Source organism: Saccostrea cucullata, unplaced genomic scaffold (assembly GCF_032062105.1).
Source record: "Saccostrea cucullata isolate Sc308-1 unplaced genomic scaffold, CSIRO_AGI_Scuc_v1 ctg3865, whole genome shotgun sequence".
Lineage (NCBI taxonomy): Eukaryota > Metazoa > Mollusca > Bivalvia > Ostreida > Ostreidae > Saccostrea > Saccostrea cuccullata.
In genome coordinates, this window is record NW_026937281.1 from 1 (window position 1) to 62,500 (window position 62,500).

The following is a 62,500-nucleotide window of genomic DNA, read 5'->3' on the forward strand; positions in this document are numbered from 1 at the left end:
TTACTTTGTGAATTTATGTTCCGAGTTTAGACCTAGTACATTTCAGCAGAAACCTAGCACCTAACACCGAGTAAGGTTATATAGCACCAGTCAGGCAAAGATGGAACTTAGAACCAATTACCTTATATCAGTAGCACCTGGCACCTGAACACCGGACACCTAGAACCAGTTTGCTCCAGTATCATCGGTAGCACCTAGCACCTTAAACCGTTAGCACCTTTCACCGAGTCTAACGCGCATCTGTGGCCTTTTAGATATAATCATTATTGTACATTACACTGTGGATTGGTACATTATATTAAACTTGTGTATTGTACTTTTTGTTTGATTAATTTAATAAATTGATTGTAATTGATCACACTTGTTCTATCTAAATTTTACTTAAGCAAAGGTACCTTCGAACCCATTATTGTAACGTGCCTCTAGGGTACCTTCTGATTGAATACACACATAAGACGAAAATGTTACAGCATGCTTACTCTTTTTACTTAATACCCAGAGGTAGATCAGACTAACAAAGAGAAAATGCACTTCCACTTTATACCCAGTTGTGCACCTCACCCCAAAAGAAACCATTGACCCAGGGGCCACACATTTCAAAATTTTGCAAATTTCATCACAAGATGGTTGATTAATACCAAAGAGCAGATTTCAAAGCATTAATTTATTTTCAGACTACGTAACCCTCCCCCCAGAACTCCTGACCCTGGGGCCATAAAATTCACAATTTTAGAAGAGGCACTCTTGATCATCATACCTATGTGCTTAAATGTATTTAGTTTAATTAATATCCAGAAGCAGAGAAGAAGATTTTCAAAGAATTAATGCTTTTTCACTATATGATCAATAGAGCCCCGCCCTAACACCGTAACCCCTGACCCTGGGGCCATAAAATTCACAATTTTATAGGAGGCACTTTAGCTCATCATAACTATGTACTTAGATTACTAGTATTTAATACCCAGAAGCAGAGAAGAAGATTTTCCAAGAATTAATGCATTTTCACTAAATAATAAATAGAGCCCCGCCCTTACACCAGAACCCCTGACCCTGGGGCCATAAAATTCATAATTTTGGAAAAGGCATTCTTGCTTATTATACCTATGTGCTTAGTTAGTTTATATAATACTCAGAAGTAGAGAATATTTTTAAAGAATTAATGCATTTTCACTATATAATCAATACAGCCCCGCCCTAACACCAGAACCCCTGACCCTGGGGCCATAAAATTCACAATTTTAGAAGAGGCACTCTTGCTTATCATAACTATGTGCTTAGGTAGGTTATATAATACTCAGAAGTAGAGAAGAAGATTCTCAAAGAATTAATGCATTTTCACTACATAATCAATAGAGCCCCACCCTAACACCAGAAACCCTGACCCTGGGGCCATAAAATTCACAATTTTATAGGAGGCACTCTTGCTCATCATAACTATGTACTTAGTTAGTTTAATAAATACCCAGGAGCAGAGAAGATTTCAAAGAAATAATGCATTTTCACTATACAATCTATATAGCCCCGTCCTAGCACTAGAACCCCTGACCCTGGGGCCATGAATTTCACAATTTTGTTAGAGGACTCAGTGCTCATTACATTCATGCCAACAGTTTGCCTGCTTGATGTCCAGGAGTATAGAAGAAGATTTTTAAAGAGTGCAATAATTTTAGTGGTTTTGGCCCCACCCCTCAGGCCCCAGGAGGGCAGGGACCATGAAATTCACAATTTTTGTTTCCCTTTACCTATAAATGCTGTATACCGAATTTGGTAGAAATTGCTTCAGTGGTTTCAGAGAAGAAGCTGAAAATGTTCAAATGTTAACACAAGACACACGACGCACGACGACGGACAAAAACGGATAGCAATAGGTCACCTGAGTAACTCAGGTGACCTAAAAATTCTGATGAAAAAATAATTTTAAAACTAGCAATTTAAATCACAAGACACTGACAGTGAGTTTTCGATCCAAATACCGCGGTCCGACTTCAAAATTAATCTGGTACTACGGCTGAATGTAAACAAACAGGCAATTCTGGTTCCCTCTCCTGTTTTTCCTCGTTAGTGTAGAGAATTACGATAACACTGATTATCAGAAATCCTTACGCTAATAAACTATGTTCTTTGACTTAAGACTGAAGTTTTCAGTCATTACTACTAATGTTTATTTATTTAGATAAAACTTCGTTTTATTTATGTTGCTTTATTTAGCGTTTGTATTATCTCAGAAGCGGTTGAGAGTAAGAACTATATTTTTACACATAACTTTAAAATGGCGACTATGGGGTTGACATCCTGTCTTGAACAGGATGACATAAGCTGGCAATTGCTCTTTGAGCAATAAGCCCGGCTAAAAATCATTTTTAATGACATTTTCTCAATAAGTAGCATAAAATTGTCTCACATTTTTATATTTTAAGCTCAGCAATTTCAGTAATATTCAGTTGGGAGCAATAGCAGTAGAAGTGTTCTCAATCACCATACATGTAAAATCTTATTTCAATGACACCTGTCTATAATTCTTGCAGTAAAAATCTTTGTTTTTCCTGTTGTAATAAGTAGATTATATACCATTTTCAAAATGTCTGATTCCAGAATTGTATTATCTTAAGCGCTCATACCGTTTTCAGAGCTATACAATTAATGATGAAATCATGCAGCTGATTATCGAATGTGGCTGTTAATTTTTAGCCGGGCTTATTGCTCAAAGAGCAATTGCCGGCTTATGTCATGCTGTTCAAGACAGGAAGTCAACCCCATAGTCGCCATTTTAAGTTACGTGCAAAATATAGTTCTTACTCTCAACCGCTTTTGAGATAATATAAACGCTAAATAAAGCAACAAAATAAAACGAAGTTTTATCTAAATAAATAAACATTAGTAGTAATGACTTTGAAAACTTCAGTCTTAAGTCAAAGAACATGATAGTTCATTAGCGTAAGGATTTGTGATAATCAGTGTTATCGTAGCTCCCTACACATACGAGGAAAAGCAGGAGAGGGAACCAGACTGGCCTGTTTGTTTACATTCAGCTGCGGTACCAGATTAATTCTGATTCTGACAAAATCGGACCGTGGTATTAGGATCGAAAACTCACTGTCAGTGTCTTTTCATTTATATTGATAGTTTTAAAATAATTTTTTCATCGGAATTTTTAATTTGATATTCTTGTTATTTATATGTTAATACAATGTAAACGTATGATTTATGTAAGAAATTCATTTTACTCTGTAAATGAGCCCGGCTCTCTGTACTTCTGAGTACTTTGATTATATGACGGTTCGTAATCCCAGACACTGTATACCAGTATCAAATATGCAGAGCTCATACACATGTATTTTAGTCAATGTTTTGTCAATATAACCATACCAGCTCTGACCTATATATGTGTGCCCTGGTAGTCTTTATGGCAGAAGGCATTGACCTATGAAATCAATTAAGATGATCGGGGCAGGAAGGAGGAATTTCATTAATGGATTGTGACTGTTTTATTATATTTTCTGTAAAGTATCCATAAGTGATAAAACAAGAGTTGCTTACAATCAATTGAAAAACATAAAAACCTTATCCAAAGTCATAAGTGATGATCAATTTTTTTAAAACATAATTTTGGTAGTTTGCTACAGAAAGAGCTAGGTTCACTTTCTACACAAGAGGCCCACGGGCCTTATAGGTCACATGTGTATCATGTAACAACTTTCCAACAATTGAATTTGGTTCGTGTTTTAAACCAGAGGCAATGAAATTCTGAAAATTTGGAAAGAGGCACCATTGCTTATCATAATTATAAACTAAGCATGCTTACTCTATTTACTTAATACCCAGAGGTACATGTAGATCAGAATAACAAAGAGAAAATGCACTTCCACTTTATAACCATTTGTGCACCCAAAAGGAGCCACTGACCCTGGGGCTACATATTTCAAAATTTTGGAAATTTTATCATAAATTTTATTTCATCAAAAATGGTTGATTAATACAAAAGAGTAGATTTCAAAGCATTAATTTATTTACTATGTACCCACCCACCCCCCCACCCCCTCGACACCCCCAAAGAGGGGGGGGGCAGGGATCATGAAATTCACAATTTTTGTTCCCCTTTACCCATAGATGCTGTATACCGAATTTGGTTGAAATTGATTCAGTGGTTTCAGAGAAGAAGTTGAAAATGTTCAAATGTTAACACACGACGGACGACGCACGGCGACGGACGAAAACGGATAGCAATAGGTCACCTGAGTGACTCAAGTGACCTAGAAATCAAAACCGCTCAGTTTAGGTTGCAAATGCAGTATTTATCACTTGGAGTGTTGGTGACCACGTATCTATTTATCGTAACGTAAATTCCCATTTTGTCAATGCATTATTACGTCATAAAATGCATCATTTTCTTCATATCCTGTAAATTCCTTTGAAAATGACCTAAAGTTGAAGCATTATTTTAATATTTCATATAGAGCACAACCTCTGATTCAAAATATGCAAATACATAATGAAAGCTCCGTTGCTTGAGATAAAAAAAAATGTTTTATTTTTTGGATCGTGGGCTGTGCTCATATTTTGATTCTTTGCAGAAGGTCACTCGGAGTTCCTCTGATGAATCGTACCTCGCACATAACCTCGGACGTCAACGGTGATCTACCATCTTGCTGATTCAGCCATGTGATCTTATTTGAATTTCTTTCAAATGTCATACATTTGAAATCGGAGTTATTTTGTGGCACACTCAACAGTTTTTTCTTGCTTTCAAAGCTTACTTACATGAGTTTGTAATCAAAACCTGTTTACGATAAATAATTCCACAAATTAAGAAACATTTTCAAAGAACGTTATGCAGAGCGAAATATGAAATGAGTGATAAGGCAGTTTCCGGCGGAGAAATGTAAGGATCTGATGCGTATTCCTCCACCAATCACATCCGAGGTTTGAATGGAGCGGAGCGGAGTCAGCCGATGATTGCCGATTGGCAGAAGGTAGTCAAATACGCATGTTTTCTGCAAATTTCAAGAACATTGCAATTTCTCAAACCTGTTTTCCAATATCTGGATTCTCAAAACGAAATTTTTTTTTATAGAAAATGAAAGCACAAAGTATCTACTTTATTTTGATATATGAAATGGGAGAGAGGGTGATAGTTAATTAATTGATATAAGTACAGGGCCATTTTATGAATAAGATGGCTCTTGCTCTTTAAAGCCATCATCTACTCCTTCATCTTATATAATTGTCAAATTGATTTTTTTTGTATTGTATCTTTTTTTTAATTTGGACAGTGTGATTTTAAGATCAGACTCCGTCTACACAAAATACTATTGTTGTTAATGAAAAGTAGACAGAAATGTAAGAAAGTTGCTTATATTGTCATTTTTTATTTTTTCATGAAATTACTTGCACGTAAGTATTTTAAGAGTGCCCCTGACTGCTCGTAGAGTTACGATCAGTTTAATTGTAACTCGCAAATCGGGCTCTTAGTGAAATGCACTTACGTGCTACGTTCAAGTTTACGTCTACATTTACGAGCTATGACCTGTTAGTGAAACGGTCGCCTGAGATCTGAGGCCTGTTCAGCAGAGCGAACCTTCGCAAGCGCTCGCCAAAATTCCTTATACCTCCAATAGTAATTTTGGCGAGCGCTCGCGAACGTTCGCTCTGCTGAACAGACCTCTGTTTACCCAATCGCATCGTCTCGGGTCTTTCCGTCAGAGGTCGGAAAACAACCTCGAATGTATTACTATTGTTTGCAGCTAACTGTAAAGTTTCACGTTTCGTCACGATCTTTTTCATCAGATGCATCCAGCGTAAACAGTTCACGTGATTGGTCAACTCAAATTATCAACATTGATACGGAAAAAGTCTGTTGCACGAGCAACCAATCAGGGATAAGAAAAAAGTTCCAGTCGTAAAGCTTGCGGTTAGGAGGCGTGTACAATTTACCTTGAGTGCAGCTGTCAACTAGATCGTGACGTAACGTGAAACTTTACAGTCCGCTGCAAACAATAGTAACATCACCGGATGTTAAAAATTTATACATTTCCTGTTTATTCAAATATAGGATAGACTGAGTTAGAAGTTGCTTCTATAGTATGTTTTAGGTAATATCATTACATTGAATAAAGTTAAACTCCATATTCCACAGATAAAAGGACTCCATTCATTTATTTCAAAGATCGTGAAAAGGGAGGGTTGTAATGGCGTCTACCATATACATTCGAGGTCGTTTTTCCGCTACTCGGAAAGGCCCGAGAAGTTGCGATTGCTGTTTACCCAATCGCAACTTCTCGGGCCTTTCCGACTAGCGGAAAAACGACCTCGAATGTACTAGGAAGACGCCATTACAACTCCCCCTTTTCACGATCTTTGAAATAAATGCATGGAGACCTTTCATCTGTGGAATATGGAGTTCAACTTTATTCAATGTAATGATATTACCTAAAATATACCATAGAAGGAACTTCTATCTCCGTCTACACTTTATTTGAATAAACAGGAAGATGTATAAATTTTTAACATCCGGTGATGTTAATACATTCGAGGTTGTTTTTCCGACCTCTGACGGAAAGACCCGAGATGATGCGATTGGCTGTTTACCATGTTCAAAACCGGAAGTGGACGAGCTAGTAAATTTGAAATCTTGATCCCGACTCAAATTTGACATCGGAATTTTTTTTTTTTTTTTTTTTTTTGCAAACCTAAACATAAATAAAATGTTTGCCTTAAATATGTAATTAGATCATTGGCATATTAACCAGTAGCAAAGGAAAAGATGTTCAAAGAATTCATGCATTTCACCATACAATCATTATAGCCCCACCCTAAAATCAGAACCCCTGACCCTGGGGCCATCAAATTCATAATTTTGGAAGACGTGGCCTTATTCAACATAACTATGTTCTTAGTTAGTTTATTTAATGCCCAGGGAGCAGAGAAGAAGAATTTCAAAGAATTTATGCAATTTCACTACAGTATATAATCAATAGAGCCCCACCTTAGCACCTCAGAACCCCTGACCCCTGGGCCATGAAATTCACAATTTTGGTAGAGGCAGCCTTTTTAAACATAACTATATACTTATTTAGTTTATTTAATGCCCAGAAGCAGAGAAGAAAATTTTTTAAAGAATTTATGCATTTTCACTACATAATCGACTATTTAGCCCCGCCCTAGCACTAGAACCCCTGACCCTGGGGCCATGAATTTCATAATTTCATTAGAGGACTCAATGCTCATTACATTCATGCTAACAGTTTGCCTGCTTGATGTCCAGGAGTAAAGAAGAAGATTTTTAAAGATTTCATTAATTTTAGTGGTTTTGGCCCGACCCCTCAGGCCCCAGGGGGACAGGGGCCATGAAATTCACAATTTTTGTTCCCCTTCACCCATAGATGCTGTATACTAAATTTCGTTGAAATTGGTTTAGTGGTTTCACAGAAGAAGCTGAAAATGTTCAAATGTTAACGCACGACGTATGACGTACAACGACGGACGAAAACGGATAGCAATAGGTCACCTGAGTGACTCAGGTGACCTAAAAAGACGTAGGCAAAGGGAAAAATCAAAGAAAATGTAATAAACAGAAGTTCAATATTTTGTAGGTATATTAAATATGGAATTTAATTAACTCTAGAGAGAGGATTTTTTTATATTTTCACTCATGCTTCGCACTCGTAAAAATAAAAAAAAAAAATCCTGTCCCACTCTTGAAATAAATTCCATATTCAACTACAAAACATTGAATATCCTCTATATATTGTATTTGATAATATGACAACAAACACAAAAGATATGGACACTGTGTCATTACTTTTAACCCTCTTACTTAATTTCCTATGTAAGGAAAATTTACTGTCATAGAAGAAGGGGGTGCAGGTCTAGTGCTATTTCTTTAAGGGGTCGAATAGTATCAGATATATCATTATCAAGGTATTCTTAAACATATGAAATTCACTTTATTTTAATGTGAATGCTATCATTTTCCTATTTAATATTTAAACAATATCTGTCCTTTATAATTTTTTACTTAATATATTTTTCTTTTAATCTCTAAAAGTTTCAAGTGTTTCACATTACTGCATGATCCATAAATAGATTTAAAACATATATTTTTATGCCCCGCCATGAATATGGCCGGGGCATATAGTGTTTGTCATGTCCGTCATCCATCCTTCTGTCTGTCCGTCTTTCCGTCTGTCCTTCCGTCACACTTTGCGTTTAGCTTATTTCAAAGCTAAGTTTCAAAGAAACTATCCAAGATATTTTAATCAAACTTCATATGCTGATAGATATTGATGAGAGCTATGCAACTGCATCAACATTTTTTGACCTTGATCTTTCCTTTGACCTTGACGTCACTTTTCTTAAATTAGTGTTTAGCTCAGTTTTTAACCATTCAAGATGGTGTTATCAAACTTCACATATTGATACAATCTTGCACAGATGATGCATCTAGGGATGAACACTACCAGACTTACTTCGGATGCTGGATCTGACCTACATTTTCCAGACGATGACCGGATTAACGTTTTTGGAGCAGGTCCATTCCTAATGAACTATAAGCCCTACTTGGACCAAACTTGCATGGATGATGCATCTAAGGATGGACACTACCAGACTTGCTTCGGATGCTGGATCTGACCTATATTTTACAGATGAGTGACCAGGTTAAAGTTTTTGGAGCAGGTCCATTTCCAAGTAACTATAAGCCCTACCCAAACCAAACTTGCATGGATGATGCATCTAGGGATGAACACTACCAGACTAGCTTAGTATGCTGGATCTGACCTACATTTTCCAGATGAGTGACCAGGTTAAAGATTTTGGAGCAGGTCCATTCCTAAGGAAATATAAGCCCTACTTGAACCAAACTTGCACGGATGATGCATCTAGGGATGGACACTACCAGACTTGCCTCGGATGCTGGATCTGACCTACATTTTCATTCCCTAGTAACTATAAGGCCTATCTGAATCAAACTTGCATGGATGATGCATCTAGGGATGGACACTACCAGACTTGCTTAGGATGCTGGATTTGACCTACATTTTCATTCCCAAGTAACTATAAGCCCTGCCTAAACCAAACTTGCATGGATGATGCATCTAGGGATGGACACTACCAGACTTGCTTCAGATGCTGGATCTGACCTATATTTTCATTCCCAAGTAACTATAAGCCCTATCTGAACCAAACTTGCATGGATGATGCATCTAGGGATGGACAGTACCAGACTTGCTTCGGATGCTGGATCTGACCTATATTTCATTCCCAAGTAGCTATAAGCCCTGCCTGAACCAAACTTGCATGGATGATGCATCTAGGGATGGACACTACCAGACTTGCTTCAGATGCTGGATCTGACCTATATTTTCATTCCCAAGTAACTAATAAGTCCTACCTGAACAAAACTTGCACATATGATGTATCTAGGGATGGACACTACCAGACTTGCCTCGGATGCTGGATCTGACCTATATTTTCCAAACAAGAGACCAGGTTAACTTGGTTCGACACTAATGGTAGACCGGGGGCCCGAGTCCACCAAAAAATTGGAAGGTCCACCAAATGTTCTGGACTAGGTGGACCATCGCCTGATCGGTCCACTTAAAATTTAAACACTGTTTAAAAAAACAGTAAAATTCCGTTTTTCTCTTCTTTAAATTGACATTCGTTACTCAAATTGTTAAGTCCTCCACACATGTTCCTGTATTTTACAAAAAAATAAATATAAAATTTGTTTTAGGTAATCAAGGAAACCAAACCTAGAAAGTAGATATATTTTACATGTAAAATTGATGACTCCAATAAAATTGAGATGTTAGAACATTCAACACGGACCTTGAAAAAAGAAGCATGTAAAATTTGTGCCTTAGCCAGTCTCTCCTCTGTTTACATAATGCACAGAAAGGTGTGAAAATTACACTTGGTAACAGAAAATCGATTCACGCCTGAACGCACACTGTTGACCAGGTTTGGAGATAATTAGAATTAATTTTGACAACTGCATTAATTTATGCATTGTTTATTTTTGTTTATTGATTTTCAAACAGCCGTGATTTACATACATTTTATGAACACGGAATCTGCAGTTCCTGTTTTTTCCTTGATATACATTATATCACATAAAAGAAACAAAAAATCACTATTTATCTGAATAAATAATAAATTGAAAAAAAATACATATACATGTCCGTTTTGCATTGCTATAAAATATGTTTTAGCCATATAGATACATGAAAAATTAACTTGTTTTATGGACAACGTATATGTAATTAAATAATTGGAATTTTAAATTTCATATACATTTGGAAGCAAAATAAATGCAGGTTTTTACCACTGTAATTTAATGATACGAAAATATTTTTTGATTTGTAGATTTATACTTTTTTTAAGTTTTACAATATTGCCACAAAAATCCTGACTATTGGATTTCTTTCTGTTGAATAAACTTGTCCTTTATAGGTCTGGCTGGAATCGTTTGTTTCAAGCCTTGTGTAATGATTCATTCATTAATTCAAACATTTATGAAGGTCCACTAGATTTTGAGAAGGTCCACTAATAATTTTTGACAAGTTGACCTGCGGTCCACCAAGGTAAAAAAGTTTGTGTCGAACCCTGGGTTAAAGTTTTGGAAACAGATCAATCCCAATGAATTTGAAGTTCTTGATATCTACAGTATTAACAAAGTTATGAATATTTGTTCACACTATACATGTTTTTCACGCTACATGTGTAGAAATGTGTATATGCCATGAAAGGGGTTAAAGGTATTTGGACACAGATTTGAAGTCAATATTTTCTCTATAATATTACGACTTATATATTTTAATAGCATTTCACACAAAAATTAATCAAAAATCTTATTTCACTTAAAAGTTATTAAAACTTCAAATTTTTTCGGCGGATTTGATTGACACATGCTTGCACTTTCACAAATTTTAACCTTATTCTTAATCCTTAGGAAAAGTGGCAATCTTGTTGTGTATTAATGAGAAATATTAAAACTTTTATCCAGAAAAATAATTTTATTCAGAGTAGAGATGTTAGAAAGCAAAACTCCTTCACAAGTATCGTCATTCCGAACTAAGAGTTGCGTACAGGGTTTAGCAAATCGAGCACACTCGTGTTATGTACACAGTTTTTGTAAACAGGGCACGAGTTCTGTTTTTGTTTATGTTTAGAATTCACCGGGTGCGTTCTAAATCGTCACAGTCTGCTTACCACAACTGCACGGACTGACAATATATTGTGTGTTTGTTTTGCTTTCAAACATGTCTACTCTGAATTTTCTGGATTATAGTATTGATATTTTTCATTTATACACAACGAGATAGCCACTTTTCCTAAGGATTAAGAATATAAAATTAATTTGTAAAAGTGCAAGGATGTGTCAATCAAACCCGCCAAAAAATTTGAAATATTAATATCTTTTATATGAAATAAGATTTTTAATTAATTTTTGTGTGAAATGCTAATAAAATGCATAAGCCGTAATATTATAGAGAAAATAATAACTTCAAAACTGTGTCCATGTACCTTTATACACAACTTTCAAGAATATTGTTGTTGGGATAAATACTAAATATTAAGAAAATATGATGTGAGATTTGTATTTAACTTACACTGATAACATTCGTCGAGGTGAGCTTCGAAATCTTTGATTACCTATGTTTTATGAAAGACATCATTTTTACATATGTTGATACATACTGATGAGAGATATGCAACTGCATCAACATTTTAACCTTGACCTTTCCTTTGACTTTTGACCTCACATTTCCTAAATCAGTGTCAAACTTCAAATGCTGATACATACTGACGTAAGCAATTCAACTGCATCAACAATTTTCAATTTTAACCTTGACCTCACTTTTATCAAATTGTGTATAAGTTAGTCTTTAATTAAAGACATCATTTCTTGATATTTTTAACTTCTTATGTTGATACATATTGATGAGGGATATGCAACTGCATCAACATTTTTGACCTTGACCTTTGCTTTAACATTGACCTCACTTTTCCTCAATTAGTGTCAAACGGCATAAGCTGATAGATATTGAGGTAAGCATTTCAAGTGTATCATCATTTTTTACCTTTACCTTTCATTTGACCTTGACCTCACTTTTATCCATTTTTGTTTAAGTCAGTTTTAAAGAAACCATTTATAATTATATTTTCAACTTCATTTGCTGATACTTAATGATGAGAGCTTTTCAACTGAATCAACAGTTTTTGACCTTGGTATTTCCTTTGACCTTGGCACACTTTAATGAAATTAGTGTCAGACTTCATATGCTGATATATACATACTAATGTAAGTAATTCAGCTGCATCATTATTCAAGATATTCTGATCAAATTTTATACACATACAAATTTTCATGTTGCTTTACTAATATATATTATATATCCTCGGTGGGGCATTCATGTCCTATGGACACAATTCTAGTTTGACAATGAAAAACAATAAAGATGGTGCCTGTCCTAAAAGGTTTAACTGTCTCAGTTTGATTCTACTGAAGTTAACAACCCACAGAATCACAGTGAGTCAATCCCCTCAAGACATATAGATAATCTAACAGGTACACTGTACAAATGCTATGATACATTTACAATGAAAACAATCATCTTCTGGGGGGAATTAGGCTTTCTATTTTTTATATTATTTTCTTATCAATGAAAAGATTTACAGAATTTGTGTGCCCTAAAACTAAAATATGTGTTTGTAGGGGAGATTTCTTAAAGATTGAAAATACTATGCCCGTACTTAAAACTAAAGGGTGCAAAAATTGTAAAATGTGACCTCATCAGCAGATAATTTGACTCATCAACGGTTCATCTGTGGTTTAGATTTTTTCTGTCTGGTAAAATATATTCTAAGAATTTTCCTCAGAAGTTTTAAAAGGTAGTTTATAGCAAAATAAATATTCTTTACTTAAAATCTTGTATTTCATTTCTCTGACACCTAAAAATTGTTCCTGATTAAAATTTTGTACTGATATATTATTGTATTGATGTTACAGAGTACAATGTATCATTTTTCTGACACACAAGTACCTGTTTCTGTGATTGTGAGCCGTTTGTTGTCACCCAGGTCTACAGGGACACCATTTTTGAACCACTCGATATCAAACTTGTATCCATTAGCATCCGCTTGACACTGCATAATGACAGGTTTCTCTTCCTCAACAGATTTTAGCTCTGGATTTACAATGATTTTGGGATATTCTTCTGGAAATTCTGTAAATATATATATATATATATATATGAAAGTAAAGATAGGTTATCTTTGGCCTTATTTATTGATAAATAGTGCAACAAATTCTTTCTCTAAATAAGCTAACCCATATTTCTAGTGTTAAAACATTTCAGTACGTGCGGAATTCCACATTCAACTGAAAAAAAAGTGTCAGAATCCCTCCATCTATGACATTTGTTTGACAACTGAATGTTTAGTATCTCTAAAAAAAGATCACTAGTGAATAGAAATCTTTATATTGAGGTATATATACCATTAAATTAATTTTTAGAACAAACTTAGATGAATAGTTCTGCACTCATCAATGATAAAACTCCTGATTAGTTTAAAAATCTTGCTGAAAAATGTTTTCTTAACATGATAACAAAATGCCAACTTGTAGGAAGAAAATATATACACGGAAGTAAGATTTTTATAGGGATGGTCCAGAAGAAAGACAGAGAGCAGGGAATTATGGGTAGACTGGGTAGATGGGAGGATTATGGGAAAGAAAATATATATAGGCATCGTCAAACAACAGTGGAAAACTGCAGAAAGTATACAAAGTTTGTCTTATATGCTGCAATTATACAAAAGACCACATCTATTCAAAATTTGAAAATATTTGAAAAAAGCTGAAATAGTTGACAATTGCTCACCTGCAATATTGAGCAGTACTGTATAAATGCTGATGAATGAAACTTTAACATTTTCTCCAAAACCCCACTCTTTCTCAAAATAAAATTCTTATACAAAAGGTATGAGATGTAGAGTATAGTGACCAAGCAACATCAAAACTTTCAAACCACACAGTCATCAACCCCTACCTAATGTCTTCTTACCGTTTCCTTCCCTGTCAATGCGGTAAACCTTCAGATGCCCCGTACTCCTAGCTGGATCCCCCACTCCATTCTCCGCCACACAGGTAAAGGTACTCCCACTGTCCTTATTCCGAACGGTCTCAATCCTCAAAACGCTACCATACGGCATGTCAAATACTTTGAATCGGTTCCTCCCTATGTTCAGTTTTCCCCCATCCTTTTCCCAGTAAAACGTAGGTTGTGGATTTCCAGAGGCTTTACAGACAAAACTGACCACTAATTCCTCAGCCACGGTCAAGTTCCGAACTTCCTGGGTAATTTGTGGTGCAACTAAAAAATACAATGGGAAATCATGGATAAGTTACGATTCTCTTGAGAGGGTTAATCTTTGTGGAGACACTATAACACACATGCTTGTAAAGACATACATTCATATCAAAAACACAGGTTCAGAGACAACTTAAAACTTTCAAGGCATTTTCATACACCTTGAAGAGTATACTCTTCAAGATGTATGAATATGCCTTGAAAGTTTTAAGGGATGGGCATCGCCAAAAAATTCGTATCGCGATATATCACGATTTTTTCCCACAATATCACGATAATATCATGATATTTTTAAAAACAGTTTTTACAATGATTTTATATGAAAAGTCATTATTTTTCTAAAAAATATGCTAGAAAAACAAAATTTTACTTTATTGAATTATGTTTTGATGGTAAGATGTCGTTCTTTTCACTTTTTACATTTTTCATACGTTCTGTAATTGTAATTTGAAAGATTGAACAAATAAATGAATAATTTCTGGACTTTATAATATGTACCTAAAGACCGGTATTTAGGTCTCCGTATCACGATACGTATCACGCAACAAAAAATCATGATATACCGGTATACCGATAAAATCGCACATCCCTATTCAGACAGAAGAGTTTTTCAAAAATACTATATAGTGTATCATTTATCAATGTAAAGTAGTCATATGTTGCCTGAATAACAACTGAGGATGAATCTGAGGTACCGGTTTTCTGTATATCTTTGGAAATACTTATAGTGACAGTTATATTTAAACTATTCTCAAAATTAAGTCTTTACAATGCATTCAGCAGCAACACCACCCCCAACCCCTTTTATGTTTTATAGATTTTTGTATTAAGTGTATGAAAATTCCTTTAATTGCAAACAAGCTAAGGCCAAAAGAAAATAAATAATCTTGTTTCCTGTCCCCTGACCAAAAAATATAAGGTAAGTTGGTAGGAAAAAAATTTTATTTTGAGAAAAATTTTTATTTTTAATACTCGATCAATGAATGCATTGTTTGTTAATAAAGATTTTTATTAAGTAAAGGTATCCTGTACACTTGTGATGTGTTAGTTCTATAAATATTGTTGGTTGACTTTATGTATTTCAAGAAAATAGCCCCCAAAATTTGAAAATGTAAAAAAAAAACTGTTTGGGTCGGAATGTAAAATGTAAGGTAGGTCGGGTGACAGGAAACAAGGCCAAAATAAAATTAATGTTTGTTTGGAATTGCCTCCCGCCTCATTGAAATGCCCCATACTGAAAAATTTTATTGACCAAAAGTAGGAAGATTTTTCTTTTATTTAATCAATTTTTTTACCGTTTATCACATGCACCATACAAAACACTGAAATGTAGTGTCAGATCTATGCAAAATTGATGGTAGATACTTTTTAAAGTCAGAAAATGTATTCACTGTTTGCTGAGATTTTTATCAAAAAATTAAAATTATCTTCAATTTTGAAAAAAAAAATTCCCTCCCTCCCTCTTCTGTCTGAAACCCTTCAGGCAGCAATTCCAAACAAACAATTTTTCAAGGATGGCCCAAGAGCATATTTTATTTTGGCCTAAACAATACATTATGTTCATACTTTTATATTATTCATTATGCAGCAGACTACACATATTTTCTCTGTTAACAATTTAATATTCATGATGCCTTTCACGTAACATTCACATAACTCAATATCACATTACATAATACAATATAATTGTTATCTAACTTCTTTACATATGACATAATTTAGGAGAAACCAGACGTCTCTGTCGAGACTGAAGCTATACTGGTTTGTACTTATAGCAAAAGAAGAGAAAAGTAGCAGTTGGGAATTGAAACTTTACAACAGCAATAAATAGAATAATTTTTATGTTCTTTATCTTTAAGTGTAGTCTACTTGTATGCCACATTATATTATAATCAGACTAAAACTGTATTTGGGGTATGTATATGGGCCACATCGCTCACCTGAGAAGCTTTGACCATTCCGTTCTTTACCAGATTTCCCCCTTGTAATACATTGTGACCCCACCCTACACCACTGATCATAATTTAGACAATTTGAAATTTACACTACCCCAGAATGCTTTGATTCCCCATTGCAAAACTTTGATTCCCCATTGTGACCCCGCCCTACCCTCGGGGCCATGATTAGAACAATTTTGAATTTACACTACCCCAGGATGCTTCCACATAAGTTTCAGCTTTTCTGGCCCGGAGGTTCTTGAGAAGAAGATTTTCAAAGATTTTTCATATATATTTCATATATATTTCTATGTAAAACTTTGATTCCCCATTGTGCCCCCCCCCCGACCCCCGCGGGTCATGATTTGAACAATATAGAATCTACACCACCCCAGGATGCTTCCACATAAGTTTCAGCTTTTCTGGCCCCGTGGTTCTTGAGAAGAAGATTTTTAAAGATTTTTGCTATATATTTCTATGTAAAACTTTGATTCCCCATTGTGGCCCCGCCCTACCCCCGGGGGTCATGATTTTAACAATTTAGAATCTACACCATCCCGGGATGCTTGCACCTAAGTTTCAGCTTTTCTGGCCCATTGGTTCTTGAGAAGAAGATTTTTAAATATATTTGCTATATATTTCTACGTAAAACTTTGATTCCCCATTGTGGCCCCGCCCTACCCCCGGGGGTCATGATTTTAACAATTTAGAATCTACTCTACCCTAGAATGCTTTCACATAAGTTTCAGCTTTTCTGGCACAGTGGTTCTTGAGAAGAAGATTTTTTAATGACTCCACCCTATTTTTGTCTTTTCTTGATTATCTCCCCTTGTGAGGAGACATGGCCCTTCATTTTAACAATTTAAATTTCCCTTTATCCAAGGATGCTTTGTGCCAAGTTTGGTCAAAATTGGCCCAGTGGTTCTTGAGAAGAAGTCGAAAATGCGAAAAGTTTACAGACGGACAGCTAGACAGACGGACAGACAGCTCAGGTGAGCTAAAAATGATAAACAGAATTGTGTATCTAAGTGTAGTCTACTTCTGTGCAAAATTAAAATCAAAAACTGTTGTACAGATTTGTGTATCTTAGTGTAGTCTATTTGTGTGCCAAGTTATATTGAAATCAGACCAAAACTGTAGGAGGAGTAGCATTTTGGAACAATTTCACAGAAATTTCTATTTTTAGTAACCACAGCAACACCGTTCATCGAAATTAAAAACCGATACACAGAAATATGTATCTTAGTGTAGTCTATTTGTGTGCCAAGTTATATTGAAATCAGACCAAAACTGTAGGAGGAGTAGCATTTTGAAAAATTGTTTACAGAAAGACAGAAGGACGGATGCCGGACTCATTACTATCGCATAAGCTCTTCTGGAACCCATTTTTACAAAAGAACTTACGACTAAGACCAAAAACTTCAGATTGTTGTAATACTTTGCAAAATTAATATTTCTCTTTGAAATTGTTTGTGTAAGATATCATACCACATTCCTCTTAAAAAGTTTAAAATATTTTTCGATATAACGTTTATTCAAATTTATACGAAAAATCAAATTTGGTCTTAAGTCGTAAGTCCTTTTGTAAAACGGGCCCCCTGGTCTCTGAATTCTAAAGCATGTAACAGCTGACAAAGTTACAAAAGAAGTAAGTTGTAGTTGCAGTGTGCTATATCCAAAGACTATACTGTATATTTACAATATGTCCAAGTACATGTATATACAATCTTTAAAACAAAAGCTAACATGTGTCTACAATAAGGCAAGGAAAAATTAATTTTAATATTCAGACAATGTTGACTTGTGAATACAACACCAACAAAATATGTTGCCAAAATCATCCGTTAGGGTGATATAGGTTACCACCAATGTACAGAGAGATAAAAGGTTTGATGCCCATTCCCTATGGCTCGTCCCAGAGGCCACTTATTGGCAAGTTCAGATAGACATGTCAAGCACTAAATAGTACAACGGATGGGTGTATACAGTTCAATTTCAGGTGAATTCATTTTGTTTAAAATAAAGACACAAATTAGGGTAAGGACCAAGTTTGACAAGCCTTTGGGATTATATACGTCGATCAATTATTAGCTCCTGTGATATTCTATTTAGCTGCTATTTAATTGCATTATGTGTGAGTGATTAAAGAAAATGTCATTGGTTCAATAAATTTTGAATTTCCCATCCTCTCTTTCATAGAACTTCATGTGACACAAATCTTGATTTTCTGACAATGTCCGTTTATTAACTGCATATCACTTTTTATTTGCAAAACTTTATTTTCTCGTAATCACGCGAAACAGTGTACATGTGAAAATATTATTCTTGCACACGTTAGTATTCTGTAAGATTATATAGTCTAAGAGCAGTTAAACCACAATTTGTGAAAATTTTGTCTCGCTAATAAGGAGTTAACTAATATCCTGCGAAAATAAGGTTTGGTGATCTACAGTATTTTAAGCACTTTTAAAAGGCAACAAAGTACATTCTCCTTATTAAAAAGAAATACTTTTTAGTTTCAGATTATAATATATAAAATATAACTATGTGGATTTAAATAATATTTTTAAAGCATTTTTGATACCCACCTCCTTTAAATATAAACAGCTAGTAAATGTTAATAATGTTAATAAGAACCAAGAGGAGAGAAGGGCTTTACACGTTCTGATTGGTAAGATGTGACTTGCCATATCTTACAAATCATACCGTGTAAACAGGAAAATCATATGACAGATATGTAGTCAGATGGAGTCTGAGAATATGGAAAAGAGACATGCTGTATTCCGATTCCATCTGGCAAGTCAGATTGTTTTAACCAATCATTGATAAGGTCAGAGAGGTTGATCTATATAAAGAAGAATTAACATGTGAATTTTTCCCTCACTTCTTCTCCAGAGATAACTCAATATCAATTAATCTTATTTATTGCAATTAAAATGTGGGAGAAATCCTGGGAGGACATTTTCTATTGGCTGGACAGAACTGAAATTGACTTACAGAACAGACTGAAAAGATTAGTAGAACTATATCTAGAAGAAGTAGATTTATTAAGACACAAATGGCTATTAAACTATCATTATCCTCCATTGTGAAATGTAAACAAAAAAATTTTGGAGGGAAATATTAATGAACTTCATGTCTGACAAATCATACTGTGTAAATCAAACACTGGAGTCAGATGTGAAACCACATCTGAAATCACATCTAACAAGTCAGACGGTGTAAATAGGGCTTTAAGCCAAATTAACATAAGGAAGCATCACTGAATATCGACAAAGTCCAAGCCAATGTGGCCCTAAATCTAATATTGATGTAAAATTCATTATTGATCGTCTTTTGAGTTCATATTTGGACACTCACTGAAAGAAAATATGAAACTAGGGACACTAGTGAAGTAATGCTTTAACAAGGAAAGGGGAGGTAAATTATGTATGACTGGGGATGGGGGACTATAAAGAAACAACAGCGTGTCATGTTTTATTTCAATAAATTCACTCTGACTGGGGATTCCATATCCCCAAGGAAGATGTATCAAATAACCAAATAGGTGCTGCAAATAAAAATAACATATATATAAAAAAGATCTACATGTATATCAATCTCTACCCAGAGGTCCCAGAGTTGTCGTTCGCTTCGCTACAACACGTGTGGAATGATAACTCTCGGTAGAGATTGCATGTGTACGTAAATCAAATATTCAGATGACTGTCAATGTAAGAGATTTACTGGAAGTACCTGTATTTGAGTGAAGCTGTAGGACAGAGAGAGGGGGCTGATATAAATAAAAGAGAAATGTAAAGAAATCTTAGGGAAGTAAAAAAAAATTCAATGGACAATGTCTGTAATTTGGGAAATATTTGCGCAACTCTTAGGGTCTTGATTGTAAGCAATGTCAGTATTTTAAGACCAACAAACAAGTCATCGATAAATATTCATGCACAACCAGAGTCACAAAGACTCTCCGATATTGCATTGCTGGTATACTTTCTATCTTGCTATCAAAAAGGACCCCTTGATAAAAATCTTCTTCATATTATTCCCTTCAGACAACTGATTCATATGTTTGATATCACTGGTGACAAGTTCAATAGTGGCTTGGCCGTGTGTCGGGAGATGGAACTATAAATAATGTCTAGATCGGGCCTGTCAGTCCTATCTCAAAATACTCAGGATCAGCTCCTCAGATTTTAAGAGTGTAACGGTAGGCAAGAAATAAATCTTTTATTTAATTCACTTAAAGATACTTCAGTAATCTGCAGTGGCATTGTTACGCTATAATAAATGCAGTGTACAACCTTTTAAAGAGGTTATCTATGGGGCGCCGTTTTGGTATTTACTGCCAAAAAAGTGATATCACCTATTTGAATAGGTGATATCACCTATTCAGTTGGTGATATCACCTATATAGGTGATATCTATGGCAAGCCAAAATCACAAAAATGAGCAAAACATAGTTTAACAGTCGATAAACTCAAAGGTTTATTGGTTGTAAACTATAGTTTACGGACTGTAAACTATAGTTAACAACGATAATCTATATTTTACATTTGTAAACCATAGTTAACGCGATAATCTATGTTGCACAACCGTAAACTATACTTCAAGCCAAAAACAATCATTTATGATTGCAAAACATAGATTATCTGATAAATACAGTTTCACGATTGTAAACTATGGTTTACTACTCTTAATTATAGTTAACGATCGTAAATTATAGCTTACAGACGTGAATCTATGTTTATCAACCAAATCTATTGTTAACGTTTTATTACAGACAGATAAACTTAGATTAGCATTTGTAAACAATAGTTAACAACCATTAAATATAGTTTTACAACTGAAAACTATACTTAACGAATTGTTAACTATAGTTCACGGTTTGTTTACTAAAGTTTACAGTCGATATACCTAGTTAATCAATTGTGAAACTATGTTTAGCATGCAAAATTCACAAAAATGAGCTAATCATAGTTTCTCAGTCGATAAACTAGGTTTATTTTTGCTAAACTATAGTTTACGGACTGTAAACTATAGTTAAACTGTAAACTATAGTTAACAACGTTAATCTATATTTTACATTTGTAAACCACATAGTTAACGTGATAATCTATATTTCACAACCATAAACTATACTTAACATCAAAAACAATCATTTGCAATCGCAAAACATAGATTATCTGATAAATACAGTTTCACAATTTGTAAACTATGGTTTACAACTCTTAACTATAGTTAAAGATCGTAAATTATAGTTTACAAACATGAATCTATGTTTATCAACGAAATCTATTGTAAACGTTGTATTACAGACAAACTTGCTTAGCATTCGTAAACTATAGTTAGCTACTGTTAAATATAGTTTTACAGATGAAAACTATACTTATGGCACGCCAAATTCACAAAAATGAGCAAAACATAGTTTCACAGTAAATAAACTAGGTTTATCGGTTGTAAACTATAGTTTACGGACTGTAAACTATAGTTAACAACGTTAATTACATCTGTAAACTATAGTTAACGCGATAATCTATGTTTCACAACCGTGAACTATACTTAACACCAAAAACAATCATATGCGATTGCAAAACATAGATTATCTAATAAATAAAGTTTCACGATTGTAAACTAAGGTTTACAACTCTTAACTATAATTAACGATTGTAAATTATAGTTTACAGACGTGAATCTATGTTTATCAGCAAAATCTATTGTTAACGTTTTATTACAGACAGATAAACTTAGATTAGCATTCGTAAACTATAGTTAACAACCGTTAAATATAGTTTTACAGGTGAAAACTGTATTTAACGAATTGTAAACTATACTTCACGATTTGTAAACTATAGTTTACAGTCGATAAACCTTGTTTATCAATTGTGAAACTAGGTTTAGCACGCCAAATTCACAAAAATGAGCTAATCATAATTTCACAGTCGATAAACTAGGTTTATCGGTTGTAAACTATAGTTTACGGACTGTTAACTATAGTTAACAACGTTAATCTATATTTTACATTTGTAAACCATAGTTAACGCGATAATCTATGTTTCACAACCATAAATTATACTTAACACCAAAAACAATCATTTGCGATCGCAAAACATAGATTATCTGATAAATAAGGTTTCACGATTTGTAATCTATGGTTTACAACTCTTAACTAAAGTTAGCAATCGTAAATTATAGTTTACAGACGTGAATCTATGTTTATCACAAAATCTATTGTTAACGTTTTATTACAGACAGATAAACTTAGATTAGTATTCGTAAACTATAGTTAACAACAGTTAAATATAGTTTTACAAATGAAAACTATACTAAAGGAATCGTTAACTATAGTTTACGGTTTGTAAACTATAGTTTACAGTCGATATACCTAGTTTATCAATTGTGAAACTAGGTTTAGCTAAATTTTGTGAATTTGGCGTGCCATATATACTTAACGAATTGTTAACTATAGTTCACGGTTTGTAAACTATAGTTTACAGTCAATAAACCTAGTTTATCAATTGTGAAACTAGGTTTAGCTCATTTTTGTGAATTTGGCGTGCCATAGATATCACCAATTCAAATAGGTGATATCACCTTTTCGATAAGCGATATCACCTATTCGAATAGGTGATATCACCTATTTGATTTGAATTGGTGATATCACCTTTTCGAATAGGTCATATCACCTATTCGTGCTGAATAGGTGATATCACCTATTCGAATAAGTGATATCACCTATTCAAATTGAATAGAATAGGTGATATCACGTATTCAAATGATTTATAAAATAACAACAGCTCCCAAGACTATAGGTCCCTAAATCTTATTTTCTTTCACTTTAGTTTTATAACACATCATTCTAGGAGACAATAGCTTACAGTTTTGCATTTAATCTTAATAGAAATTGTAGTTTGTTTTGCTCACAAATTAATTTATTTCACTAATCTATCAAGTAAACTTTAAGAAAAATTGGAAAAACGCATGAAAACTGGGTAGTCCAAATTTCCTTGGTTCCAGTGGTTATCTGTATATTATAGGGAGCATTCATTACTTAATGTTGTACGAAATTCAAATAGGTGATATCACCTTTTCGAATTGGTGATATCACCTATTCAAATTGAATAGGTGATATCACCTATTCCAATAGGTGATGTCACTTATTTGAATAGGTGATATCACCTATTCAGCACTAATAGGTGATATCACCTATTCAGCACGAATTGGTGATATCACTTATTCAAATATGGATGGAAATATCAAAATCTGGATATTAAAGTTTATTCTCTGAAAGGTAGAAGAATAATGACCTTGATTGTGGTAGAAAATTGCTACAGACATTGTTGTGCCAGATAGAAATTTTTTGTTAGACTGGACTCATACCTTTACATGAGCACCCCCCTAGACCCCCAGAACACCTGAATTCCAAGCCTACTATCAATGTTTGCTGCTTTATTAGTTAACTTTGTTCCTGCTAACAAACAAGACCATATGTTTCAGGATTCTCTATAGTCAGGAAATATGGCTTTTAATTAAAAATTTTCATAAAAATTTCATGAAAGCACTCATTCTGTTTCCTATCCCATTATATGAAAGAGACAGAACAATGCTCTTTGAAGTACACAAACATGAGTGTTCAGTAAATCACTAAATGGCATAAACCTATGCAAGAATGTTTATTGACCAAAAATTTCTTTGGTGTTCTCAAAGTACAAGACACATTTTAGTTTTCTTTATTCTGCATTTGTCAATTTTATTTCAGAACAAGGTAACATGGTAACTAGGCCTAAAGAATAGAACGGATGCTGATGGCTAGTGGTTGATCAATGATACCGGTATGATGATAGATATATATTCCACTTCATTACAGAAATATCAAACAATATCAATGGAATATCCATAAATATTTAATCTTGACATCATTCAAAAGGGAGATAAATCAGTGGTCATCATTACCACGTGCAGTACGTCTTTTTATATTTGAATTTTAAAGAGAAAGCTTGAATAAATGCCCCATCATTTAAAAAATTTGAATCAAAATATGTATCTGAGTTATAATCGTCATGAACTTTTTCCAATGAAAGATGTATGTTTATCTCCTGAAAAAGGATATCCTAATACTATGAAATTTGAAATTCCCAAAGATGTAAATATTGAGCTAAAGTTGATTTATTGAAGTGTGTGAATTGTTGATGTGTGAATTCTAACATTTCCAAAATTGGTGAAATATTAAAGTGACTCACCATACTTCTCTGCATAGATGGCCACAGTGCTCAAAAGCACCGCTGCAGCAAAGGTATTATTCAGATTCAGAACGTCATTCATCGTCAGCACAGCATTAAAGCTGCAAATACTAATTCTATTTTACCTGAAAATTGAAACAATACACAAAAATACAACATCAAGTTTTACCAACTCTGAATTTTTTTATACCACCAACAGAAAATTTTGACCACCATGAGTTCTTTGTTAGAGTTGTTTCAGTAAAATATTGTCCACATTGAAGTAAAGTAGATTATCTGTTAGTATTAAGGTATATCACTCGTGAAATTTGTTAAATCAAGGATTTATTGAGATGTATATTTTGGATAAGTACTCATAAAGAGTGACTCAAAATCGACGAGGAAATAGGGGGGGTCAGTGTTCATCTTACTGATCTACGGTAAAATGAAGTTGACCTTTTTGCACTTAATTTTAACTCTTTGGTTAATTAGTTAAACCTTTATTATATTTTATCAAACGTAACCATGACAAAAAATATGATCTTATTTTACGTAAAATATTTTGAATAATATTTATCATTGAAAAAATTGTGCAAATTAATGCGCGTAAATAATTGTGTGACCTTTTTGCACTAAAAAGTAACATATTTTGGCGTATTAAAAAACTAAATAGGCAATAAAACATTTTCTTAAATCAAGCTTTTTACAACTTATGTGCTGATCAGTCACAAGTATCGAGTACTTTAAAATAATGAAAGAAAAAGTTGGGGTCAGTGATGTTACTTTTGATATATTGGTCAAAATATGTGATTTTAAGGCAAAAAATGATGTAATTTTATACTGACTTATTTGACATCTCTTCATTTTTTGGCAAAGTTTGTTGAGGGAAGGTATAAAAGTTGTTCTAAAAATATAAATTGAGACCCATATTTAATATTCCTAGCGTATCATAACGGAAAATATTCTCCGAGTAAAGTTAGGAGAGGCTAAAGTTTCAAAATATTAAATTGAATAAATGTGCAAATTTGCAGAATTTTATACTAAATATCCTTCCACCACAAAAAATAGTCCGTCATGAATTTTGCTTTTTTGTAAATTTTTGAGCAGTTTTTTCATTGAATGTTAAAACATTAACATTGTTGAAATTAAATATGTTTGCGCACGGTGTTGGTATGTATTGACGTTACGTCAAAATAACATTAAAAAAAGTCATAACGTTGTTATAACGTTTTGAACCTTACACATGCATATTTTAGATCTTAAAATGAATATTATTTTTCAAAAAAATAAAAGGGCACATATAATGTCCATGCAATGTTTGAACCTTCAATTTGAAATAATTAGATGTTTATTAATAAATAAATTGTAAATTTTAATTACTGAAAAGTCAAAGGCATTCAGTAAATATCCTTTATTCCTCTTCCTACTTGTTTCTCACTTTGTTCTGTCTGTCTTATAAAGAGAAAACACATAAGTAGTTTTTCCTTTCAACCTAGCTCCTTCAATTTTTTTTTTTCAGTTAGGTCATCACAAGTTTTCTATTTCTATATAGCGTTCACATGCGCCTTGGGTGTATAGTATGGCAAGCCCTTTTACTATTTATTCGTGAAATAAAAAATTTCTCTCAATAAGAGAGATATCTCTCTAGCATAGAGAGATATCTCTTTAGCTTATAGAGATATCTCTTTGACTAAAAGAGATATCTCTTATACTAATAGAGAGATATCTCTTTAAACAAAAGAGATATCTCTTATGTGAGAGAGATATCTCTTTTTACTTAGAGAGATATCTTTATAAGCTGAGAGAGATATCTCTTTAAGCTAGAGAGAGGTATCTCTTAAAGTTAGAGAGATATCTCTTTAACAAGGTTAAAAGAGATATCTTTCTTAGTTAGAGAGATATCTCTTTAGATTTTCAAAAAGAGATATCTTTGTAAGCTAAAGAGATATCTCTTTTCCAGTGATGCTTAAAATAGAATAATTAATTCTCCACTTTAAAACGAAAGCGAAACAGGAAGTAAAGTCTCTGGAATAGTTTCGATGTTATAAGAAAAAAGACTGAGTGCTCAATTAGCAATTACCCAGAATAATATATGTACTGTAGACAAAAATGCTATAAAAATTCTTTTTTGAAACAACAAATAATAATGGTAACTTCGTTGATAAAAATGCGTTTAATATTCAGGAAAACGAAAGTAATTAAGCATATATTTAATCTCAAATACAACTGACCGAATTTTCTCAGCTTATGAAATAATCAACTATTTCTAATAAAAACACTGAATTACTTCCATTTTTAATAAAGATATAATAAAAAGCTTACTTCCGGTAAAGGGAGAAGTAATTTCAAATGGAATTTTAATAAAAATAATACAGAAAGATATCTTTTTGCAATTAAGAGATATCTCTTTTCGAGATATCTCTTTTAGACACTTTTGAAAGATATCTCTTTCACTTTGAGAGATGTCTCTTAAGATAAACTAAGAGAGATATCTCTTTTACTTTAAGATATATCTCTTTAACTTGGAAAGATATCTCCAAAAGTAAAAGAGATATCTCTCTAGGTGAAAGAGATATCTCTTTAACGTTTAGAGATACTGTAGATTCCTTATTTTTTCGCGAGTACTTTTTATCGCTAACTGGCTCTTAAACGTCAAATCGCGAGAATTATAATTCGCGAATGGACGGTTGATCAATAGATTTTACATAGATTTCAGCACTATATAAATAAAAGCGAGTAATATTTTTTTGCGAGGGATGCTTCTCGCTAAATTACGCGGAAATTAATTCTCGTTTAATTAGGAAATATCTCTTTTAAAAAAAGAGATATCTCATTATTTTCTAAAAGAGAAAAAGATGTCTTTTCAAATGGAAGAGATATCTCTCTAACAAGAGGCCCAGGGGCCACAGCGCTCACCTGAGCACATCGGCTAAACAAAAAGCACATATCAGATCAGAACTGAAAGTTTACTGGGGAGGGGGGGGTTGAATTTTAACCCCCCAGGGGGTCATGATTTGAACAAATTAGAATCTACACTACCTGAGGATGATTCCATTTAAATAGAAAAATATCACTAATCATGGCTTTGAAGTAATTGAAAAGAAGATTATAAATATATATATATCCCTATGTAAAATTTTTCGGCCATTTTGGCCCCACCCTAGCCCCAGGGGTCATGATTTGAACAAAGATGAATCTACACTACCTGAGGATGATTCCACATGAGTTTAATCTTTCCTGGCCCAGTGGTTCTAAAAGAAGATTTTTAAAAGATTTTTCTATATATTCCTATGTAAAACTTTACCAAGATAGCAGGGGTGAAAGATTTGAACAAAAGAATCTAAACTACCTGAGGATAATTCCACATGAGTTTCATCTTTCCTGGCCCAGTGGTTCTTGAGAAGAAGATTTTTAAAAGATTTTTCCTATATATTCCTATGTAAAACTGTAAACTATATATCCTGTGTTGCTGTGCATGAAAAAAATGTCATTTTTACTTTTAAACATTATATATTTGAACAAACTTGAATCTACACTACCTAGGATGATTCCATACAGTTTCACTTTCCTGGCAAAAGTATTTTTGATAAACTTAGAAGATTTTTTTTAAAAAATTTTTCTCTAATAAATTATTATCTACTTGAAAAGCAGTAAAAATTGCATTTATGTTTTTGCGAAGTATTTTGCACAGTGAATAGTAGTAGGCAAGGGCCATTGACAAATTAGTGGTTCTTGAGAAGAAGATGAAAATGTGAAAATCACACACGACAAATCGACTACGACCTTGACAACACGACGACAACAACGACAGACTTAACGAAGAAAATTTTAATTGTGAAAACTGTAATGAGCCTTAAGCGGGTCATTGTCATTAATCAAAACAATATAAAATCTCTCTCAGGTGAAATCTCTCAATCAAGAGATATCTCTTTGTAATTGAAGGCTTGATATCTCTTAAATGAGAGATATTTTTTTAAGTTGAGAGATATCTCTATTTTTTAAGAGATATCTCTTTAAAATGAGAGATATCTCTGTAATTTTAAGATAAATTTTATTTTCTGAATAAATAGTAAAAGGGCTTGCCATAGTATAGAGAAAAAAAATGATCTAATAAAAATTGAATTTTGATAAATAGTTTTGAAGCAAGAGGTTCTGCGTGAAATTTTCCAAAAAATTGACGAGTGACCTACCTTTTAAGTATTTCTCAAACAAATTAGCATCCACAGTGATGCGGTAGTAGTACAGTGTAAGCTTTTATACGCTCCCTCATTAAATTTTGCACATCTAGTTTTGCACATCGCTGACGTCATGGAACGGGCGACAGTCACCAAAATATCAATGAGGAGAAAGGGGGCGGATCACACCGCAGGGGGTGTAATTCTTTTTTGAAATACGATTAATAAAAAAAATGAGGCGGACCACACCACAGGATTTTATGACGTATAACCGGTAAATTTAAGAATGAATAATTGATACAGTGTATGTATATATGTGATTGTTTTAAATACAATATATTCAATTTCTTTATTGATTCACCAAACATGTTGGCATACAACCATGTTATATAACTTCATTTTGTAGGGGGAAAAATGTCTTGTAACGGGATTATATATTAACAGCACACGTTTATTTATTTGATAGGGTGACATGTATGGTATGTCATACTGAGCGACATAAGAGATATGAAAAATGTGTGTACAAAAAATATGAACAGCTGTTAAAAGTTGTACTTCTATAAGCCATACGCAAGAGTTTTTAACAATGTTGTAGTTATACAACACGTCGGATACACTGATATTTATCATTACAGTGGTGAAAAACCGATGAACACTGTGACGGAGATCCCCGCTGTGTGTATGGCTTATTAAAAGTTCGATGTGGACAGCACTTTACGCGTGAATTTCAATAAATGAGTTTATTTTGTATTTCATTGTTTAAAGGTACATCCAAAAATACAAAATTTATACAATTTTGATCTGATACTTTGGAATAGACCTATATAAAACCTTCAAACTAGTTCTTCATCACGAAAATGTGATCAAAATCCAGGATCCGAAGCAAGTTTAAGAGTTTTCATCCCTTAATGCATCATTTGGGCAAGTTTGGTTTATTTAAGCCTTATAGTTTCTTGGTGATAGACCTGCACCCATATCTTTTACCTGGTCCATTATCTGGAAAATGTATGTCGATCAATTCAGCATCCGGAGCAAGTCCATCAGTATGCATCCTAAGATGTATCATCCATGCGAGTTTGCACAACATAGGGCTAATAGTTACTTAGAAATAAAACCTGCATAAAAATTTAACCTCTTCACTCATCCGTAAAGAAATGTAGGTCAGATTCAGCATCTGAAGCCAGCCTGGTAGAATGCAACCTTAGAAGTATCATCCATGCAAGTTTGGTCATTAAAGAGCTCATAGTTACATGGAAATGAATCCTGCATCAAAAACTTTAACCTGTTCACTCATCCAGAAAATGTAGGTCAGATTCAGCATCCGAAGCAACTCTGGTAGTATGCATCCTAAGATGTATCATCCATGCAATAGTCATTAAAGGGCTCATTGTAACTTGGAAATGAAACCTGCATCAAAAACATTAACCTGTTCACTAATCCATAAAAAGTAGGTCAGATTCAGCATCCGAAGCATGTCTGGTAGTATGCATCCTAAGATGTACCATCCATGCAAGTTTGGTCATTATAGGGCTCATAGTAACTTGGAAATGAAACCTGCACCAAAAACTTTAACCTGTTCACTCAACCGGAAAATTTAGTTCAGATTCAGCATCTGAAGCAAGCCTGGTAATGTGCATCCTTAGATGTATCATCCATGCAAGTTTGGTCAACATAGGGCTTATAGTTACTCGGAAATGAGACCTGCATCAAAAACATTAACCTGTTTCACTCAATCGGAAAATGTAGGTCAGATTCAGCATCTGAAGCAAGTCTGGTAGTGTACATCCTTAGATGTATCATCCATGCAAGTTTGGTCAACACAGGGCTTATAGTTACTAGGAAATGAGACCTGCACCAAAAACATTAACCTGTTAACTCAACCGGAAAATGTAGGTCAGATTCAGCATCCGAAGCAAGCCTGGTAATGTGCATCCTTAGATATATCATCCATGCAAGTTTGCTCAACATAGGGCTTATAGTTCCTTGGAAATGAGACCTACACCAAAAACTGCACCAAAAATGTTAACCTGCTCCAAAAACATTAACCTGGTCATTCCTTTGCTGAAATTGCAGCATCTGAAACTTTGACTGGTACAATGAAACACATTAGAAGCATCTTCCATGCATGTCTATTCAATATAGGACATAGAAGTACTTAAAAAGAAAACTGCTCCAAAAAACTTAACCTTAACCCGGGACGCCGACGCCGAGGGTATTACATAAGCTCCCCCAACTTCGTTGAGGTGAGCTAAAAACAAACATAATCAATAATCCAGGAGTTTTGAGGGAAACGTTGAAAATCTTCAAATTTCTTTCAAACTTTGTTGCAATTCTGTCAAATTAAGTATTAATTACCACATACTAATGCATCTAGGTATTTTTCTTTTAATGAGAAAAATGAAATCCATTTGTTTGAATGCTGCTCTTTATAGTGTCTAAACGTTGTGTATCATTATGAATTTATTTTTGGGGCTTAAATAAAAGTTCATGTGACCCTCAATGTACCCACTCTCTTTCAAAAACCAGAGAAAGGGGTTGAAACACTTTTCCAATTTTAAGAAGTTTATTAAAAGTTTACCCGTTTTTTGTGTATTTTTTTTTTAAATTAGCATTATCTGGTCTTTCCCATGTTCTTCTTCCTGTTACAGTATATTCGGTGTAATTGTATGGAATTCCATATACGACAGCTAACTGCTTACTGCCAACTGCTCACTGCTTACTGCCAACCGTCAGCTGTTTACTGCTAACTGCCACAAATATTTGAATATATTTTATATTTATATGAATTTAAAAAAAAAAAAACAGGCGCGGATCCAGGACATTTTTTTTTCCAACAGGTCACCCTGGTAAAATTAAATTGACTAAGTGACCATTATGTTTTAATTTATGTAATGTTCAATATACAGTGTATGCCATTGATAAAGTACATTGTTTATTTTTATTTTCTTATTTCAAATAGGTAATAAAATGACTATTTTATGCTTTTAATTTTAAAAGAAGTAACACCCCCACCCCCACCCGCGCGGAGACAACACAAAAGAGAAAATAATAAAAAAAAAAAAATATTTGTCGTTTCGCAGATAAAGATGTTTTGAAAATAAATTTATATTTTTCATTATATTCTATAGTTAAAAATTTCCTCAAATTAAAGATGTACATCTCTGTATGTTTTAATATTTCACATGCAAATATCTTGGGAGTGGGCTGGGGGGCATTTAAAATTTGTACAGTCATGGGTTAATGTATAAACTAAACGAACTAAAACTGATCTTGGACTCTCCACGTAGAAAACGCCGATCAAACATTTATATCTCTTTGTTTTTACAAATAAGACATGTTTTACATGCATAGATCTAGAGAGAGAAGTCCGGACCACCTCTCTGAAATTTGTAACGTTATTTAATGCACTAACTAAACCAACTAAAAGTTATTCAATGTATAAAATAAATCAACTAAAGGGGACCTTAGAACTCCCCCCTCCCCCCGAAAATGCGGTTTCGTGTTAAGATGGTATAAAAAATGTCATAGACATGAAGGTATGACGCATGAAAACCCCCTCTCCCCGGCCGAAATAAATTTTCACATTAAGGAGAGGACTTTACGTTTTTTTTTCTTGTCAAGAAATTTCTGGTTTGGATTTTTTTTTTTTAACAAGAGTGACCCTCTTGGAAAAAATGTTCTAGATCCGCGCCTGTTTTTTTTTTGTTGTTGTTGTTTTTGTTGTTGTTTTTGTTTTATTTTGGGGTTTTTTTTGTTTTGTTTTTTTTTTTTTTTTTTTTTTTTTTGTTTTTTTTTTTTGTTTTTTGTTTTTTATTTTGGTTTTGTTTTTTATTTTTGTTGAAAAATTCACATAAATATCAATATAAAAATAAAATTTATTCAAGTATGTGTGGCAGTTAGCAGTTAGCAGCTGACAGTTGGCAGTAAGCAGTCAGCAGTTGGCAGTAAGCAGTTGGCTGTCGTTTATGTGAATTGTCAAAAAAAAAAAAAAAAAAATCAAAATTAAAAAAAAAACATGGATCCAGGATTTATTCCAGGAGGGACCCACCCCAATAAAAATAAATCGAACTCAGAAATTTCTTGACAAGAAAAATAACGTAAAGTTTCGTAAACGTGAAAAATTATTTAGTCGGTGTGGATGGTTTAAAAAATTATGCACCATATCTTCATATCTGACTTTTCATACAAATTAACTTAATACAGATCCGCGTTTTCGGGGGACAGGGGTGTTTCAAGGTCAGATTTAAGTACTTATTCTAAAAATCATTGACAAAAAGTTAATTGCTCTTATGTATAACTCCTTTAATAAGGGGTAGATTTAATCAATCGAAATCAGACTGAACATATCATCAGATCTTCAAATACTAATGAAAATGGATTAACGACTCCTTAATCTCATCGTTTGTTTTTATTAATGTAGAATTAAGATATGAGATTGATAAAGTATACTATTTTTTATTTGTTATCTTACAAAATGACTATTTTCCCGTTTTTAATCCCCCCCCTACATGAGACAACAAAATCTTTGGAAAGGATAAAAACTGAAAAAAAAGGATTTGTTGTTGATTCACAGGGGAGTTATTTTAAAAATAGATTTCAATTTCCCGTTAATTTTGAACCTTTGATATTTTTTCTCAAAGATTTATATCTCTACAAACTAAACCAACTGAAATTTATATAATGCATAAATTAAAAGGGACCTTGCCCCCCCCCCCCCCCCCCCCCAACGCGGATCCGTGTTTAATTCAATAAGTAAGTAAGTAAATTGTTTATTATAGTGACATGTGTTATATAGTACAATGAAAAACATTTAATACAATTAATATCCAAACACCCGGCCCATCGGACCTATATGTCACTTTTAACAAAATATATGAAAAATATATTACAAATATTACGCATGGCGTTTTTTTATACAACAGAGATTGTCGGTGCATGTATGAAAGGTATAAATATTTTGGTCTGCCTGGGAAAATTTGTTAAAAGAAAATTTACACTATCTTGAACTGACATAGACAAAGATGGGTTACATCTAATACTAGTAAATAAATCTGCTCTGAAATTGGAATATTCTGTACAATTTAATAAAAAGTGATACTCGTCTTCTATTTCATCTTTAGAACAAAAATTACATAAACTATCTTCTAATGATTCTCCTTTATATCTTCCAGTTTCAACTCTAATTGGTAAAATTCCACATCTAAATTGAGCAAGAATAGATCTTTGAAATTTTGGAATATTCATTTGAATAATCTCATAGACTTAAAGCATGAGACACCCCTCCTGCCAAAATAATTTTTCACATAAGGAATTTAACTGAGTTTACTTTTTTTCTTGTTAAAAAATTTCTGGGTTGTTTTTTTTTCTGCCCGGGTGTCCCTCTTGGAAAAAAAAATATTGGATCCGCGTCTGTTTTTTTAAATATACACATGAATATATCAAAATATATATGAAAATTTATTCAAATATGTGTGGCAGTTGGCAGTAAGCAGCTGACAGTTGGCAGTAAGCAGTTAGCAGTTGTCTGTCGTATATGGCATTCCATAGTTTACTCCATATTATTATTTTTTCTTTTTTGAGTAATATACTAATATACTAATAGAGAATTGTTTTCTGAAAATTACGAAATGATTGGTGGTGAACAATTTTTAAATTAAATCCACTACAGTCATGATCTCGAATTTTACAACTTTTAGGAAAACTTAAGGACATAGAATTGCAAGAAAAAAATAAAATCAAAACCGCAGGGTCGACCTGTGTTTGATCAGCGCAATTTGATAGGTAATGCATTTTCTATCCTGAAATTGAGATGTCTCATCGTTATGACCCCCCCTTTTTGAACTAGGCTTATAGATTGAAACATTTAAAAACCAAATGTATTAACTATTTAAAACATTGCTGTGATGTCATTCCTTTGTTCTTGCAGTCTAAAAGTTTACCTAATCTAACAAAAGAACTCTTCAAGACATGTCAAAATCTTTTGCCGATGCGGCAGCTCGCACCCCCAAGAAATCAAAGGAGGGATCAATATCTGAAAACACTTCCACTACCTCACAGGAGCAACAAAGCCCATCTCCTATTTGTACTTCAACGCCAACATCGCAATCTACTAATGGCTATGAAAACCTAGATCCACACCACCAACAGTTAAACCCTGGTTTTCAGCACCACTATGTGTTAAATGGGCCATTGACATTATCTCCAGAGGACATTCTAAAAATTGCTGAAGCAGTTAGAGAGGGTATCCGCGAGTCTTTTCGCGAGGAAATTTCCTGTATGATTGAAGAGAAAGTTGCCCCACTTCGTGAGGAGCTACGAGGGCTGTTCAATAAATAATGTCCTCGGTGCTCAGAAAGAAGCAAACGACGCTTTTTAATGATTTAGTCTTCATGATTTTACTTATTAATCTCTTTTTATTCAAACACATGTCCGTAACATTTCTTATCCAATTTCTGATTGTTTTTAGAACTCATTTTTGGGTATGACCCTTAGTATACTGGAAATGGCAGATCCAATGATTTCCTGGACTTGTTTTTTCCTTCCGAAAGGTGTTTTTTCAAGTTTGGAAATAGAAACAAGTCAAAAGATCAAAGATCTGGCAAATATTGTTAATGTGAAAAAACGTTAACTTTCTGTTTATCCCAAAAACCCCTTTACTCTTCAGGGCATGCGGGTTTGGACGCTGTCATGAAAAAATTCAACGAGTGGATTCCTGATTCTGGGTCCTTCCTCTAATAAATCTTTCGATTTTTCTGCAAACAAATTGTTTTTCTAGACTTCTTCAGATATTAAACTGTCTCCCCGAGTGCGAATTTGAACAACAATACCACTAATATTTAAGAAAATTGCATATAAATCTGTCTTTGTGCTCTTGCATACCTTTGCTTTTGTTAGACCTTCGCAATTTAGATCAATTACATCTCATGGTAAATTTTGTTTTGAGGGTTTTAAGCAATAGATTCATGTTCCAATATCTATTTGAATATAAAACAAACGTGGATAACTACAATTAATGATATTTTAAAATAAGTGTTAAGACTATCGTACACGCTGTCGTTTTCACTAATTTTTCAAAATATAGGGTGACCATTGAGTACCAAGCTTTTTTACAGCCAAACGTTTCTTAAAACCAGTGTAAATTACTCCCGATATGATGTATATCAAATTTGTTATGTGTCTTAAAGTCAATCATACATAATCAAATATTATTTGTTGAGATTTGGAAAATAATACACAAGTTGTTATAATTTTGTTGGCAAGGAGGGTACCCAGTTTTGATGCCCATTATATAATTTTTTATCATTGAAATCCACCTGCTCATTTGTCTATAAATCAGGCATTGGTTGCTGTAAATGACACATATTCAGTGAATATTTCTTTGGGATTGTTAACAAGTTTTTCAGCAGTTTTAATGAAGCATTTATTTTCATTCTAGTTTACTGATTCTTTACCATTCATTTATAATGCAGTGTCTCGAATAGCCCTTGTTTCCCAGCTTCTCATGATGAAACTATGTGATGAAAAGTAATCGCATAAACTGTTATAAATTCAGTAAAGATTCAGTAATGAGAAAAAGTCAAGTTTAATGTCATATGATATCTGTATTGTATGTCATACAGTTCAGGACATAATTTATTGAACAGCCCTCGTAGACCACCTACGTAAGGAGAACAACGACATGCGTCGTCAAATCGATGAGCTTGAACAGTATGGAAGACGACCGCTCATCCGAGTATCAGGAATTCCTGAAACAGAGGGGGAAAATACCAGTGTGAAACTCCTTGAGGCTACCTCAATCGCCGGAATAGAGCTTACTCAAGATGATATAGTAAACTCTCACAGAGTCGGAAACCCTAAAAAGCAACGACCAGGTCCGCGCCAAATTATCGCTCGATTGAAATCTGTCGACACTAAATTTTACATACTCAGAAACTCCAGCAAATTTCGCGACAACGAAGAAACCATGCAAATTTCGGTCAATGAGGATTTGACAAAATTTCGCGACAGACTGCTCTTTCTGTGCCGACAGCTGTGCCGTAAAAAGCACCTCAAAAGTGCCCGATCTTCCAACGGAAAAATCACTGTCAAAGACAATAGCGATAAGTATCATCATATCAGAGACGAATCAGACTTAGTCAAATTCGGACATGAAATTCAGGAGGCAGTGTAGGTGTTTTTCCCGCAAAATCCTCTAATGACAAACTTTCAACCCTTTCAGACAAGTATTTCAATATGACCTTAAAAATTAAATGTCACTCATAACAATAGCTACAATCTAATCTACTTTTTATGATTTAGATTATACCAACATTATCCACAACTTCTCAAATCCCTACCTAGTATGCATTTTTTGCATCTCTTGTTTATTCAATTCTGTATAGACATTTTGGTTACTTTGTATATCCACTCCGCAACTTGTTTTTGTGAAGATACCATTTCTACAAATGTGTACCTTTACCGTTATACCACAACTTTTTACCTTTTCAACACATTTACACAATGTTTGTGTTCCTTTATTTACAATGTACAGTATATTATCATTTATGTTATCTCTATGTATATATTCATTTTCCATTTGTTTTTCCTGTTTATTTTGTCTTTGTGTTACACTTTGTATTATTTTTTTGTTAACATTTTGAACCATGCATTATATCCTAAATTTCTTAGTCATGCAAACAAATATGTGTATTCAGTTACTGTAGTTTTTGAATGTGTCATAAATTTAGCAGCTACCGATTGCAGCTTTTTGTTTAAAATATACTTATGTCACAAGGTAGATAATGGGTAACTCCATTGAACAATATCGTGCTGCAATCGGTCTTTTTTATTTATCTGGCAGATATACATCAAAACCATGTTTATGGTTGTTTTTTCCATGTGCATTTTTTCTGCAACTAACGAAAAATGTTTTTAGAAAACTTGCTCATTATTTGACATCGATTACCCTAAATGCTGTGTACATCAACTTTTATTCACAATTTTTCACATTCGGCATGTGGTGATATTGAGGTCAATCCAGGCCCGATTGAAAATGTCCTTGACATTCTACACCTTAATATTCGCAGTATTAGACACAAACTAGATCACTTAAACTCTTTCGTTATCACAAAAACTTAGCTGGACAGAATACATTGATATCATTGTAAACAATGCTTATAAGAAACTCGGGCTTTTGAAAAAACTAAAGTTTAAAATCGGCAGGACACACCTTTCAAAATTGTATATCACATTTATCAGACCCTCGCTCGAATACGCTTCAATTGTTTGGGATGGCTGCTCTAATAATGATGCCGAAAAGCTTGAAAGAGTTCAATTATCTGCAGCTAGAATTGTTACAGGCCTTCCAATTTTTGTATCAAGAGAAATACTTTACTCTGAAACTGGCTGGGAAACATTGAAAGTTAGGCGCTATAATGCAATCAAAGTACTGAAAGTACTGAAAAGCGGTTAGCATGCTTTCATGGAATTTGACTGTACAGCGTAGACTAACAAAAAATGCATTCAGTGATGATATTAAAGTAAGCATGCATATTTTTGTCCGATGTCATCAGCGAAGAAGCAGACACACTGACTTTTGTAGTACTTAACTAAATGGAAAAACCAATAACATCCCAGACTGATGTCACAAATGTATGTTTCAAAATATCAACCTGAGATTTTCAGTTTGAAAGACAGGAAGTTAAATTTCAAAAATTTCTTCCTAATTGTCTCCATTGGTGGCGTCCAAATGTGCTCAGAACGAAAAAAAATATGTTGATGTTGCAAATTTAATTGTCTTTCATGCTCTATGACTCTGAAATTATGTAACTGTAAAGCCTACTCAAAAAGAAAATAAAACAAGTAGAGCTTTTCAAAAAAGCTTACTGTCTTTAGCAACAATTTTAAATAGTAAACAGATCTATACTTCTTTTGAATTTCTTGATTTTGTATTTCTAAATAAGCTTTTTACGGGCATTAGCCCTTCCACAGTTGTCGCTCGGTCATCTCCGTAAAAGTTGACTGGCCGAGAGCTTTCGGCAAACCTCGGCTGATTCCCATTCACTCATCAAACAAGAAAGGGGAAAAGAATAATAACAAATTGTAAAGCCTGCAAGCAATAACTATCAAATTTTATTTATAATGAAATTAAAGAGACCTTTTTATTTATCGCTATAAAACAATTTTATCACTATAAAACAGTAAAAACGCTATGTTATTAAGAATTAATTACTGCTGATTTTGTTGTTCGTTTTGTCATTTTTTTAAGATTGGAATTGTACGAAAAATATATCATCAGAAAGTTATCTTCCTTGCCTTGAACAGCGTTTCAACCAATGAAATAATTAAAAATTTTCTCATCATGCAATTTCTACCAATCACAAAAGAGAGGAAGTGCACAGTCCGACGACTGTAACAAAAAACTTCAACTATACAATACCGTCTTCCAAGGAAGACGGTAATGATAATTCAAATTCTTAAGATTAATTTATTTGGAGTTCGGAACATAGATCTTTAGCTGGCTAGTCTGAGAAAAACGGATGGACGAGCAGAGAATTTGTAAATTAATTTAATTTCAGAGGGCTTCAGTTTCGTATGCTCACTGCGGGTCAGCAGGTGTGACCTGTTATTGGGGATGCTTACTTCTCCTAGGCACCGGAACTTTCAAGGATCCGTTTTTCATTTGAGACCGATCACTATTCATTCTGTATTTTGATACAGATACTGAGTACATCTGTTTATTAATATTATGAACTATTTCTCTCACAGGAAGAAAGACAAGTAAACAAGATAATAAAGTTTTAAGAAATGTACACTATTGCCTTTAAATACAATAAATGTTCGAATTAGTAAATGGTACATGACAATAATTCAAAAAAGAGTCTTGTAAGCACGATATATATATAAACGAACATATATATACTGAGTATTTGGCAAATATTTAAATAATGTGAGGTTTATAATCGTTTGTAATGACTAGACTGAGTACAGAATTTATCCCTGGAAACAAAGCTTTCATCATCTTTTTAATAATTTCAATTGAGAAAAAAAGGAGAAGAAAACAAACGTTTCATTCTGGAAGTAATCTATAACTGTACTGTACAGCTTACAGATGCAGGGTTCTCCATAAGCTGTTTTACTGTGTTGCTCCCGACACAGCAAAATTTTCTACGACACAGTAACGATTAAAATTTTATGCATGCGACACATTTTTAAGGAACTCGTAAGAATATCATCCTGTCCTGAAGTTTCCCTATTTTTTCCTTTGCAATTCGGTAATTTGATAAAAAAACTGACAAAAAAGTACAACAAATTTACTTTCAAAAGTGGTATTTAGTTTGATTGTATCGATCAGAATTTCCCCTGCTTTTCATAGCACGTGTTTTTACTTTTATCAATATGTATGACGAAAATATTTGTATATCGAAATAGTGATTTATTTTAAAAAGTGTGCGCATATGTTCCTATATAAGTTTAATGAAAAGTAATTCAGTTGCGAATTTGATCTCGAAAATAGCGCGAAATTTTAGTGCTTCACGTAAACTCTGCAACACAGTAAAATTTCAAATGATTTTTTTTTATATATAAAGCTTTCTTCATGTACTAGTATTACTTAAGTTAATTAAAGGGATGGCTAAATATTTTGGCAAGGAAAATGAAATTCGATCGAGAGATTCTCCGATGTTTTGCAGTCTGTAATAACCTTCAACCCCTTAAGCCAGTAATTAACCTGTCCTTTCTGTGCCAGTAGCATAATTCGATCAAATATTTATTGTTCATGAGGGGTGCCTTATAATTAATCACAGGCACCTGAATTTTTAGCAGTAAGTCTCCAAATTAGCCAAATATCGAAACATTCTACACCTCTATGTACAGTTTAGATACACAAGGTGTGCAACGCCATTTTGACCCCCTGTTCAATTCAGGCTTCAATTTAACACATAAATCGGATATGCCTACTGTTTTTCAACTTTTCGTGTAGCATTGGGTTCAAAAATGATATTTCTCGCTATATATTTCTTCCTTAAGTTTAAATCCAACGCGTTGATAATGTTAGCAGCTAAACTTCATGCTGACTTCAAATTTCGTCACAGGGCCCGATCGCCATCAGCTGACGTCACGGAAATTTAATCTCGACACCAAATGCTCCTATACATAAAATTTTAAAATACAACAATAAATTTATTTCATTGACAAACAAAATCAGATAAAAATTAAAAACCGAAAGATTATGTTGGTTTGATAGTCTTGATTTTATTTAATATATGTTATATGTGTTAGAAACAAATCATTGGTAGAGGCTTTGTTGAAGTTTCTGTTGTCGATAGGTAGCGCCTTATGGAGGTTTCCGGTTGCCGACACATGCCATATAGCGGCTAGCGAAGCTAACCACCGCTTAAAAATGACCACAATGTACAAAATTCATAATGGTAGTGTACCTGAATATTTGAATGACATTGTTCCAAACAAGCGTGAAAACATTTCAAAATATAATACCCGTAATAAAGAACAATACGCTGCCCCAAGATGCAGATTAGAATTATATAAAAGGTCTTTTATTCCTGACGCTGTGAAACAGTGGAATTTATTAAAGACAGAAACTAGGGAAGCCATCTCACTCAATGCATTTCGAAAAAACTTTACTACAGAAGTAAAAAATCCCCCAATCTATTTTTCATTTGGCAAACGTTATACAAATATAATACATACTAAACTCAGACACAACTGTATACTTAATTATGATTTACACAAAAGAAATATTATTAATAGCCCTTTATGTTCATGTGGAAAGTATGAAGATGTTTACCATTTCTTCTTTGCCTGCAGAAATTATCCAAACGCTAGGAACAATCTCTTCAATCGCCTATTTTTACTTGACGAATTGGTCAATATTGACACAAATTTGTTATTATGTGGTGATGTAAATTTGCCTGTTGAAACAAACACATATATTTTTGCTGCTGTGCATAAATTTATTGACGAATCTTGTAGATTTTAAATTGTTATATTTCTGAACAAATATTCCACTTGTATCTCTTTTGTATTTATATCTCTATGTACTACATGTATTTTTATTGCATGACATATAGTTATATTTAAGGAGAGGAACTCGTAAGTTGAAAGAACTTGTTTCCAATCCTTTTGTTTAATACAATAAAATATGTTCAAAACAAAAACAAAACAAAGTTTACCTGTGGCAGTCCGATATTAGTGAGCAGTCTGATATTAATCGTAATATCAGACTGTCTCAGTACTGATATCTTGCAAAATCGGACTGCTACTGAACAAAAGAAATAACGAGTGTGATAATTTAACAAACAGCAATTTAAATTCCCCACATAGAATGATGATTTTGAAACATTGACTGTCTCTGTACTGATATCTTGCAAAATCGGACTGCTACTGAACAAAAGAAATAATGAGTGTGATAATTTAACAAACAGCAAACTTTCAATTATATGGAATGCCATATACGACAGCCAACTGCTGACTGCTTACTGCCAACTGTCAGCTGCTTACTGTCAACTGCCACACATATTTGAATAAATTTTATATTTGTATTGATATTTATATGAATTTTCACCAAAAAAAAAAAGGGGGAAAAAAGGCAGGGATCCAGGACATTTTTTTCCAAGGGGGTCACCCTGGTAAAATTGAATTGAATAAAATGACCACTATGTTTTATCTTATGTAATATTCAATATATGCGGTTGATAAAATACATTGTTTATTTTTTTTTCTATTTGAAATATGTAATAATATGACTATTTTCTGCTTTTAATCTTTAAAGACACCCCCCTCCCCCGGAGACAACAAAACCGTTGAAGAGAGAATAATAATAAAAAAGATTTGTAGTTTCGCAGAGAAAAAGTTTTGAAAATAAATTTCCGTTTTCCATTATATTCTATAGTTAAAAATTTCCTCAAATTAAAGATGTATATCTCTGTGTGTTATAATGTTTCACATGCATAGATCGGGGGTGGGGGCATTTAAAATTTGTACAGTCATACGTTAAATAAACTAAACGAACTACCGGTATAACTGACCTTGGACCCTCCACTTAGAAAACGCCGATCAAACATTTATATATCTTTGTTTGTACAAATAAAATATGTATTACATACATAGATCTAGAGAGAGGGGTTCGGAGCACCCCTCTGAAATTTGTAAAGTTATTTAATGCACAAACTAAACTAACTAAAAGTTTTTTAATGTATAAAATAAGTCAACTAAAAGGGACCTTAGAACCCCCCCCCCCTCCCCAACCGAAAATGTGGATTCGTCTTAAGTTGGTATGAAAAATGTCATACACATGAAGATATGACGCATAAGACCCCCCTCTCCCCGGCCGAAATAAATTTCCACATTTAGGAAAGGACTTTATACGTATTTTTTCTTGCCACATAGTTTTTCTGGCGGCCGCCACATATTTTTCTGGCGGCCGCTATATAATATCTGGCGGCCGCCACATATTTTTCTGGCGGCCGCCACATAATTATGTGGCGGCCGCCAAATAATAAGTGGCGGCCGCCAGATAAAATATTTTTCCTACGTGGCACCAATGGGCTTCCGTATATGTGAATTTACCAACAAAAAAAAAACAAGAACAAAAAACAAAACAAAAAAAACAGGTGCAGATCCAGGAATTTTTCCAATAGGGTCACCCTGGTAAATAAAAATAAAAAACAACCCAGAAATGTCTTCTTTCTTGACAAGAAAAAAACCCGTAAACTCCTTTCCTGAGCGTGAAAAAGGGACGGGTGGGGGGTTATGCTTCATATCTATCATATTTTCATACCAACTTAACACAGATCCGTGTTGTTTTTTTTTCGGTTGGGGAGGGGGGGGGGGTTCCTAGGTCCCTTTTCGTTGCTTTAGTTTATACATGTACATTAAATTATAGCTTTTAGTTGGTTTAGTTTGTACATTAAATAACTTTACACATTTCAGAGGGGTGGTTCGGACCCCCCCCCCCCTTCTATTTCTAGATCTGTGCTGCATGTAAAACAAAACTTATTTGAAAAAAGAAAGAGATATAAATCTTTAATTTGAGAAGTGCTTACTATAGAATTTTACAGAAAATTGAGATTTATTTTCAAAATCCCCCCCACCCTGGAAACAACAACAAATCCTTTTTTCAGTTTTAATTCTTTAAAAAGGTTTTGTTGTCTCAAGGGTGGGGTGTTAAAGATTTTAAAAAGTAAAGTAGTCCTTTTAAAACCAAGTTCAAATAGGATAACAAATAAATTATGTACTTTATCAATTTAATCTCATATGTTGAATATAACATAGATTACAATACGGTGGGATTAAGGAGTCGTTTAAATCCATTTTCATGAGTATTTGAAAATCTGATGATATGCTCAGCCTGATTTCAATAGAGAATGTTTACCTCCTAATAATTTTTTTTTAAAAAATACCCCCCCTATTAAAGGAGCTGTAAATAAAAAGCCCCCCGTCCGAAATAATTTTAGGAAAAGAGTTTTTTTTTTCTTGTCAAGAAAATTCTGGGTTGGATTTTTTTACTGGGGTGTACCCCCCCCCCCCCCTCCCCCCGCGGAAAAAAAAAATCCCGGATCCGCGCCTGGTTTATTGACAATTCACATAATTTTAATATAGATATGAAAATTTGTTCAAATATGTGTGGCAGTTGGCAGTAAGCAGCTGACAGTTGGCAGTCAGCACTTGCAGTAAGCAGTCAGCAGTTGGCAGTAAGCAGTAGGCTGTCGTATATGGCATTCCATAGTTACCCTTTGGGAAAAAAATTCCTGGATCCACGGCCAGTGCATACACGGCCGTTTTTTTTATTCACATAAATATCAATATCAATATAAAATTTATTCAAATATGTGTGGCAGTTGTCAGTAAGCAGCCGACAGTTGACGAGTTAGTTATCTCGTTATAACGACTTAGTTATCTCGATATAACGAGTTAGTTATCTCGTTATAACGAGTTAATTATCTCGTTATAACGAATTAATTATCTCGTTATAACGAGTTAGTTATCTCGTTATAACGAGTTAATTATCTCGTTATAACGAATTAATTATCTCGTTATAACGAGTTAATCAACTCGTAATAACGAGTTAATTAACTCGTTATAACGAGTTAATTAACTCGATATAACGAGTTAGTTATGAATTAAAAATGGCTGTAGTTTTAATGCCATTGATGTTTAGTTGATAATTATCAGTCATACTTCACTTTAAAATTGATAAAAAGTTGCAATTTTAATTTGCGATATGGTTTAAAAGACACTAATTTTTCTGATATGTTTTGGATGACTTATTAGCTTTCATAACCAATGTCTTAGTACCTAAATTAATACATTATAATAGGAAGCTAACGCAGGCGTTAATGCAACATATATTATATACACTTACAGTGTGATATATATTATTTTGAGAGTCAGAAATGTTTGAAGAAGGGGGATATGGAGACATCAGCAATGAGGCCATGGGCGTAAAATTCGGGGGCTACTGACCACTCATAACACAACATCAAGAGGCAGTCATAAGTTTCCGTATACATGTACATGTAATTGTCTCCGGTCTTTTAAGTATACAATACATATCAACTGCATCGTTTATACATAAACAGAATACAATCACAGGCACAACCCCTCGGAAAAAAAAACTAGTTTGCTGTTTTTCAATAAAAATCTTTATCATACACACTATAAACAAACTTAACAAACTCGGTTTTATATGCTATACTACGATACTTCCTATCACTTAGATATATCAACTTTAGATCAGTTTTAACTCGTTATAACGAGAAAATTAATTCGTTATAACGAGAAAAATTAACTCGTTATAACGAGTTAATTTTCTCGTTATAACGAGATAATTAACTCGTTATAACGAGATAACTAACTCGTTATAACGAATAAGTAACTCGTTATAACGAGATAATTAACTCGTTATAACGAGATAATTAACTCGTTATAACGAGATAACTAATTCGTTATAACGAGATAACTAATTCGTTATAACGAGATAACTAAGTCGTTATAACGAGATACTAACTCGTTATAACGAGATAATTAACTCGTTATAACGAGTTAAATTTTTTTTATCTTCTCAGAAATGAGCCTATCCGGCTTTCGTATAAATGAAATCAATCCAAACCATTACAATATATTTACATTTGCAAATATCTTTCTTAGATGAACCTATTGAGGAGAAAATATGTTCAATTCTGTGTGAATGTTATTTGGGGATCTGACAGAGACAACACCCCAAATATCGACTTCAAAGATCTCAGATCAATAGAGTATGACCACAGCATCACTGCTGAACATTTTGGTTTAGCTACTAGTCCAGATTATTTATCTAAAACCCTCTTATAAGTTTGAGAGTGCTAATGCTTTGTAATGAATGTTAGACAGATAACTGCCTCCAGGACGTTAAAAAAGTTGGTGGTGGTAGTGTAATGATATGGAAAACGGTATTATAAGAAAGTAAGATTAATTTGGTTCGAATTCATTGGACTTTGATGGAAAAGGGTACTCCTACCATGGTTTACCTACACATGCCCAATCAATTTTGCAGCTTCCTAGAGCCGTATTGCAATCTCACAATACACAGCCACATACGGCTCGTTTGACACTCCAATTCTTGCAAAGCAACGGCAACCTGTTTCTGCCACAGTCATCTAAATTGCTAGTTTTAATCCAAATTAAGCAGCTTTGGACAAAATGGATTGACATGATTTGCTGAAGACAATCGCATCCCCAGACTCTGCAACAGCTGACCAAAGTTCTACATTTAGAGTGGGAGAGTATTCCTATACAGTTTTAATTACACACATTTGCTTCCATTAGATGCTGTTTGTGGCTATCATTTGTGTCTGCGGGGGGCATACCAGATATTGATCTTTAATAGCCTTAAACTGACTATAATTTTAAAATTATTGAGTAATTATGACATTTAGATGGTATTCCTGTTGCTTACCACATTTCTGTTTTATCAATGCATCATTTTACTAAATGATCTGTATGTTCAATGTGCCACTAAAATTCTACTACGCGTTTCTTTTTTTAAAGAGTATATTTACATTATTGTTACAGGCTCAAAATTAAAAGCCACGGCAATTTAAAACCATGAAAAAAAACGCATTTGCGCAAGGTTTCTTTCCAATGGGCACCACAAGTTTTTGGTGCATAGATCTGTAAAAATTATACAAATATATGTCTCTCACATCTTATGACTTACACTGTATATAAATGAAAAATGTCAGCTATGGTACTTTTCCGACCAATTAGTATACCCCTGGCCCAGGCAAAATATATAAGGGGGTGGGGGGGGGGGTTAAACACAGGCACGTAGCGACAGGGGGAAGTGCTCCGCCACATTTTTATTACCAAACATTATACAATTATTGCTGTTTTTGAGGTCAATACAATGATTTAGCCATTTGAGGAGTACAATATTCACCGAGCCCGAATATAAAATAAACTTGCACTTATTTCAAAATCATAAAGAGGTCGGGGGTAAAGCCAAGAAAAGACCAGGACCAGAACCTTGTGAAAAAGAACCCAAGAAAAAGAAAACTCAAACTCAGGGGAAAAATTGTCGTAGGAAACTGTTACCTCAGATCAAAGGACAACAGCAAATCAACAGGTTCTTTAGGATGTAGATACAGAGTAGACTGGGTTGTGGGGGATATTTTATTGTCTCTTATTTATTATTACTATTTTAAACTATTTATTTTATACAATATTGATATTACTGATACAATTGCTAGATATTGTTGGGAGTGAATTTGTAACTATTGCTAAATGGACTTGTGCAATAAATAAAATTAGGAACTTTGGTTTCAGCATTTTATTTTTTAAATAAGATACCTGCATGTCTGCAGTAGACTTCGATTTTTCTAAGACTCTTATTATAGGTGTCAGAAATAATCCTATCACATACCCTGATACATGTAGGGTGTATCGGAAAAAAGGTCTCTGCACTGTGACATAAATAATTACAAAATAAAATCATAAACATACATGTACTGGTAATTCAGTTTCAGAGAGCAATTTTATTTTGAGTCAATGCTACTGAATGTAATACATGTACTTATAGATTTCTACATTCCAAGTGAAGAAAATAAAAATACACTGTACATTAGAAATCAAAGTAAATGTTTATGGAGCAATTATCTCTTGGATATAGAATGACAAGAGGCCCATGGGCCACATCGCTCACCCGAGCATTGTGGCTAGGAAAAAGTAGTAATTGGTTTACTATTGAAAAGTTTGAATCCAAAAGTTTGGCCCCGCCCTACCCCCGGGGGTCATGATTTGAACAAACTTGAATCTACACTACCTGAGGATGCTTCCATATAAATATGAGCAATTATGGCTTTATTATTCTTGAGAAGAAGATTTTTAAAGAATTTTCCTATATATTTCTATATAAAACTTTGGTCGGCCATTGTGGCCCTGCCCTACCCCCAGGGGTCACGATTTGAACAAACTTGAATCTACACTACCTGGGGATGCTTCCATATAAATATGAGCAATTATGGCTTTGCTGTTCTTGAGAAGAAGATTTTTAAAGAATTTTCCTATATATTTCTATATAAAACTTTGGTCGGCCATTGTGGCCCCGCCCTACCCCCGGGGGTCATGATTTGAACAAACTTGAATCTACACTACCTGAGGATGCTTCCCTATAGATATGATCATTCATGCCTTTGCTGTTCTTGAGAAGAAGATTTTTAAAGAATTTTCCTATATATTTCTATATAAAACTTTGGTCGGCCATTGTGGCCCCGCCCTACCCCCGGAGGACATGATTTGAACAAACTTGAATCTACACTACCTGAGGATGTTTCCCCATAAGTTTCAACTTTCCTGGCACAGTGGTTCTTAAGAAGAAGATTTTTAAAACATACCACCAAATTTTCACTAATTCTCAATTATCTCCCCTTGAATAAGGGCATGGCCCTTTATTTAAACAAACTTGAATCCCCTTCACCCAAGGATGCTTTGTGGCAAGTTTGGTCGAAATTGGCCCGGCGGTTCTTGAGAAGAAGTCGAAAATGTGAAAAGTTTACGGACAGACAGACGGACGCCGGACAAAATGTGATCAGAAAAGCTCACTTGAGCCTTCGGCTCAGGTGAGCTATACAAAAATGTGTAATACATTGTATAATATTAACAAGCACATGTAAATTTGATCATTTGTGTCAAGAATAGATTTTTAAAGTCAATATAAAGTTGTAAACATAGATCAACTACTGCTATGTTCAGAAACAAAAAACAATTCCCATTTCTAATAAAACAATAAACAATAATTTTTGGAATGAAATAAACAGCCATGTGAATTTCATGCATTATTAAAGAAAATCAATGTATGTATTAAAATAATTCAATAATCAGACAGATAAAGTTAATTCATAGAATTAATACAGGTGTACACTATAATCATAGAGCAAAAATCCAATTCACTACCTCCATGGATCCTTCAATGAATGGTTAATACTTTTTGTTCAATATTCAATACATGTATAAATTCCAATATAATCTACAATATTCAATATAATCTACAGGTTAGCACTTTTTAAATACTACAATCTCACAAAAATGCTCTATCACAACTCTTAATATCTGATATGATGAAAAATTATATGTCAAATGAATTGTATATTATGCAAATTATCAAATTATGAAAAACAGAAATCCCCGACGAGACTAACTCTACTGGTTTGCACCATCACAAAGGAAGAAAAAAGTAACATTTGGATTTGAACTCAACTATGGGAACCAAAGTACACTTTCTATTGCAATAAGTAACCATGGCAATGCAATCAGAATTTTTTTAAAAAAATCTACAGTGTTATGTATCTTTGTTTAGTCTGCATAAGTACTTACTTTAAGAGTCTACAACACTAATAATCCTGTCAGAGTAGTATTGTTTTGATAGAATTTCACTAAAATTTCCACAAGGTAACACTGTTAAAATTTATTGAAATGAGACAGATAAACAGAATGATTTTCTAGATGAAATTCGAAATTTTATTGAAATCTTAAATAACCATGGAAAGAATATCGTTTTTAAGAATTTCATATGGCAACGCTTCCAAGAAATAAACAGAATTATATACTAGTGTAATCCAGTGTATCAAGTTTTCTTGAAATCGGATCAAAACTGTAGGAGGAGTAGCATTATGAAATTTTTTTTTTTACCCATGTAGACAATGGACACTTTACCATTGCATAAGCTTGTCTGGTTTCTGACCACTAAAAATGAAACATATTATACCGTATAAAGTTACAAACAAAAGCATGAACTCATGTAGATATGTGCTTTAGAGTATTTACTCCTAATAAAAAACAGGATAAAGTCTAGTGTAAAAGAAAATTCTAGCTAAGCTGAGCTGCAATAATCATAAAGCAAATAAAAATTTTACCCTGCAGTAACACTACTTTTATTAAGTGTGCTTATTAATTTGGGGTGTTCTTAGTCATGTACAAGCCATTTATTTTTGAAAGTTTCAGTCACACAATCAGGAGATTTCATTGAAGGAATCGGTACTTAGTACCCTGTGGTAGTTAGGAGACTTCACAGGAGAGTTGTACAATGGCTGACAACAGTTAAGTCTTTTACAGTAGGCTCGGATTCCTGACTTGAGAGATCTGTAAAACACAAAACACAAGTTATCCCCCTTTAACTTGGTGGTCAGTAACTTCCTTATGAATATGACCTGACTCTAAATACTTTTAACCATTATGAAAAAATGGAAAATAGATTTTGAAAATTCAGCATAGATTCGAAAATTTTCTGTAAGATTCCCTCTGCATTCATCACCGCATACCGGTTATTGAGTTCTTTAGAAATTTGTTCCAGGGACTTCCCTCTGGTTTCTGGTACAGCAAAGAAGATAAAGATCACAGACAGAGCACAGACAGCACTAAACATCACAAACGTCCAGGATACACCAATGTTTTCTACAAATAAAAAAATATATACAGAGTACCTGATAAGAAAACATTATTTCAAAAGTTTCAGATTTTTTTCCAACCCTAAATTTGAATAAAAGAAGGGACAATTTTTTTAGCAAAAACTCTGGCCTATCAAAACTCAAATATGCTGTAAATTTGTTCTGACCCTAAATTTGAATAAAAGATAGAACAATTTTTTAACAAAAATTCTGGCCTATAAAAACTCAAATATGTTGTAAAGAAAATTGTGATGTTCAAAATCTTTTAAACCTACCAAGGATATCCAGAAAAGTGAGTGAGACAATAAGGTTGGTTCCCCAGTTGAGCACAGTGGCAAGAGAAATGGCCCTCCCTCTCACTGAAGCTGGGAAGATTTCACTCAGGATTAACCAAGACACTACAAATTAAACAATTAATATTAGCACTGAATTAAAATATCACACAAATATACACACTTGTAAGCTTAAACCTAGACAAAATGCATATACACACTGGTATATCTTTTTGAGCATCTCGTGCAAATACTGCTATAAATGCTGTTATTTTACTTGTTCCTATACAATCAAGACAACTCTAATTGCTGAAGCACAAAATACAAACCAATAAAACAATCTACTAATTACCTGGACCAAAACTGAATCCAAAAGCAGCCACATATAACATGAGAGCCGTGAAGGCTGCTATTTTGCCTATGGTAGATCCATGGATGTGTACATGAGGTTCCTCCGTTGTTGTAGCAGTATAGTTATCCATAATGTAAGACAGCCAGTCTGCCTCGGATAATGTGTAAGAATCGTTTATAGAGAACATTTGGGGGGTTGTAGTGTAAAATACCGAGATGTTCCGATTGGCTTCAGTTAATGCTTCTAAACACTGAACACTTTCCTGGCAAGGATTAGATCCATAAATGTGGTCATTTAAATGAGAGATGATCCCCAGGAGGAGGAGGGACACACCCATTAATGTGGCGCCCGCCAAAAGGAATCGGCGACGGCCCCACTTGTCAACACAACACAATGTTATCACAGTCATCACCACCTAGAACAGAATTATTACTACATTTAAACACCTCAAAGCATTGTTTTGATAAAACATGATACATGAATCAGTTAAAATTATTTTTCCTTTTTACCTACATGCATGTATTTGAATTTATATATCCAATGTATCCAGTCTGATTAAAATCATATCCTCGATCCGCTCCTTTGTTTTTTTTATTGTTGATACACGAGGCCCTCAGAGTTAATCAGATTGCCAATGTATCGTGTAATGAACGAAAACTGACCATAAATTGATTTTCTTCATGAAAATTAGATATGTAAGATCACTGAACTAGAAGTGGCACTTCTGGACTTCCATACTCACCTTGACACAGCCGAGTCCTACAGTGGCTAATGTGGCTGCTGAGTCTGATTCAAACCCAATTCCTTCAAAAATAGTGGGGGCATAGTATAAAACATTGGGCTGCCCCGTACACTGAAAATTAAAGTATCTGAATTACGTTAGAGATAGAATGAAGTAAAAGCTCTCATGCTGGTAGTTTTCTTTATATTGTCTGTAACATTGATAATATGGAGATGTAATAACTTGGACCCATTAATAAATAGCTTGTTCCTTTGGTCACCTAATGCTTTTGTATCAAAGATGGACTTAATGGTCAAGCTCTGTTCAGAGACAATACATTGGGGATGCACAAAAAAGGTCTTTTACAATACCCCCTGGTAATCTGTTTACAGAGTAATGATAAAATGTTAATTATATCGATACAATCTCATCCACAAGATTTCCGCTTCAGTACCTGCTGAAAGAAAACTAGCCCTGCTCCAATGAACATCCGGCCTCTCATGTTGTCACTAGAGCTGAAGACATCCATACAGGTGTGTTCCTGTCAGGAAAAAAATATAACAAGATTTACAAGAAATCAGAAAATCTGAAAATAAACATTATGTAATGAAACTCTTCAAAAATAAATTTGCACTTTACAAAGAAAAAAAAAGAATTTTCAATAAAATGTTTAAATCAATAATTTTTATATACGTTGGGTAAAAACTAATGTTCCCTACCTTTTCATTGCTAATGGATGATTTTATCTTTTCTAATTCGCGATGCACTTGTATTTTCTTCCCATCCCTCAGTTTTAATAACACATCCTCCGCCTGTCAAACACAACATACTGTTTACCTTCGTGACCAAATGATCACAAGATAGCAGTAATTGGGGGAAAAAATTGATTATAAAAGAACATGTAGCTAAAATCCAATTGAACAATACAGAAAAATTTCTCAAAAAAAAAAATCCTAAATTCCTTCATAAAACATTAGTAACTCCATCCACCCCCTCTGCATGATTGTCAGTAAGAAGCAAGAAAGCAACTCCAGGTACTTGCCTCTGCATCTTTGCCAGTGAGGATGAGGTATCGAGGACTTCTAAGGAGGAAAAACATCCCCACTCCTTGTATTGCTGCAGGAATGGCTGATAGACCAAACATGTACCGCCTGAATAAAAGAAATATATTTAAAATTCATGAAATCAAATATCTTTTAAAATTGTGCTCTCTTGTATCTGACAGTATTAGTAATAACAACACAACATCTTAAAGATAAATTTTTGGAATCTATGTAGATTTTGGAGATCAGATCTTTAAACAATTTGTTGGAATACCCATGGGTACTAATTGTGCCTTGTACTTGTAATAAGACTTACGTCACATAATTTTTGTTAAATTCTATAAATTCAACATAAATTGTCAAAATGAATGAATTACTTTTGAGTACTACTTTGAATAAAAATGAATATGTATTTATGAACATGTGTATGCATAAATTTCCTTAAAATCACACGTGACAAGACAGAATCCTCTTACCATCCCTCTGTGACGTTGATAAATAAGTAGTTGACTAGATACGCCAGTAGAAGTCCAAGTGTGATCCCGAGCTCATTCAATGATACTAACTGTCCTCTCTTTTTCTGAAAATAAGAAGAATTTCTTATAACAAGAACACGAGCTATGCATTCTAAAACTACATATTTTAAGATACTACCAATTTATCATCACCTGAGGTTATAAAACTGACAAATTTGATTGAATAGAAATACAGTGATCACAGAGCACATATAAAATACTTCTGACTTACAGGGGGTGCGATTTCTGAGATGTAGATGCATTCTCCTGTGGCTGATAGAGAAACAGCAAATCCTAATAGAAGACGGCCAACAATCTGTTAAATATCATCACAATAGAAAAGTTAATATCAAACAGGAAGTATCTACTACAGCATATCAAACATAGACAATGCAATGTGCAAGGGGAAGATATAAGGGAGTTAGCTCAATACTGGAGAAATGTGTAAAATGCAGAAGGAAAAAACAAGAAAGCATCAAGGAATTATGTTTTGGAAGGATTATGATTGAGTTTAATTGATATTCAATCCATCCGAGTGAAGAACTTAAAAAAGCCTTTACAGGGAGGGGTATTTTGGCAAGAACTATGTACCTTCAACAGAGAGGTACCTATGGAAGAAACTATCTACGCAATAGGAAGTGATTACGAAAATCAGTAGTTTAACAGGAATCATAAATCCTACTTACCAGTGAAGGGTAATTTGGTGAAAATCCTAAAACAAGGGCTCCAACCAAAAACACTACTGTATTTACAATAATGGTCAGTCGTCTGCCAAATTTGTCAATTAAAACACCTGAAACCAAATAAATTAGTATACTGGAAACAGACTGCTTCAACAAACCTTTGTAGATATTGATCAAAAATCTTTTCTTACTTTCATGCATGATATACATTTGCAGTTAATATTTCTTACTTATAAAACAAGTGCTCATAATGATGCTAGAGGAAATGGAAACTTTTTAGGCAATCATTACACATCAATAAAATTCAAACTTTGCTCCATATGTAGCATAGCAGAATTTCGTATACCGTAAATCTGGAAATTTTTACTGTAGATAAATTTTAAGCAAATTTGCGCGTGCAATGCATTCGCAAAAATATTTTTCTTAAAAATAAGGCCATTCCAAGTTTTTTCTATGTTTAGCATCCGCGTGCGCCTTGGTTTTTGACATTCCATGTCAGAAAAAACAAACAGAATCAGGAGTCTGAAAATTAATTATTCAGGTCAAAATTTGTGATTTCCAGCAATGTCTTTAAATATTTGTATAATATTTCATTACTGGAATAGTTTCAGTATTTAATACCTTGATTTTGCTGAAGAAAATAATTTTCTTTCTGAAAAATAAATAAATGAAATAATTCTTTTGAATTACTTCATTCTTATTACTATAAAATATGTTTTATTTTTTTGACTTGTGTGTCTTTTGTTGAAAGATGGGTGGACGCTAAACAGGGAAAAAACTTGGAATGGCCGAAATCAACATGTAAAGAATTTTTTTTCTCTGAAAGTTGGAGTCTATTTTTAACTCAGTGAATAGGCGTCGGTAAGCACTGGTCATTTTCAAAAAGAAACCTGTTTATTATACTAATGTAACTACAAGCTAAATACCTGTGCGTGTAAATTGCCCTCATTATATGAAATATCGTCCGATGGTTTGACAAGCACTGAGACCGTGTGTCCCTTTTTAATTATTTTGTCAAGAAAGAGAGACCAATTATTTTATCCAACCATGTATCAACACGGGCGATAACTCTAGCTCAGGGCTTTAACTAGAGAGCTCCAAATGTAAACACGGCGAGTAAATTTTATGTGAGAAAAAAACCAAACGTTGAGAAAATTTAGTTATATTTTTGTCTTTATTTGGATTATATTTTAGGTTAAAAGACATACACAACCTCTAAAAGGTTAGTTATAATTAATTTAGAAGTCATTTTCAGTGCAAATCCTTTTGTATTTTTATCTTCAAAATTGTTTCAGAGCGATTCTGCAATTTCTTGCCACGTTGCGAGTATATTTGTGGTATTCTAACTGTGCATACTTAATTGAAACATAAACTGATATGAAAATCTTAAGTGATTTTTATTTTTAGCGCCAGTGACAATTCGCAAAATTTTGAAGCGTAAAAATTAATCAATAGCTTTTCGACCCAAATTCGCAGAAATAAATCGACGTTAAAATTTCCAGATTTACAGTATATATAACTTTAAAATTGTGTTTTTATTTTTATGCATTTATAATTATGATATATAGGTAGGTAAATAAAAGTTTTACAAATATATAAAATTACAATTATTAAAAGTGTCTGTGTTGATTTATTATACAATTTTGTTGAATTATTAATTATTTTTCCGCCAAAACTCTGCTGAGCGATTGGTTTATAAATATCACATGACTAGTGACCATAGACAGGTTTTGAATTTATTTGGGGTGTGACCACTCTCTTTCCGTGCTGTGGTACCAGCAGGTTGTGTTCTATAGATATCAGTTTACTTTAGTGGACTTTGGATTTTCCGTCATGGTATGTTTGACTTTTTGTTTAGTTTTTATCTTTCATGTTTGAGCATTGTTTCAGGATGAGATTTCTGCATTTCTATATTTTTCCAGTAGTTAAAAACTTGCATGTTTAATTCTCTTAGTATAGCACAGCACTTAATAAAATTTCCTGATAATTTGGAGAGCCTAAATTCCATAATTTTGGTAAGTCATTTGTTAAATACTATTTGTAAATGTAAGTGTAAATAATTGTTTTATTTTATTACTAAACTTTCATAATTAAATAGGTTCAGTGGAGATCACTTTATGAATTAAATTTTTGAGTGTTAAAACTATAACGATATTGAGTTAATGCGTTCAGATATGTATTAATCAGTGAGAGACTATTTTATGATTAGTGTTTTCTATTATAATATGAACACTTAATTGATTATTATATACATTACTGAGGTTTTGTACATTGTTTTGCAGGGCCTATTATTATGAATATCATATTTATCATGTATGACAGGATTTGAAATCATACAATATAACCTGCTGAACTTCAAACAGGTGTTGTTTTATTTCCATACACAATCAAGGTTTACATTTGGAGCCCCAAGTTAGGATCGAACTCATGACCCCTGGTTTACAAAATTACCAAATCTAAAACCTGAGGTTGTGGCCCAGGGAGGTAAGGAGGAAACTGGTTTACGTAGGTCAGCTAGAGTGAGGAAGAAACCAAAATGGCAAGAGTCATATGTCATGAGTCAGAGAGAGGTTAATGATGCAGGTAAGGAAAAATTGCAATTAATCACAAACTTAATCTGCTCGGATGTTTTGAAAGCTACTTCTCCGGATTTGATACAGAAAGTGGTTGATTCCATTGTAAAATGATGGGACATCATTTCATAGCCAGGGGGGGGGGGATGTATCTCTAATCTTACTTCTTACAAGTGATCCTTCTATAGATCCCATTAACATGGCACTGATGACCTTACCTGCAATAAGTGATTCCACTATAGCTCCCATTAACAAAGCACTGATGACCTAACCTTACCTCCAATAAGTGATCCAGCAATAGCTCCCATTAACATGACACTAATAACCTTACTTCCAATAAGTGATTCCACTATAGCTCCCATTAACATGGCATAGATGATCTTTTTTTACTTCCAATAATTGTTCCCACTACAGCTCCCATTTACATAGCCCTGGTGACATAGCCTTACCTCCAATATCCAATCTCGCATTAGCTCCCGTTAATAAAGCACATATGACCTTACTTCCAATAAGTGATCCCACACCAGCTCCCATTAACATGGCACTGATGACCTTACCTCCAATAAGTGATCCTGCGACAGCTCCCATTAACATGGCACTGATGACCATCTCCTGGAAGGAGCAGGACAGACAGAAGTCATCCCTCAGCTGTAACACTGCTCCAGAGATTATCCCTGTCAGCGAGAAAACAAAGCCTATTGAACAACAAGGCAGGTACAGCGAGTAAATTGTGGGTTGACCAAATGAGAGAAATGGATACAAAAGAGGAAGATAAATGCTGTATCACAGTGTACTTTAAAAAGTGGGTTTCATATTTTAGCTGCTTTGGTGAAGACATCAATTCACTAATTTAATAAACCACTAGGAAATTATTTATACGGTAAATTCAATACATGGAATGGACATGTGTGGCACTAATTTAAGATTACGCCCTAATTTTGAGTATGCCAATATAAGTACACATACGGTATACTAATCAGTAGGTCCTGAGACAAATGTATTTTTGTTTTTTTTTTAAATCAGTTCACGCCTCCTTGTTTTTAATTATCTTGATTTGTCACTACACACACTACCTATGTCATATCCAAATAACACTCCTCCCAAAGAGGCCATGATTGAGGCAAAGACCACATAGATGGAGCCACAGGTAGACTTGGATGGTATCCCATCATCCTCTACTGGGGCTGTCTGTAGGTGACACTCCTGTAATTCTATTTTAGTGGAATTCACAGCACTGTGGTCATCTGAGTCAGAATTGTCTGCAGCAGATACTTTGCTGAGAAGAACCTCTGAAAAAAATAACACATTTTTGTTTGGTACATTTTAAAAGTCTACTCAGTATTCAGAAAATGTACCAGTAGTTTTGATTTGTTTTATTATAAAAATGATTGCACTGTTCCTGCCCTCACCTAAGTCACCTTTGCAGACTATAAAATCTCTTTTAATAATAACTTAAAGATAGGTAAGGCCAGTGTTAAAGATGAGAATGGATGAGATAATATATGATCAGAATCAACAACAAAGTATATATGTGACGCGCCAAGCAAAAACCTCCCTTATCTCTATTATGACGTAACGTCAAAAGACGCGTCTAAAGTCAACAAGGTAAAAGCGACGTTAAAACGGCCCCTCCAAAAAAAACTCTCCCCAGCAGAACAAGGGTACCTTGTTTTATTTATATGCTAAGAAATATTCTTGGGTGTGGTTTGATGTAGTGTATTCTTTAAGAAGTTATTCTCCGTCAAGGGTCTGTGTGAGCTATGTTTTTCACAATTATTAAGTGTGCATTTTTTTAAGATGTCCAGTGGTGGTTAGAAAAATTTCCGCAAGGCCGTTTTTAAAATGAATTTTGTTTGCCCTCTCTCTATTCAGTTTTAATAAAAATGCGTCGGTAGGTGGGTCAATTATTGAAGGCATATTCTAAAATTAAAAAAAAAATTGTCAATTGGATGAGAAAATTCCGGAATGACGCAATAATTTGGATGTTTTGTAAAGATTTTAGTCGGTTCATCTTAAAAGGTAAAACAAACAAGACTTAGTTCTTGAAAATAGTTTTCTTTTATTTAAACTGCTAATTTCCTGCTTTTTCATCCTGATGTACATGCCAGAAAAATTAAACAGGAGCATTAAACTACTGTCTAGAAAAGGTATTTTTTTAAAATAGTGATGCAGTAAAAATTGACCTCTCTTAGCTATCCAATTTATACGTGAGCAGCTAACGCTGCGGTTTATATTTTAAAAAATGTAAGTTATTCCAACCCAGTTTATACCGTTTATGTAAATTGGATAGTTTTTTTTATTCCTTATAATTTAATTGTAAGTTAAAATTCATTCAATGTATGAACAAAATAGATTTTCATCAAAATCACTTCAACAGTTCAATTGAAATTTTACATCAGGCGGATCGATGTTTTTTACGCAATTGATTGTGACATAGGTAGCCCAATTTATAATGCAATAAATAGTTATTTTTTATACAATCAAATACCGCGTTATAACCATAATTAAAGTGCAGAAGTACATACTTACATCTTTTCACTTCCGTAGTCACGGTAGATGATGTAAGTTAGAAAAATGCATTGCTCTTTGTTTCACTTTTCTGTGCAAGTAGTAAGAACTGTACATAATCTTTGATAGCTTTCCTAGATTTTCGGTAAATGGTGAAGTTTAAATAAAAAATGTTATTCTCTATAGATACGACACAGAGTATAATCTATTTGACTTGATCACTTCTTCCGGAACTAGTTTCTAGCTGTTGATTTAAAATGTTCATTTTGAAGAAAGGACTTTCAAGTTTCTCAATTTATTTTTTAGGCGTTTATCACCTTTTCATTTTGTATGCAAAATGTAGACCCCCCCCTTCCCTTCTCCTGTGTCTGCTCTATCTCTTTGGAGACTTCGAGCAAATTTAGTCGTCACAGTACGGATGCTCGCTTACATTCTAAGTTATAGTCCCACTTTCTAAGATATTTTATGATTGAGAATAAAACAGATTGGACATATGTTTATCGACATTTTCAGCGGGGAAAAAATGAAACATTCCGTTTTTTGCTGCACTGTTACACTCGGAGTTCCTCGGATGACTCGTACCTCGCACATTACGGAGCGTAGCGGAGTCAGCCGAGGATTGTCGATTGGCACTGTTATGTATTCATAATCCGTTTGCTGATGTTAAAGTGTAAACCCATTGCATCAAATGTGAAACTGGCAAACATGATACATCACTAAAATGTTATAAGTAATACAAATTGTTACAAATTAATACAAATTGTTTGAACACTTTTAAAATAAGGTGAAGTGGTGACTTTAAAGTTTTGGATTCCTGATAGCAACATGATGTCGGTCATTTATAAAATCGCCGAATCAAGCTGTAACGCAGTCTCGGGTGCTTATTAAGCCCTTTAAACTGAGAACAGAATAAAAATTTTCATTTTAATAATTTTATTTTAACCTTCAATATTATTTCCCAGACATTTATTTACCAACATTTTATGATTTCACATCTACCTTGGAAAATAATACTCTTTTTTCCTTCTGTTAAATTGCATTATAAAATGAATATTTTTATGCATTTCAAATTACACGTAATTTGATATAAACATTTAACAAACTAAAACAATTTCAATAATATTTTCCCCTGCAAAAGTCGCATTGTACATGCCTACATGTACATACATACATGTACATCTATGGGGAGTTTTGTGCAAAATTAGCAAAACTAGTACGGTACAAATCTGCACAAAATACGGAGAAAAAAAATTAATGATCAAAACGCTCTATGTTTCAAGATCATGGATTTATCGAACATAAAAATTAGGGATGTAAAATCGGTCAATTTTTAATACTCGGTTACTCGGACGTTTTTCCGATCGAGTACCCGGGTACTCGGTAAAAGTGTAAATAAATATGAACAAGTAAATTGATGAATGTAAAACATTGTAAATTATTATAGAAATAAAACCACATGCTCTGATAGGAGGTTTACCTGTTAATGCATTTTTGTTGTAACAATGATTAGCACTTCGTGCCCGACTAAATTTAATACAACATTTTTTTAAGTTCAATTTATTAATCAGATAAACACAAAAAAATAAAATCGTTAGTGGTTCACGGTGTTTTTGTTTTAAAAAAATCTACTCCGTAAGGCCAAAAATAAAAATAGTCTTGTTTCCTGCTACCCGACCTACCCTATTTTTTTGCAGCCGACCCTAAAGTTTTTTTTTAGTTTTTGGGAAAAAAAATCAGGAATTTTGGAATTTCATGTTCGAAAACTGAAAAAAAATATATATTCCAGTGGAATTTCATAAAATTCTATGTTTTAAATAAGGACTTTCTTAAAATACCACTTGAGTTGTGCATCAAAAGACATGAAATTCAAATTTAAAAGGCAATATTGACCTGTGGCATGTTTAATTTGATGTTGTAATAGAACATATCCAAAGAAACACTGCCAGAAAAAAATAAAATAAAAAATAAAAATAAAATAATTTCCCTACCTACCTACCCTATTTTTTTTTCAAGCTGGTAGCAGGAAACAAGACTATTATTTTTTTTGGCCTAATTGTAATGTAACTGTTGCGTTTGACGTCCAGGTATCAGTCGTACAGTTTGACTTGAACTTGAGCAAGTTCTAACAGAGCGGATTTACGATTTTCGTATACTTTTCGATCCTAGATTTTATAGTATAACGGTACGGTATTTTGTAGTTTGGTGCAAAGATGGACATAAGTTTTTTTTTAAGTCTTTGTCTTCAACCATTTGTACATGTATTGGCATGTAATCTAACACAACCATATCAACAATCGCACGTGTAATATCATCTGTCTCTTTTCCCCGAGAATTTACGGCTTCTATGAGACTTGACAAAATTGTCTAATTTATTTAATCATAACCGAAACTTAAACGATGTTCAGTGAAAACAAATAAAGCAAATAATTAAATAAGGGTAGAAGATAACCGAAGGTGAGAAAAGCCAGGTAACAGGCGCTTGGTCACGATAATTACTGTATAAACACTGCCACGGGCGATAACAGTCATTTAGAGGAGAAGGAAACCCTAATTACTGTATGTACAAGTGCAATGAGTATTTTACGTTTAAAAACAGATTGTTTGATGCATTAATAGATAAGCTAAGAAATATTCAAAAATATACATCCGAGTAACCGAGTACCGATTTTAGTATTCGATACTCGGACGTTCGATCGAGTACCCGGTTAACCGGGTACTCGTTGACATCCCTAATAAAAATACATGTTGGCCGACTTGAATATTGCGTACTTCTTCATCTTACCCATACATACATCCAAAGAAGAAAAGGATAGAACTCTACAAGAGAAACATACAGTTTATTCATGGATGCAGAGTATCTTATCAATAAGCCAAATTTATTTTTGTGAAAGTGCAGGAATGTGTCAATCAAACCGCCAAAAAATTTGAAGTTTTAATAACTTTTAAAAGAAATAAGATTTTTTATCAATTTTTGTGTGAAATGCTATTAAAATATATAATTCGTGATATTATACAGAAAATATTAACTTCAGATCTGTGTCCAAGGACCTTTAAGGGTTAACCTGATAGCCCAAGCTCGTAGGTAGATATGCATGTATTGTTTGTATAAACCACAATATGGGTATTCATCTAAATGTTGCTTATTTCCTTTTACCGTTGCAATGATGTAGATTTCTGCCATTTTCTTGCATTAACAAAGCCATAAATTTGAACGTCTTT

General features: G+C 33.6%; 2 protein-coding genes across 6 annotated transcripts in view; both read right to left on the reverse strand.

Annotated features, from left to right (window-relative positions):
* Window positions 1-12,995: 12,995 nt before the first annotated feature.
* Window positions 12,996-28,861, reverse strand: LOC134247693 (receptor-type tyrosine-protein phosphatase delta-like). The gene is made up of 4 exons (XM_062730023.1): window positions 28,713-28,861; window positions 24,544-24,668; window positions 14,070-14,378; window positions 12,996-13,229 (listed from the first exon to the last, which is right to left on the reverse strand). The coding sequence occupies exons 2-4, from the start codon at window positions 24,623-24,625 to the stop codon at window positions 13,024-13,026; spliced, it is 597 nt and encodes a 198-aa protein (XP_062586007.1). The 5' UTR covers window positions 24,626-24,668; window positions 28,713-28,861; the 3' UTR covers window positions 12,996-13,023.
* A 19,969-nt stretch (window positions 28,862-48,830) lies between these two features.
* Window positions 48,831-62,500, reverse strand: part of LOC134247694 (solute carrier family 2, facilitated glucose transporter member 12-like) — a 26,370-nt gene continuing 12,700 nt past the window's right edge. For 2 of the 5 annotated variants that reach the window (XM_062730025.1, XM_062730026.1), the window contains exons 3-15: window positions 57,847-58,062; window positions 57,331-57,447; window positions 54,204-54,310; window positions 53,750-53,833; window positions 53,479-53,582; window positions 53,002-53,110; window positions 52,679-52,771; window positions 52,414-52,500; window positions 51,981-52,091; window positions 51,239-51,653; window positions 50,890-51,012; window positions 50,489-50,621; window positions 48,835-50,309 (exon numbers count right to left, since the gene is read on the reverse strand). In XM_062730025.1, the coding sequence (XP_062586009.1) occupies window positions 50,180-50,309; window positions 50,489-50,621; window positions 50,890-51,012; window positions 51,239-51,653; window positions 51,981-52,091; window positions 52,414-52,500; window positions 52,679-52,771; window positions 53,002-53,110; window positions 53,479-53,582; window positions 53,750-53,833; window positions 54,204-54,310; window positions 57,331-57,447; window positions 57,847-58,062 (1,829 nt within the window). In that variant the 3' untranslated portion in view covers window positions 48,835-50,179. Of the gene's footprint in view, window positions 50,310-50,488; window positions 50,622-50,889; window positions 51,013-51,231; window positions 51,654-51,980; window positions 52,092-52,413; window positions 52,501-52,678; window positions 52,772-53,001; window positions 53,111-53,478; window positions 53,583-53,749; window positions 53,834-54,203; window positions 54,311-57,330; window positions 57,448-57,846; window positions 58,063-62,500 lie in introns of those variants that run through there. The other 3 variants (XM_062730024.1, XM_062730027.1, XM_062730028.1) reach the window with 3 other exon arrangements.

Excerpts from the sequence above, each read along its gene's own strand:
- LOC134247693 (XM_062730023.1), bottom strand. The coding sequence starts at position 24,625 with ATGAATGACGTTCTGAATCTGAATAATACCTTTGCTGCAGCGGTGCTT. Across the intron at positions 14,379-24,543 it reads CATCTATGCAGAGAAGTATG|TTGCACCACAAATTACCCAG; the intron begins GTGAGTCACTTT and ends TGTATTTTTTAG. Across the intron at positions 13,230-14,069 it reads CATTGACAGGGAAGGAAACG|AATTTCCAGAAGAATATCCC; the intron begins GTAAGAAGACAT and ends ATATATTTACAG.